Raw genomic sequence first — 72,089 nt, 5'->3', positions numbered from 1 at the left:
AGTTCCCCTTTTTCCTTATGGATCTTTGGTAAATTTTCTTTGATTGTGTTCTATGCTTTGCTATTTGTTAAGTTTATTTAATTTTTCTGTTTATTATATTTTAATTAAGTGTATTTGATTAAAAATATGACAAGTAAATAATTTACTCAAACATATATTTCACTTATAAAATTTATATAGTTATTACATATTTACAAAATGTAGTTCTTATAATTTGATGAAAATATCACAATACTTACATACTAAGTTTGTCCTACATCCACTGTATAATTTAATTATGTTGAGAAAAGTACACAAGTTCACAAAATGGATGTATTATATATTTCTATAAATATTAAGAAAATATTAATACAAATTGTAAAATTGATTTTAAGAAAATTTCATGTTTTCATTCCCCCTATCTTGCAAGATTTTTGGAGTTATTTAAAAAAATTAAAATTTTAAAAATCAGACCAATTATTAAAACAGATGAAATATTAGTTTAAAGATTAATGGCTAAACTATGATTGAATTGTGGTTGAACCGGATATGATACATATATATATAGAGTAATTTTGTACATTAAATTTTACTAAATGATATTTTATGAAATATTTTTGTTTTTTTATGAAATATCATGATATACATTAATAAAACGCTCAAGAATATAACAGTTCTTCATCCTAGCATGTATGCAAGTGATTTTTTTTCGATGAAAGAAAAAAGAAACACAAAAACTAAACTCTAACATCAGACATTAAATTATCAGAGATAAAATCAGGAGGAGATGTAAGGAAAATCACATATCCTATTTGTTTCAAAGCCTCCTTCGCTAACAAATTTGCAATATAGTTGGCTTGCCAGCTGCACTAAGTCAAATCAATAGCCCAGTCTTGTTGTCTCATGCTCTAGATCTCTGAAATGAGGTCATGATCAAGATGTTCCAGTTGTTCATCATTATGCAGTGTCTTGATAACCTCTATGCAATCCGTCTCTATCACTATCCTTCTCCAACCCATGTCCCAAGCTCTCTTAAGTGCTCATATGACTCCCTATAACTCAGCATTCAGACTGCTATCATGGCTAATATGATAAATAAACCCATTCAAGAAACACCCTGTGTGGCCTCTAGTAACACCCACACATCTAGTGATAGCACCATCCAGCCCATTTGCACCATCTGTATTGAATTTAACAACTTCCATTTCCGATGCTCTCTATTGTACTCTATCTCTTTCCATCTTAGTAGATAAGAGTTCAGAATTTGACCAAGACACCAACGCTTGCACTTGAGCCAAAACCTCCAAGACCCCACATTTCTTTCATTGAAAGACTCTCAAGTTCCTACTGATCCATAACTGTTGGTAAAGAATCGCAAACCAAATATCCTATCAATAGCCGTTTAATATGAACCCTTGAGTTAGATTCTAGTCAATCCATTCCATAATATTATTGAAAGAATCCAATATTGCTTTCATCTCCACCAAAACCAGTCTAATCCAACAATCTACTACAAAACTACAATCTCAAAGGACATGCATGATATCCTCCGTATAGTGAGAGCACAAAGACACTTATCATCAACAGATGTACCTCTATTAACACAAAATGAGGTCATAAGTCTACCCTAGCACACAACCAAAGGAAGGTTTTGTTACGTTGGGGAATCGATGCTTTCCACACTCTCCTCCAAATACTCCTTCGCATACTACTAGTATCTGGGCAAAGACTTTGATAAGCTAATTTCACAGTGAATTCACTATTACTAGACCACCTCTATCGCGGCCTATCATCTCTTTTATTACCCCTGATGCGATAAATTTCTCTCAAAATCATATCAGGTAGATACTTCTCAAACTTATCCCTGAGCCAAATACCAGTTGAAGATAAATATTTCTCAACCAAGTCATCAGAAATCTCTTCCTAGACTTGATTGATAGCATAATTTAGGAGAGAATCATGATGTGGCAACCAACTATCTTTTCAGAATTTTATATTATTTCCCTTACCAACCTAACAAGCAATGCCTTTAATAGTGCCAGTCCAAGCATCAACAATGCCTTTCCAAGCACTTGACACATTTCTACGAGCTTCAACCTTTAGGAAAACGGCTTCATCGCACATTCACACTTGTATTTCTCTCTCATAAATTGTACTCACAAAGCATCTCTATGATGAACCAAACTTCATCCCAACTTCATCATGAAAGCTTTATTCTGTCTATAAGCATGTCTCAAACCCAAACCCCTTCATCTTTTCTTATGCACACATACTCGGAAGTCATAAGATGTAACTTTCTCTGTGAGTTAGAGCCTCCCCATATAAATCTCCAACACTTCTTATCAATCTTTTTACAAGTATGAATCGATAGTGGTGTAGATATATGCAAATGTTTTAGATGCAACAAAAATGAATCACCTTAGGCATTTGGAAACCTGTTTAAATTATAAAAAAAAAAAAGTTGGTTACTAAAGGCATATTAAAGCAACATTAAAAAGATTTTCATGAAAGTAAAATATTTGATAAAGAATCTATCCATATGGAGGGGAAAAAACTTAAAGAATTAACTGAAAAAAGAGCAAAGTTTAACCGAAAAAAAAGACAGGAAAAAAAAGTCGTGACTGATGAGCAACAGGAGAACAAGGTCCCACAACGAGAACTAATGCGTGGAGAGAGGGGACATTTCATTATATAAACTAGGGCTGTGCAAAAGTCTCCCAGTCCTGTCTGGTCCAGTCCAACCCGAGATGGTCTCAGTCTTGTTCGGTCTGTATAGTCACTGGTCCTTCAGGACCAAAAGGACTAAAAAGACCAGACTATTTTTTCGGGTTGGACTGGACAAGAGACCAAGCATCCGGACCACTTGGTCCAGTCCAGTCCTATTAATTTTTTATTATAATTATAATTAATTTATTTTTGACAAATGTTTAAAGTGTAATTGATGCTAAGGAGATGATTGCATAAAGATTTATTAAGTTTGTTTCTAAATTGTTATTGTAATATAGTGTTGTTGAATTTTTTGAGTACTGTTTTTATTAAAGTTTATAAATTTAAATAATTTAGACTATAACAAAAATATTTTTTTTCTTATTGTTAGAAATTATTATGGATTTATTATTATTATAAGTATTTTTACTATCTTAATTGAGTTTATTATGTTGGAATGGATTATTGCCTCTCATAGAATAAAAAGAGGGAAAAAAAGCTAAGTGAGTACTGGACTGACAGGACCAGTCTCCCAGTCCTATGGACCAAGTCCAGTCCTGTTAATCTTCGGGTTATCACTGGACAAGACTGGACTACGGGTTGCCTATCCCAGTCTTTTTCATGAAGGAGACCGGACTTCGGGTTAGGGTGAAGTCCAGTGCCGTCCAGTCTTTTGTGCAGCCCTAATATAAACACCGGGGATTTGGTTTTACGTCAGAAAAAAAATCAGTTTGTTAAAAATACAGTTGATAAAAGTTAGTATTTGCAATAAAATTAATGTTTCAATATTTTTTTTAAAGTGAATTTCACAAATTAAAAGTTGTTTGAATTATGTATAGTGAAATGTATTTTTGAATATATAATTATTAAGATATAGATTTATGATAATTTATAATTTTTATTATATAAATGTAATATATTAAAATATTTAAAAATTGTGATAAAAATTCTGAATAATATAAAATTTAATATGTTAAATAATAAAAAATAGAAATTAATATGAAGTTTGATATATTAAAAAAATGTATGAATATTTAATGTTCATTAAAATTAAAAATTTTAAAAGAAACTTTTTTTTAATGGTATTATGTGAAACTAGAAGGAAACAATAGAAGAAATTGAAAAAAAAAAAGAGGAAACTTCTCTTCAAATTTTGAAGTCTGAAACTGCTAACTGTAAAAATAAATTAAGGGTATTATGAACAAAATTTTAAAATATTTTGGAAAACACTTTTAAAAAGCTACCATTTTTTATTTTTAAGAAAGAACATTTAATAGTGGTGTGAAAAGTACACTTAAAATAGATTTTTTTGGAAAAAAAGTCTATAACCAAACAACATTAGAATTTAAATTACATTTTAAAACGACTTTTGAAACGGTGAAAGTGAAAATCAAACGGGCCGTAACGTGGTTAGGAAGAGTTGGATATTAATTGTCTTGAAGCACCCAAAAGATGGCCTGGACATAATTCCTATGAAAGGCCCAAAACTTATAGAAATTATTAAACAGTAAACTTCTGGGCTTTTTACAGTTTATCAGTTTTTGACTGGCTTGTCTGGTCTTTGACTGGCTAGGAGGACTGGTTTAGGTGTGTACTGGACAGGACTAATGGCCTGTTGAGCCGGTTGGCCCAGTCTCGTTTTTAAACCTTGAAAAAAATAATGTCCTCGCTTCTTAACCTAAGTAAGATCTAACGAATACACCAAATGGATGTGACACATACAATAATATAGGACCCCTTAAACATTATTTTAAGGTTCAATTTTTGAAAGTGTGTATGGAAAAATATTGCTTGGGAGATGACAACTTCTTAAATGATGTTCAAATTCATCAAGAGATTAGTCTTATGATTGCAGGATGTGAGGATATTTTGGGCACCCAATTAAAAAAAAAAATCTAATGAATACCACAAGTTGTTATTTCAAAAGTGTTTTCACTTTGACTAGATCTTCTACAAAACACAAAATAATTAAGTAGGCCAATATCATTTTGTTCAGTTCATTTTGTTCATTTGCCAAATTGAATGGCATGAAATCTTATAAAATGAGCTCATTTTATTATTTCGTTTTATTGTTTTCGTTTTAATGTGTCTGAATTATTTGCTTTTAAATAAATTAAAAAAAAGAATGGTATGAATCTTATTTGAGATAAGGTTCCTTTAGTAAAGGTGCAATCAATAAATAACATTTTAGAAATATCAGAGTTATACCATGAGGTATGAAGATTCAAATTTCAAGTATCACGATCTCTACTCATGCAAAATAGGAGCATTTTTATTTTATGCATAGTAAATGATCACAGTACAAGAAGGCAATCGAGTCTCTATTTCCCCTAACTCTGATAAAGCTTATCAAAACTTTTGCAAACCATGCACCAAGGCCTTTGCAGCGTTATGTAAAGGCAAACCTAAGGAAATGATGCTCACAACATCTCTTCAAAGATTCAACTTTCAAAGGAGTCTATGATACAACGCTAATAGAAACGCAGAGAATGTGAAGATATATCAGAGCAGCTTTAAAAGCACATAGTCTTCTTGGTAATCAATGCTTCGTGGGAGTTGTATTTATTAATGAATTTTGAGCAGTTGGAAAGCTCCATAATTTCAGAGCATTAATGGTGCTTGACACTGTCTTCTACCATTTGCATCTTTCTCACTTGAAGCAGAACTTTCGTTTCCTCTTGAGTACATTAGGCCTGACTCGACTCTATTTTGCCCCTTCTCTGGCTGTTTTAATGTAGCAATATGGGCCCAATGCCAAAAAAAAAAAAAAAATCTTAGAATAGAAGACAACTGAAGAAAATGACGTTGTCCTTTTGCATCTGGCTCCTATACTTTCTTTTAATTCAGCATAACAGAGGGCAAGCAAGCCTTGGAAAACACAATTCTAATAAAATAAACAAACTAGGTGGCATCATCAAAACCGTCAATAAATATTAAACCATTTAAGCGAAATAGGGGAACTAGAATGCAATTTGGTTTAATTTCCAAGCTTGGTTCAACAAAATTTTAATCATGGGTTTCACAACTCGCATTTTTATTTTTATTGTAATTTGGACCAAAACTATCATGAATTAATGTATGAAGGCATATGCAAACATGGATGTTCAGATCAGGAGATAGAAATCACCTCTAAGTTGAGTGATTTCCTCTTATTCCTTTCACGTGTAAGTCTATTGAGGTGCACCAGCATACTTCCCCCGATACTGCTAACCGTAGAAAGGGAATATTTCAATTATATATAAAACAAGAAGTAAAAGGGTATGTTTGGAAAGGGAATAATGGAGGAGAAGAGAAGGAAAAGGAAGGCTTCATCAAGACCATTCTCTTCTTTGGAAATCGGAGTTATGAATAAGAAAAGAGTAAACCTTAAGTTTTAAGATGGAAATTTTCCCCAAACAAGGAAAAGGGAACCTATAATATAAACATTATTTCCCTCTAGACAAGAACTATTGCCCATTTTGTAAAGTATAGAAGAGAAAAGAGTAAACCTTCCTTAGACAGCATTGAAGTCCCATGAATTCAATGGACAATGACAAAAGACAAACAGTGTTGTATCTCAATGTTTCCAAAATGAGGTTTACATCAGCGGAGACTCTTATGTTCAGTGGACAATAAAGAGCCTGCTAAAGGAAAAGAAGATGAGTAAGTCTCTGTACAATGCTAATACGATAAAATTAAAACTGTTTCTCTGGAATTTCAAAATGCAAGGAATTAAACCCCTGTAGTTTCAGTTTGAGGATTTATCAGACGAATGCAAATTACTGAGGGGGAAAATTGCATCAAAAATTAAGGTTGCCATAACCCTTTTATAGTACTATAATGATAATGAAGGAGGAGAGTAGGAAATTAAAGGATTCACTGAAACCTTTTTGTTGTTTGGAAACTATAAATAAGGGAAAAAGAGTAGACCTACCTTCCTTTCCATTTGAACAATATGAGGGGTATATCAGAAGAGTCACTTATGTTGAGTAACAGAATGAGAGCCTGCCAAATGAAAGAAAAGGTGAATAAGTCTCTGTTCGCAAATGCCATTACAACATTTTCTTTGGGATTCAAATTGCAAGGAACTAAAATACAGTTTATTTCATTTCATTGGCTCATACTGATTTTGCTTTTATAACTAACTAGTAACCGACCCTGTGCGATGCACGGGCACAAATCGACCATCATTAATATGACGGAAGACATTACAATTTCTCCTCTCCACAATGTCTTTGAACTTGTTTATGAAGAAATGGAGCCCACGGCATTGAAGCCATGAGTTTCTCACAATTGTAAATAACCAGAATCCTCAAAGAAGGAAGCTGTTGAGGAGCGTGCCCTTTTAGTTTGGGACAGTTGTCTATACTCAACTCTTGAAGATGTGGGAAATAACTTGAGATATTTTCACATTTCCATTCCTCCCAACCTTTCATATCTCCAAACCTTAAGATTTCTAGGGATGTAGTATTAGAATTAGTTCCATAAAATTCTGGACCAATTGTTACTATACTAGAAACCCTACAATTGACAATGATTTGAGAGATGGAAGGAGGCCTAGTGATGTCAAGGACATACAATATTTGCAATTCCTCAACTCTAAGGATGCTATGTCGGACAATGAAAGATCTGTAAACCAATTTGGAAACCCGATACCACCAAAATTGCTAATTGATAGCTTTCTTAAGTTCTGATGAGGTTGGAGCATCTCCAGCACATCCTTGTCCTTATGTGACTTTTGATTGTCCATACTCCATTCTAACGTCAATTCCTTAAGATGTACCTTGCTTTTCAAATTGACTGCTAAAGCATCTATGGGAGAAACCACATTCTGCAACTCTGAGATAGAAATCTATCCACAAAGATCATACTTTTCCAATTGTTTGATGTTGCTCTCTCCACATTTGTCCACATAAAATGATGTTAGCACCTGAAGATTTTTCAGTTTACCTAATTGCTTCTGCATCTCTCTCACTTGAGTTTCACAAAAATCAAGATGTCGTAGATTAATAAGCCTATGCAAATCCGTGGGCAACTTTTCCAAATCACAACAATGCCACAACTTCAATGTTTGCAAATGATAAAGTTGACATATTGAATCAGGCAATTTCCTTTAGTTCCTGATAGGTCTAAATAACGGAGATGCTTGAGATTTCCAATTGAATCAGGCAAACTCTTAATGCTATAATAATCAGACAAAGAAAAAACCCACATGCAACTGAACTTGGATGGTAGATCAAGAATAATCTTGCTAGACATCCAATAAAGAAAATTTGTATAGCTTGTACTTCTATGACCTTGCATAGATAAAGGCAAGAGAGGGTGCAATCTATTAGCTTGGTATATAACTTCAAAACGCTTGGAAGATTCATAGTAAGTTCTTAAATATGAAACATGGTGGGTCATTTTTGTCAAATTATTTGCTTCATCTACCTCGAACCTATGGCAAAATTTTCCATATTCAACTTTTTGCTAAATCATTGATAAGATCATGCATGACAAAATGTGTTTCATCTCTCACTGACCGTTCAAAAAGTGACCTCAACAATAGATCTTGAAACAATTGTTCTCCTACTTCTCTTGCATCTTTGTTTTGATCAGCAGATGGTATAAAATGTTCTGCCATCCACAATTGAATTAAATGTTCCTTATCAAAATCATAATCTTTAGGAAATATTGAGCAGTAAGCAAAACAACTCTTGAGATGAGAGGGGAGGTAACGATAACTCTATCTCAAAGCAGGGAAAATTTCACTATCGCTTTTCTCCTCCCATATATCACCTTTAAGAATGCCATTCCATTGCTCATGGGATAATTCTGAGTACAAAAGGCTCCCAATGGCTTTCAATGCTAAAGGCAACCCTTTGCACTTTTTGCAGATTTTTCTACCAATTTCTTCAAGTTTAGAGTTTGAACGAAGAATATCTATATCATGGAATGCATACCTACTGAATAACGACCAGCTATCTCCTTCTGGTAAGGGCTTCAATGAAAGTGTTTTAGCAGAACGCATGGTTGAAACAACCTTTCTGCCACAGGTGGTTAGTAGAATTTTACTTCCTGGAGCCCCATGATTGAAAGGTGATTGCAAGGCCTCCCATAGCATATAATTTTCATTCCACACGTCGTCTAAAACAAAGAGAAATCTTTTCTGAGTCAGATGCTCTTTCAGTTTAATTTGAAGCATATTGAAATCGTTGGCATCATCTTTAGACGCACTGATTGCCTCGTAAATTGTTATTGTTACCTTCAGAACATTAAACTCATCAGAAACACACACTCAAGCTTGAAGGTCAAATTCACCCGTCACCCTCTTATCATTATAAACAAGTTGAGCAAGAGTAGTTTTACCTAACACTCCCATACCCACTATGGAAATGACAGAAGTTGACGGTTATCCTTGTCTGATAACCATTCAATAATCTTTTCTTTGTCATTGTTCTAGCTTCATCCACTAATGATGTAGTTGGCAATCTATCTGGTAAATACACTTCTCAATTTTGCACCACTACCTCTTTCATTCAATTTTAATATATCCTTTTGAGATGCAAGATATTCTAGACTTTCAAGAGTTTTTCATCTTGGATTCAATTTCATTCTCAAATGAACTAAGAGGAGCAGTAAAGAAGTTTCGAACCTTGCCGATAGCACTGGTTTTACTCTCAATTTCAGCTTCCACCAGGCGCTTGAACGCTTCATGGTCAATCTCATCCAAGACATCTTCAGCATCAAACACGGCATCTTTGTCCATATCAATCCAGGCCTTTACCTTTGGACTAGAAATCTGCTTTTGCTCTGTATCATCAACTACAGCGTCGATGGATAACAGCACGATTTTTAACTTATTCAGCAACGTCTGGTTCAATTTCTGTTTCTTGAAGAAGTCCAGAACATTGCAAGAGCCAGCCTGTCAAAAGCCACCTGAAGAAAAGCAGAGAGAACAACTCCACCAACTAACGCTCCAACAATTAGTTCGTTGGGGACCTGGGGATCTGCAGAGATGGATTCAACAGAAGGAAATGACCGGAGGATGCAAAATTGGAAATGATGCACTGTGTGTTTGGTTTGGTGTGCATGGCTTGAAGATGTCTCTTTCCGAATTCCGATCATATTGACCTCGTTTGATTTTCTGTTGCGTTATAATTAATTAGTATAATTAATTTATAACGTAATACTGTTTTTTTAAAATTAATTTTAATAAAATTAAAATATTTAAATAATTTAATCAGAATTAATTTTAACTATATAAATTATTATAAAAATATTTTTTAAAAAATTAAATTATTAATAAATTTATATATAATATTATTAAATTTATTAAATTTTATTTAATACAAAAATAAATTATTAACAAATTATTGATTATTAATATGGTAAAATGAGAATCAAATAAGCTTGTATAAATAGCTTAATAAAAAAATTGATAATCGATTATTTCATGACTGTGCTGTTTGGATACTTTCTTTTCGAAAATCGATTTCCTCCCAAAAAATTGATTAATGAGGTTAATCAAACAGGCAGGCAGAAAGCTGTCCGGAAGACTTTTTTTAGTTGTTACATCCCCCGCTTCACATCCAAGACTTCTGATTCCATTTATCAAGTCTTTTTCTGCATATAAGTATTAAAATATAAAAAAGTCCTCAATTTTAATATTATTAAATCTCAACATCTTTAAATATTTAAAATTTAAAAAACATAATAATAAATTTTTATAATTTTATTAAATTTTAATTTTAAATTTTTATAATTTTTTCACTATTTTTAATCTCTATATATTAAAATTATAAATACCAAAATAACAAACGTGACTCAGATATTATATGAACTGAAAATATTAAAAAAATTATAAAAATTAAAAGTAAAATTTTATAAATTTATAAGAATCAATAATTATGTTTTTCCTTTAAAATAAGCTTCCCTAACCTTTTATTTGACTTTTTATTTTTTTCAAAGCCCACAATTGTTAATAACTCATTAATGAGATAACAAAAAAAATATTTAATTATTTTCAACACTAAGATGTAATCCTATAAATAAAGATTTATACGTTAAAATATGAACTACTAATAACAGAAAAAAAATGTGGATAATTTTTTTATAAAATTATTATTAACTTATATAGGATGCTACACAAAATGTTATATATCTTTTCTAAATATGACATAATAAATTCTATTAATAAAATAGTTAAGAAATAATGATAGGGGAGTCTATAATAAAAAAAATTAAAAAAGATTAATTTTAATTTTTTAAAATATGAGAGTTACACTAACTGCTTCAAGAAGATTACATACATACATACATACATATATATATATATATATATATATATATTAACGTTTTTGCTTTTGTCTGATCTTTTATTCCCCACCCTTTGAAATGCGTATTATTTTTTTCGGGCAACCTTTGAAATATTTATTTTAGACCAATCGTTTCTAAGGTTTAGTTGATGATGTCATGAGTTTTACGTTTGTGATGTTTGTTAATGTTTAATTTTTTTATATTTTAATTTATTTTTGACTTAAAGTTTAAAATATGGAAAAGTATAATTTAAGAAAAAACTTTTATTTATAAAAAATATATAGTTATTAAGTAATATTTTTTATAATGAAATTTACAATTATTATATCATTATTTTATTAAGAACAGCCGCTGATATTACGCTCATGCAAAGGTTTGTTACTAATTTATAGAAAAATATATACGTATGTCTTATTAATTTTACTCAGTTTTAAATTAAGTCCTTACAGTTTATTTTATTTTAATTGAATTTTTATAATTTGATCAATTTAATATTTTAATCCCTTATAAAATTCTTAAATTTTTCTTTTAAAAAAATCAAGAACTTTTATGTTTTTATTAAGTGATTATATGACTTTAGAATCAATTACATAATTTTTATAACTCAAATTTATATTGTTTGGTTGTCTTCTAAATATTTTATATATATATATATATATATAGAGAGAGAGAGAGAGAGAATTTTCATAAAAAATTAAGGAATAATGAGCAAAATAAACCCTAAATATTACACAAAAAAAGCCATGAATCTTAAACTCTTAAAATATGCAAAATGAATTCTAAACTTTTTAATTCATAGCAAATTAAACCTTACCGTTAACTTTTTTTAACGTCAATACTGTTCATTTGTTAATTAGCACCACAGACTCTAAACTATTATGCAAATAGCGTCCTGGACTTTAAATTTTAAAATTTTGAGAAAATTATCCCATCATTTATGTATAGAATGTTGACTATTATATAAATCAAATTACTCTCAGCATGGTCTGTCGTGGTGAATGCATCATTAGTCGTGGCGAACGATCCATAATTTTGTAAAATAACATTTTTCCCCTTTTTTGCAATGTTTTCCAAATGATTGGCGTCTCATGTTTAGTATATTCTATAACTTTATTTTAGTTTTATTTTAAATAATTATTATTTATTTAATAGTAAAAACTTGGGATCCCATTATAAAAGAAGTTTAAGTATTAGAGAATTTTATAGATGATGGATGCAAAAGCTGACGATTTCATCAACGGATTTAAAAGCCTAATTAACCGGTTAATTAAAATTTTTTAATATTTAAACTTCTTTTTCAATAAGATACTAAGTTTTAATCATTAAATAAATAAATATTATCCAAAATAAGATCAAATTAGAGCTATAGAGTATACAAAAGTATGAGATACCAATCATTTGAAAAATATCACAAAAAAGAGCTCAAAAAATGTCATTTCATAAAATTATAGGTCATTCACCACAGCCAGCGATGTATTACCATTGCGGACCACACTGAGACTAGTTTAGTCTACATAATAGTCAACGTTCTATACATAAACGGTGGGGATAATTTGCTTGAAATTTCAAAGTTTAAGGTTCAAGACGTTATTCGCATAATAGTTTAGAGTTTGTGATGCTAATTAATAAACAGTAACAATATTAAAAAAGAAGTTAACGGTAGAGTTTAATTTACTATGAATTTAAAAATTTAAAATCTATTTTACACATTTTAAAATTTAGTGTTTATGGCACTTTTTGCACAATACTTCAAGATTTATTTTGCTCATTAATCCAAAAATTAATAAAAATGTAAACATCATATTAAATAAATTTTTATTTTTTCAATTTTTGCTAAAAGTATTAAATTAAATTTTTTGTAAACTTCAAGAGTACTTTTTTTTGGTAAAATTTAATAATCCATTATTAATTTTAACCTTCAAAAGTTAACATATATAATATATTAAACTATGAGATTTAATAAAAACAAAATAAATTATAAGAACTTAATTTAAAATTAAGTGAAATTATAAAAAATTACAAATATATTTTTTTCTTAACTTATTATGATATCTAGGCCACTCACTATTCACTACCATTAGTCACTATCCTATTCTATAAAATATTTTTTTCATAAAATTATTAATACTAATACAAGTAATTAAATATAATTTTAAATCCTAGCTTTTTATAAAAAACTATAAACTTCCAAAAATAAATTTTATTTAACAAGGAGACGAAAAAATATTTAAAAATTGAAGTAATAATAGGTAATTTTAAAATAAATTTCATCAATATCCCTATAAAATGTCAAGGGAAGTTTCACCGTGGATGAAAAGTAAGTGGCAGCGTAAGTGGTTAGGGGTACTCACTCTTGTAGTGCTTGTCCTGCTTAAATCTAGATTAGTCCAGGTCCCATTAAATCCTCACAGCTCAAATAAAACCAAGTCAGGGCACCGGGTGCTCACACAAAAACAAAATAAAAATAAAAATTAGGCCTATCTTTGACTTTGAGCTGCGCCTGATTGAATCATTAATGGTGCATTAAATATTAAAAAAAATAATATTTTAATCTTCATAGTTTTATAAGATTGTCAATTTAATCCTTATAGTTTTTTTTTTAACTCACTCCCTATAATTTTAGTCATTTAAATCGTTAAGCCTTGGCCTTTAAACTATTATGAAATTAATTTAGTAGAGTCCAACTCGACATGATGGTGTTAAATTGATGCGAATTCAACATGACACAAATTAAAATTTGTTGAGTCAGTTTTTATTTATTTTAAAGGGTGAGAAGAAATAAAAATTTACATAAGATTAAACGCAAAAGTCGCTTTCACTTTTAACACAATGCAGAGGACAGAACCTAGGGCTTTGACGCTTCTCCTCTCAGAGCTTCACTATACTTCTGGGCATTTTGTGATTGATCTCATCTGGGCATTTTTCCTCCTTCATTCTATGGTATTGACAAAGAGATTGTGGCAAAATAACAATATGAAGGAAGAGCCTGGTAGATGATAAAAGTTTCGGAGAAAAAGGAAGAAATAAGGTGTCGCTTCAGGGACGGATCCACGTGCGTTTGCTGTAGTGGGGGCAATTGCCCCCACAACCCAAGAACAAATTACTTAAAAGGACTTAGGTTATATTTTTTTGGCTCACTAAAAAAATTTAATTGGCCCCTCACTTTAAAAGAATTTCATTTATTTCCTTTTAAAATTTTACTCATCCCATTAGAAAATTTATTATCTAAAACTATAATATATATATATATATATAAAACCTTGAATAGCAATAGTTTTATGATGGAAAAGTAATAGTTCAGAAAAAAAATTTTTTATGAAAAAAATTTTGTACAAAAAATTCTCAAGCATGTAATTTCTTTGGAGGCAAAATGATGATAAGAAAATGAAGAGGTTTGTGTGTACAAAATTCTCTACCATACAAAAGAGGTATACTTCCTCAAGCATCTTTTAGGTATTGGATGTTAAAAAATATAAAGTATTTTTAATATTTTAATGTGTAATTAATGTGTTTTTTAAAAAGTGCTTTTAATAAATAGATCACTTTATATTTATTTTCAAGTGAAACATTTTATTAAATAGGAATAAATATGAAAAGACAGTGTTAGTTCAAAGACAACTAACTAGTTTATTGAAATGAGATTTAATTAAAAATGTCTTATATTTTTTAAGTGAGGGAATATAAATTTTATTTAATGAAAATTAAAAAATTATGATGCGGTATATGAAGAGGGTATTTTATGTTATTCTAATGTTATATTTATGTGTTGTTTTAAAATATTTAATTTTATTAACTTATATAAAAATATAATTATATATATAATTATTTTTTATAAAAATATATATTTATTTTAAGTATAATTCTGCCCCATTGATTTATCTTTCTGAATCTGTCACTGTGTCGCTTGAAGGAAAAAGTTGAGCAAGGGAGACAATAAAACAAAAGCGCATTAAAATTAAATAGATAAATTTTGATTATAAATTTAAATTCAAATCCTCTATTTAAAACTGCGCATTAAAATTTAAAACCTTCGATTGCAGTAAGAAGTCTTAGTCGTGACGTGAGAATAGTAAGGAAAAGTCAAACACATTGCAGAAAGACTATATAGCACGTGTTATGACTTAAATAATGTTTATAAATATATTACTGAACATATAGGATTGCAAGAGTCTAGAGGCCGGCTGATTTGACTATCCAAAGTAGAGAGGTGAACAAATTATTTTTCTTACCAGATATATATAGAATTGTAAGAGAACTTATTTATTTATTTATAAAAGTTACATATTTGTAGTTCCTTCTCCCCCTATAAATTTGGAGGGTTGAACCATGGTAACTTCCCTGTCTTCCCATACCCCAACTTTAACAACGCATTCATGACATTTTCTTTGAAACCCCAAAATTATTGTCAAATTTAAGAAATTTATTATAACATTTTAAAAAAGCCAACACAAAATTATAAGAAAGAAACAAATATATATATATATATATATTACGCATCCCTTATCTTGTCAATAAATGTAGACATAATTTGTGTTCGCTCTTTTTTTTTTTTTTTTGCTAGCATTTGTGTACAGTCAAGTGAGAATGTATAGTTGCAAACCTCACCATCATTTGGTAACATATTTGACTTTAAGATTTAAAGAAAAAGTTAATAATTTTAATTCAGGGTAATTTAAAAATTTTATAAAAATTTTTGAAGAGATCAAGGCTCTTAGTTAATTGTAACCAAATTCCTTAATGAACACAAATTAGTTAAAAATATCTTATAAATAGAATTAGAAGAAATATTTTAAAAAATCAATCACACGAGCAGTGACATGGCATCCTAAGCGGCACAAATTTAACTCCACATGGCATACAAATCTCATATCAGAAAAGTTGGAGAACACGAGAGGTGAGAAAACATTTGCAAAAGAAACTTGCTGAACACAATACTGTATCTGATCTGCAAAATTTGACAGCACATCATGCCATTTCAGAACAGCCACTTTCGAAAATAACATCAGCACAATCCCACAACATTTCAGTACAAGAATATTGGTTCAATACCATATTTAGAAAAATGGTCCACGGGCATACATTTCCTAACGATCCAGTGCCATTCATGATAGCCAAGTCAAATGACATGTATTTCCGGAACCCTAGGACTAGAAATCAGACTATTACTGTTACATGTGATGACAGCAAGTTCCCATTCTTCTCTGCACTAATTAGATGAATCATCAATCATCATGACATCATCACTAACAATATTATATATAAAATTCATTGGAAGTAGCATTGCTCACTGGCTACAAAGAGGGTGACTCATTTTTTAAACTCTGTAAGTACAAAGGCTCGCGTCTCCACTTCCACAGCAGCACTAAAACTATTGTAGATAGTAGATGACAAAAGTAATTGTGTATAGTTATAAGTAGTTGCGAGTATTAGTTTGCAGCATGCGTACGACTGTACAGGTGTAACAGTATTTATTGCGTACATATGACAGTTATACGTATGAATAATACATTGATTTCACTCTCTCTGAAACCTTAAAATTATAAGACGTGTGAACATATATACAACAGAGAAGGTGCCTATATTTACGTGCAAAAAGAATTTGTTTATACTCCTCTGCTTTACTTTATTGGTCACCTTCTAAAAGGATGAAGTGATCCACTTTATAAGTCATTGAATTGATAGTGATATTTTATTTTAAATAAAATGTCTAAATTACCCTTAAAAAGTAAGAGAGAGAAACAGAAAAATAATATTTTATAATTTATTTACTTTTTGAGGATTATGTTTGTAATTTTATTAAATTTTATTCCTTGTATTTTTGTTGTATTGGTATTGATGAAATTAGTAGAAATTACTTATAAATAGAACCGGAGGGAGTATTCTCTTCTATAAGGCAACAAGTATTAAAATGAAGATAGAAGAAATAAGAAAGAGAAGATAGGGCGGAACTTGATTTATTGCACTTCCTTACACATTCACATCTTGAAATGGAGATCCTACTTACTTAAAAGAAGACATCCTTGTTAGAGACATAGCTTTCACCGTCACCCAAGATATAATCAATGATCTTAATCTCCATGCAAAACTCAATTACTTGTCTCTTGACAATGATAGGACTTTTGCAAGATGGATCCTGCTTGAACTTGAATATGTTAAATTTGATATTGATAGCTTAGTCAATTTTAATGGATTTGATATTTCTGGAGGCTTCATCTGTGATTATTAAGAAAACTAGTTAAGGGGCTTTTTTAAATACCTTGACTATCATCCCAGCACTGCTGCTCAACTTTTGGGTATTCTCGAGGGCATTAACCTATGTTGGGAGTGTGGTTTTTCCAAAGTCAACATCTATTCTACACACTCATTTAGAGCAATCTCACCACAAACCATTCCCTTGTTGACATTAGCTTCTTGCCCGTCAAGCTTCATATGATAACCTTGATATTAAGATTTTTGACGATCCACCCTTTAGGTGCAGAAATTGTATGATGCTTGACATGACTTGAATAATTTTCCTTGCATGGTTCGCCATGGCCTTGTATTTAAAAAAAAAATGGAGATCTTGTTGTCATCTTCATCATTTCCATAGCCTGCTAGGATTTCAAGTTTTAACCAGTAGCATTCATGTCTCCGTTAAACAGAATGATTAAAAAAAGGAAGACATCACAGAGCAATAATAACCAAGAACAATATGTTGCACGATTTTTTCTTTCCCTCTCCCCACTTTCTTTTTCACTGAAGATACTAAACGTATCCTTAAGAATTTGTAGTGCAATAAAGGGTTGCCAAAGAAGGGAGAATAGAACTACAATGTAGACATTTTACCTCTTGAAAAGTTTCTACCATGTTCGATTATAAAAGATTAGCAAAAGTCGTAAACAAATTGTGAGCCAATAATTACCTCAAAGCTGAACACGAACTGTTTTGCTCTCTTTGCTCACTTTAGGATGCGGGTGAGATTGAAGTTTCTCAAGCAGCATAAGTGAAGCCTCATTGGACCTGTCGATTCAGCAAACCAAACTTGGATACGTTAAACCATGAAGCAAGAGCAAACAATGAAGAGCACATACCTAGCCTTTAAATCAGGCGGCTATTGTGGTCTCACTCTCAAACAAATTCCTAGTTTTGACAAACAGTCACACATTTGTTCAAATTTGCTAGGACTATCATGAGATGGAAAAAGGCAATAGAACAGGCAACTCATGTTCAATAGATAAAATATGATATTATCATAAGTACTTGCAGATTTCTGGTATACAACATCAGCATCTAGTGATTCTGTAATTGTCAATATGCAAAATCTCTAGATACGCTGGCCATATATTGGAATCTTACCACCGTTCAGACAATGAAATTAGTTTTAGTTCCCATATGACACATTGCCAAAACGTCTATTTTAGTTTGAACTATTCAAACTTTAACAACTCTATGATCTTGTCACCCTCATCAGGCAGAAATACTGGGAATTGGCACTTCCACCCTCACTGTGGGTTAGGTTATGTCTCTTTGCTGGGAAAGATTTTATTGTTCGAAAGAAATCCATCAAGGCCTTGAGAAATCTTACTTAAACCCAAGGTAAATAACAATGCCTGGTTGGAGTTGAATTATGGTGGACAGGTTTCCGTATGACTGTATTCCCAATTAAATTTGTGCAAGCACGCCAGTGCATGTGTTTTGGCATAAAGGGGTGAAGTAGAGACAATTTTCCTTTCAATTAAAATACTCTCTTCTCCATCAAGACATAGTTCCCATTCCTTCTATTATGCACTTGGCTACCTTTGTTGTTAATCTGGACATTCATATCTAGTTTGTGCTCTGTTTCTGCAAGGCAGTATTTTAGCATGAGAACCCTCTTCTTCAGTGGAAGGATTCTGGGCAAGAGAAAGAGACGTAGAATGTGGTGGGGCTTAACAGCTTTTGTGAGATTGATATCTACAGAAAGTTGGTCTACCCTGCAAATGTAGAAGGAACAGAAGAAAACTAACAGGAGAGAACCTGAGTCTAGTATTTTGCTACAAACCATTTTCTACAAATTATGTTCTTTTATGCCCTTGAAACTGGCGCTTCCTTTTCTTCCACCATCGACACCACTCTGACTCTTCTGTGAGAAATGATGCAACCTTTGGTTGTGAATGGAGCAATCATTTCCAGGGAAGTGAGACATATCAGGAAATTATGGATGAGAACAATTTCTTTATAAAGGTCAATTAATCAGATCTCCCAAATCTTGTAACTTCTTTATAAAGTTGTGCTCCTATTTTCAATTTTGGTACTGTTATTTATTGCCCCAAATGTTAAGAGTAGAAAGGAAAGAGAATAGACCTTTCCTTAACAATTGGACAATATGAGGAGAAGATTCTCTTATATTCGGTTGACACAAAATGAGAGCCTGCCAAAGCCAAGAAAAGCGAATCAGTCTCTGTTTGCATAATGCCATAAAGACTTCTTAATTGGGATTTCAAAATGCGAGCAATTAAATTGCAGCAAGTTCATTTCATGGATTCATGTTTTTATAACTAACAAGTGAACTCTTAAGTTATCAAAATTTCTCACATTTTGCAATGCTTCCTATCCAAGGTCTTGGAAAATAAATTATTACCATTATCTGTCTTTCTAAAACTGTAGATGCCAGTTCACTGAAGCGATCAAATTCATCAACATAATGCAGAAGTTAATGTTTAAAGTATCAAATATAGTTGTTTATTATTAAAAAAAAAACAACAATATGCTTTGTGATTCTCACGATTGGCTTATATCTTCTTCTTTTTTGCTAAAATTTGGCTTATATCTTTATTAATACAAAAGGTGAATGAAATTTGTTGAAGGCGAAAATTGTGTCAAAATCAAGGGCGCCATAATTCTATTATGGTACCATATTGATATTATAATCTTAAATGTAAAAGATAAATTATGCATTCATATTTAGCTATTAATAATACAGACATTTCCCTTCAACAATAAAATAAACATGACCATTTGAAATAGGAAAAATGACAAAGAACTCTCAAAAGAATCAATTAATTTGAGTTATATCCCAAGTGCCACACTCCATAAATTTGTAAGTCCATATCTCAATTTTGCAAATGCATTGTGATGAATTTACAATTTATTTTTTAAATTTTAACATTATTAAAAAATAAAATAAAAATTTCTTGTTAAAATTTAAAATAAAAGTTGCAAATTCATTACAATAGAGTTGTAAAATTAAAAAATTAAGTTACAAATTCATGAAATTTAGTACTTAAGACCTAATTTAAATTAATTAATTCTTTTAAAACTTTTTTGTCATTCTCCCTTTGAAATACGTGGATACAGAGACAAGCAAGAGAAATATTACTTGTGCTTAACCATTCTAGTATTATCATATATATATATATATATACGTATATGTATCGGAGATATATCACTTTGATATGAAATCTGCAAAAGAATCATAAAAAGCAATGAAATAATGACTAAAAGTTTTTTTTTTTATTGTTTTTTTTGGGGGGGGGGTGAATTCTGACATTATGTGTACCTTGGTGAAACTGTACAATTTCTGGTTGATACAATCATCAAATGTTCACTTCATACAATGATATGTTTATCATGTGATCGCCTAAAAAGTGATGTGTTAGGCGTTATTTATGATAAATAGTGTGTTTAAAGTAGAATTGGTGATCAGCTGGTAAAAAATCAACGCAACCTAATTGAAACCATGCTTCACCGTCTAAAGTTTAGTCTAATTAAGTTTTGGAACATAGCATAGAAATCCAAGTCAACTGCTTGGTTAAACTGATAAATTATTAAACTAATATTTTAATTAATTTAATAAAATACTTTGTTTTTGGCCGGTTTAATAACAGTTCAATTATAATTTTGACTATTAATCATTGAACTAGTACTTTGACTTATTCAATGACAGGTCCAGTTTTTAATAGTTTACTTAGGAGTTTGAAGTTGTTGCACCACCAAACTTGCTTGCCTCAACTGTAAAGTTCAACAGCAATGGAAACCAAGTTATTTTGGGGCAATTTCAACAACCAAAGCTCATGAACATTAAGCGTCTCCTGTGAAATTCTGGGTATGTTGAACTATGTTCACTTTAGGGTAGGTGAAAGCCTCAGTTTCTTCTCACCAATAAATAATAAACAAATAGATAAAAAGCCTCAGTTTCTGATAACAATACTACTATTATTTGATAACAGAGTTTTAGGCTTTCGAGAAGAGACATGGTCAAGCTTATTTACCAAGCTATTACTGTAAATGATAATTAATGTTCAATATTAGTCAAATATTGTCGCTCTTGTTTTTTGATTCTTTAATATAAAATGTTTAACCACATCATAATGACTCTTCTTATTAAATAGTAGTTGAGTTAAATTGAGTATGGTCAAAAGGAATTCATAACATGTAAAGACTAAATCTCTTTCCAAATACCAAATTGTTCTTAGATTGAAACTAGAATTAGAATTGCATTTTTTATCTGCTTTTAGTAAAATTTAAAAAAGGTCATATTTTGATACAGCAATGTAATATACGTAATATGTTAATCATAGTATTTATTTTTTATTCAATTTTAAACCGAAGTTCTTCTCTAATGCATGATACGGGACCAAATGTTTGCCTAATTAGAATTTGAAGTGAATGACAGGCGAGAAGGGAGCTGCTGGTTTAACGAAATTATGTTCATTTTATGCAGCTTTGCTATCATTACTATCTACAAAAACGAAATTTCTAAATGAAAATTTCAAATAAACAAGTAAATCCATAAGTAAATTGATGCAAAAATGAGACACATTTTATGATTTGAAAATCCAAGAAAAGAAGCATGATTATTAAAAAATTGCGTTTGCCTTACAAAAATTCATGATACGTAATGACTAAAAAGATTTCATATAATATGTCATCCAAAAAAAAAAAAGGATTTCATATCATAACTCAACAAGATTATGTACAGAATGTTGGCAAAAAAAAAAAAAAAGATAATGTACAGAATAAGTAAATAATATTATTTCTTTTCATCAAATTTTAAAATGAATTTCTTTTTCTCTTAGCGCAAGGTACCAGACCAACTGATGCCAGGTTAGAGTTTTGTGTGACCGAAAAAAGGAGGAGGAAGAAGAAGAAGAAGTTACCCATGTTAAAAAATGATGTTCATTTTGGGTAGTCCAGCTATTATTGGTGTCTGCAAATATGGGGAAAATATATTACATTAAATCTATGATAAAATATATATTATGTGAAATTTATAACAAGTACTCCTTCCGTTCAAAAATGTAAGGTATTTTTAATCAAATCTCACTCTCAATGAAATAGTTACATACTTTTAAATTAACCCTATCTTTTTATATTTATTCTTATTAAATACCCTATAATAAATATAAAGTCATTGTTAATAAGGACACTTAAAAAAAAATAACTATATCACAAAAAATTAAAAATATCTTTTATTTTTAACAAAAGAAGTATTTTTTATAAATTATAAATCAGATGGCACACTGCGCACACATCTGCTGCACAAGCGGTGCTGTGTCGTAAACACCCCCCACAGGATAGGGCCCATCAAACTCACCAGGTGGGGTCCACAATCCATCTTGTTTATGGGTTTGCTATATTTGTTTTTTTTAATGAATGTGCTGCATGACGTAGTTTTGATCCGCAACCCATTTTGTTTATGGGTTTGTTGACCAAAACTACGTCATGCAGCACATTCATTAAAAAAAACAAATATAGCTTTTAATTTTTCTCATTTAAAATTTAAATAATCAAGCAAATATTTCAATCTAAAATAAAAAGTCAAGAGAAAAAAAACATGTTGATAATTTGAAATTAAAAAAAAGAGTAAATATATAGCTAATGAGTGAATTAAATGATAGGAAAACTGATGTGTTTATTAATGAGAAGCTCACTTATAGATATTACTTCATCATCGTCAAGGATCACAAAAGGGATGTGAGAAATCTTTGCCCAATATTTGCCTTTTTGTTTTTGGATCCGCTTTTTGAGCACGGGACAGCGTTTAATTCATAGTTTGCAAACGGAACTAGGCAAATCCTCCTTTGGAAAGTTTTTGAGTTTAAGACAGGCATGAAATCCCAAGCATTCCAAAGAGGATAAGTGGCAAAGACCTTTGTGCTCCACTGATCTAAGATTTGGGCAGTTATGGAACACAAGGGACATAAGAGTAGGCAGAAGTAGTCCAATATTAGGAAGAGACTCATCATCTGCATCTCCAATCCCTAAGAGTTGTAGTGAAGTAAGACTATTCAAGTGACTATCCAAATGCCATCCTATTCGAGAGGCTATGAGTTTTGGGCATTCAAAGACATCAAGATGCACAAGATTTGATGGCAGACCTCCATCTGGAAATGATTCCCCTTGTGGGCAGCATTTGACGAATAGAAATGTGAGGGGAGGAAAGAGGATGTGCATTTTCTCTGGTAGTGATTTCAAATTCTTCAATGGAACATATTAATAGTTTGGGGGCCAAAAACCCTCCTTTAGGAAATAAGACAAATTTACTCTTTCATATGTACAAGCTTGTTAGAGAATAATGGTTCCCCTCTGAAATAGATATCATTTCAAGATTATTACAGTCAATCAGCTTCAATGATTGAAGCATCGGGAATAAATCTAGTGGAAAAGACTTAAGAGAGCCACAGCTTCCTCTTATCTCCATTTCAAGAATGAAGTTATGATAATAGCACGATGGGAATTCTAGGCAGGGACAATCAGAAACTTCAAATGTTCAAGGCTACAATTGGCAAAGACATTCTCAATTTTGTCAATTGATAATAATCTTTCAAAGCATCCAAAAATGTTCAGGACTTTTAGAGTTGATAGAAGACTATCCAATTGCTCATTTCCGCAATTTCTTAGAACCAATTTATGAAGAGATGGGGCACATGGAATTGAAGACAAAAGCTTCTCACAATTGTAAATTACTAGCATCCTTAGAGAAGGAAGTTGTTGTGGAAGTTCCCCTTTTAATTTGGGACAATTTTCTATACTCAACTCTTGAAGAAGGGGCAAAGCAACTATCACATTTTCACATTTCCATTCCTCCCAACCTTTCATGTCTCGGGACCTCAAGATTTCTAGGGATGTAGTATTAGAGCTATTTCTAAAAAATTATTGACTTAAAGTAATGATACTATGAAACCCTGTAATCGACAATGACTTGAGAGATGGAAAGTGGCCAAGTGATGGTAAGGACGTACAGTATTTGCAATTCCTTAGCTCTAGGGACACTATATTGGACAATGAATGATCTGTAAGCCAGCTTGGAATCTCAATAGCACCATAGTTGCTAATGGATAGCTTTTTTAAATTTTGATGAGGTTGGAAGTTCTCCAGCACATCCTTGTCATGTTGTGATTTTTCATTGTCTATACACCACTCTAATGTTAACTCCTCGAGGTGTATCTTGCTTCTCAAATTGACTGCTAAAGCATCCAAGGGAGAAACTATATTCTGCAGTTCCAATATCGAAATTGATCCATAAAGATTAAGTCTTTCTAAATGTTTGATGCTGGTCTCTCTAGATTTGTCTATAATAAATGATGACATCAGTTGAAGATTTTTCAATTGATCCAATTGCTTTGGCATATCTCTCACCTAAGTTTCACGAAAATCAAGATGACGTAGATTCATCAATTTATGAAAATCAATTGGCAACTTCTCCAAAAGACAACAACGCCATAACTTTAGTGTTTGCAAATGATGAAGTTGACATATTGAATTAGGCAATTTCCTTATTTGAGTTCCTGATAAGTCCAAATAACATAGATGTTTGAGATTTCTTATTGATTCAAACAATTGCAAGATGAAATAATCCGACATAGATAAAACTCGCATGCAAATAAACTTGGATGGCAAATTGTGAATAATCCTGCTAGATAAAAGGTTAAGAACAGAGGTATAGCTTGCCCTTCTATGACCCTGCATGGATAGAGGCAAGAATGTGCACAATTTATCAGCCTGGTATATAACCTTAAACTGTTCTGATGGATCAAAGTCATTTCTCAAAATTGAAACATGGCAGGTCATTTTGTCTAAATTATTTACATCATCCACCTCCAATCTATGGCAAAACTTTCCATATTCAACTTTTGCCAAATCATTAATAAGGTCATGCATGAAAAAATGTGTTTCATCTTCTGTTGATCATTGAAAAAGTGACCTCAATAATAGGCCATGGAAAAAATGTGTTTCATCTATAGTCTTAGAAGATTTTGCTTTTAATTTATGTTGTTTTTTTCAGTGTTCCAATTCTCATAGTTTCAACAAGATTGGATGATGTCTATTATTTAAATCCCTATAGTTTCATAAGGACTAAAACATTGTAGATGATTATATTTTTCAAAAAAAAAATAAAAAATTCTTGATCATTTCTTTAATAATTACATTTAATGAATTGGTTCACTTATCAATACTATATAGTCTTTAATGAATCACACAAAAATCTTAAGACTATTAAATCAATTGTCTGCTTTGAATATCAAAATTGAAATAGAATTCCTGTACCAAAGTTGACATGAATAAATATCAATTTTAAATCAAGTTCTTTTTTATAGACTATTTAAAATTAGGTTCTCTTGACAAAACAAATTAGAGAGCCAAACATCATGAAAATAAAGAGCACAAGAAGCTAACTAGATCACACCAGCAAAACACATGAAGGTTTGGATTCAAAACTTCAAATCTAATTTCTCTTCTCATGCAAAACAAACAAGAATTCTTACCCATAATAGGTGATAGAACAATTAGGTCTTTACAATTCCATGGGGAACAGAACTTTTGACAATGTCTACACTAAAGCCTTTACAACCATGTCCAACCTCAAAAGTTTAACTTTTAAAAGAGTGTGTGACTCTAAAAGACTACTAGAAATTCAAAGTGAAGATAGTGATTTCAGTAGCTTTAGTAGCACACAATCTTCTTAGCATGCAGAGCATTTGGAGAAGATTAAATTTTTAGGGAATTTTCAAATGTCTTAATTTTCAGAGCATTTTTTAGATTGGCTTCTACCACCCACTTGTTATGTTGAGAGGGCTGATACCCCCACGAACATTTTGAAAGTTTTTAGTTGTTGGGTTATCCACCCTTAGTGGATTAGATCCATATAAAAACCCAAATTGAGGAATGAAATTTTTGTCACAATTATGAAAAATACTTGGGTTCAATGTGCAATTTACTCAGGGCCTCAAATATAATTTTCTCCCTTTTGTATTTGCACGTTCTCGCATTTCGTTTGCTTATGGGTGCAATTCTCTCATTCTTGGTTAACAAAACAGAAGTCAATAACTCGCTCTCTGAGTTTCCTTGATTCTCATCCTCTCTGTTAGAGTCAGTAATTTGGATCAAGTTTGACGGACTAGCCTGAACTTGCTCGAAAAATTTAGGGCCAAGCCCAAAAAATATTAATTTTTTATTGTTCGGGCCTATTCAGGCTACCTGAATAGGCCTGAGAAAATTCAAGCCTAGCCTGATCAGGTTCGGGCTTGGCCTGAATACCTGAATAAAAAAATAAAATTTTAAAAAATATATAAAATATGATAAATATTAATTAATTTTTCAAGTTTTATATCATTTTATACCAAAATACTATATATAAGAGTATTTTAATATAGTTATTTTTTTTAAAAAAATTAAAAATAGTTATATTTCATATTTTTAGTATTTTTAATCAATAAAATATCTCAAAATAATATTTAAAATATATTTTAATATTTATTTTTATATTTTAAGACCCCATTTTTTTAAAAAAAAATTTTGAATCCTATAAATCGTTTGCGTATAAAAAATAATTTTTTATTTTTTATAAATTAAGATAATTAATTTTAAAGTAAAAATAAAATTAAAAATAATTTTAAAAATAAAATTTAGGCATATACAAATTCCCGACTCTACTACTAGATAAACATAATAAATATAATAATATTCTTGAATAATTACTTGGTTATTGTCCATGCTAGACTTGGTTAAAAATTAAGAGTAAACTAGAATAAGAATCCCTTGTATATAAGAGTTAAACAATATAAAAAGTTAAAGAAAAATAATTTCAAAAAAAATAATATTTTACTCATAATTAAATAATTTTTTATATAATATAATGATGGCAATTTGTTTTATATTCATAAAAATGAAAATTATAATTTACCTAAAAGTTATTAAAAACTTTAAACTAATCAGATAATAATTTTAAGTTAATAGTCTAATTGTGATTAAATTAAGATTAACTTAATCATAATTAAAATAATATAATTTAATTAAAATATATAAAATATTTATATATGACTATGATAAGAGCAATATTTAAATAATTAAGACATTAATTTACAAGTAAAGGAAACATTCATGAATAAATTATACATAATACAACAAAATAATAATAGAGCTACTTAAGTACAAAGTTGATAAATTATTTTTCATTTTATTCTTTTAAAATTAAGATAATATTTTATGCTTAATAGAATTATTTAAAAATTAAAATTGGTTCAACAAATAAAAAAAATACTTTTAAAAAATTTCGGGTATTTGGGCCAACCCGAATGAGCCCGAAGGTGTTAGGGCCGGGCTTGGCTATATGAGCTTTTTAGAAGGAGTAGGATACTTTAAGCCCGACTTGAATAAGCTTGGCCCGCCCGAATTATCAGCTACACTCTCTGTGTGCATTTACTGTGAGTCACAAACCGAGTTCGATGTGTAACTCCATTCCCACATACGGTATAGTACTCGACCAACACACAACAAGTATGCTTTCCTCCTCATAATCTTATATTGGTATTAGAGCAATCAATTTTTCTGGGTTGTGTTTCCTGTATTTGAAGAACATATGATGATTTGCTTAACCATATACATGCAAATCTTCCAATTTTGGTTTTTTTTCTTCTTGTGTTTTTCAAATAATCTACCACTATCCATCTTTATGATTATTCTCACCAAAATGAATATGTTTATATGTTTCTTGGTTGATATAAATGTTTCATATAAGGCTATACACATTCTACATGTGATTAACAGTGCCAAACATTACAACTAAAAACAAACCAAATAATGGGTGTTTGAAAACTGAGTTTTTTGGACAAAAGGATTGCATAAATGTGTATAGCTTAAAAAACAAAGAAGATGACATTAAGAACGTGTAAAACAGAGACCGAACTGAGGAGATTTGGCCTTTGAAAGTTTCAAGTTCGATGGACCTGACCCGTCGGAGGCACCCGGTCAAGGTGACTCGATTAGAGGTAGACGATGACAGAAATGACACGTCATTTCTATCATCGCCTAAACGACACATCGTTTTGACATGTCATTCAGTTAAAAAAAATTTGCTTCTAGGCTAACGAGCTTAGAAGCCTTGAGATCTAAAAAAAACAAAGAAAGTTTTGGACTTAAAAGCCCAACCCAAAAAAAAAATTTGATTTGGGTTGTGGGTCATATAGAAAACCTGACCCAGATCAAATAAAAAATTAAATAAAAAAAAATAAAATATATATAATTTGAATTTATATATATATATATATATATATTTGGACACGTGGCGTATGAGACCCATCGGGAGACTCCATCGATGCATTGAGCATAACAAACCAGCGCATGTCATCATCGGAGCACGAGAAAGCACTACACTCGCCTCCTCCAAGAGTGAAATATTCTGTTTTTTAAATTTTTTTCAGAATTTCTTAATCCAAAATTGTTCTTGGGGCACGTGCGGGTGTGTATGGGACCAGATTGGGACACAGTTTGTCTTATAAAATCCTTAAATTTGAGATCTTCATTTTGATATATAATTCACCTATTTTAGAGAGAAAACAAGAATTTATTTTTTAAGTTATCTAGTTCATTTTATGAGTTTAATAAAAAAATTTCTAAAATTTTTTATTTTATTTTTTTTGGGAAAATAGGAAGTAAGAGGCTTCTAGTAGCACTAATAACTCAAACATTATTCTGTTAGCATGAATATCTGAATCAACCAGATTATGAGCCTCTTAGTGAGGATTCCAACCCAGAACTCTTCGAAAAGGAGGAGGAGGAGTATGAACCTCAAAGTGAGGATTCTAATTTTGATCCTGAAGAGGATCTCAATGTTGATATCGAAAATGTGCTGGAAGGACCTAAAGAGGTGCACATACTGCTGGGACCAAAATATGAATCAGAGGATGATGAGAATCTTCAAAGTAAAGATGAAGATATGAAACAACGTTTCACACCCTCAATGATCATAAATATAGCAAAAGGACAAGCCAAAAGAATAAAAAAGCTGGATCAAATTTCTTTGATAGTAAGAGCATATTCAAGTTTCATAATAAAAGAAAAATAAGCCTTGGTAATAGGAGCAATTTTCAAATAACTCAAGAAAGAACTTGTGTAACATAACAAGCAAAACAAATTGTACTCAAGAAATCCTCTATGGAATAGAGCCATCAAGAGGATGAAAGTACAAGAAAAATATAAAGATATAATTAAGAGTTGTCTTTTTAAGTCTATACCTTAAGTATTTTTTTGTTTTTCAAGAATTTATTTTTAGTTAAGTTATGTTGTATTAAGACCTTGATGATTTATGATATATATGAAGCATGTTTTTTTTATCACTTTATATATACTTTGTTTGAGTGGGAGCTCTAAAGTGATAAGTCATTTAAGAGCTATACATAACAATTATAAAAATATTTGTAAAATTTTTTTATAGATGATAGTGATTTTGTTAGAATCAATGTGATAGGAGATACAAATGTAACCTTTTGATCATTGACCTAATAGAGTTGTTATCACTCTAATAAATAATAATACAAATATAAGACATTGTATATTTTGCATAAGTATTTAATTCTTAGTTTAATATAGAAAACTATTAATGTGGGATAGTTTTGTCTCAGAACTAAGAATGGCAACAAAAAGCATTGTCGCTGAATTGAATAAGGGCTACAAATTAAACTAGAATAATTGGGATATCTGACACCGTAAGGTGTTATATATTTTGGAAGGACAAGATGCTGATGAGCCACTGACTGTGGTCATTGTTGAGCATGAGGTAGGAAACTCAGCTCAACATAAGAGAGACCAAGAGGCATTTGCAGCATGAAAATGAAAAAATAGCATCACACGAATAAGACTTCTAAGTACTATGGCAGACGATCTAATGTGTGAATTTGAAAACACTCCACTGCCCAAGCCATATGGGCCACCTTAAAAGAAAAGTTTGGTGGTACCTCAACCACCAAACGAATAAGGCTTACAATTAAGTTTAACACTTATAAGCTAAAGCTAAATACTCCTATGCGACGATACCTTAGGGAGATGGCCAACATGATTTGTGAACTTAAAAAATCCGGGCACAATCTGTTTGATGAACAGCAAGTACAGGCTGTAATCAAATCACTCTTAACCAGTTGGGAACATATGGAAGTTAACCTAACTCACATTGAAAGCATCATTAACTTTAACGATGTGGCTAAGCACCTTGAGCTAGAGGCTGAATGTCTGGAGGTTTACAAGTCATCTGGACAGGCTTACCATGTTAAGGAAGGTGGTCCTTCAATTGCTAAGCCCAAGAAGGGCAAGAAGCAACAAAAGAAGGGTAATAAGAGTGGCCTTAAGGTAAAGAAGGATAAACAACCTTTCAAGAAAAAGGGAAAGAAGAGCAGTAAAAAGAGAATTAACATTAAAAAGATCAAATGTTTCGCCTGTCAAAAGATGGGCCATTTTGCAAAGGATTGTCTTGAGCAAAGTAGACGTGATCAGGTACTTTAAATTATGTAAATTCACATTTTTCTTATGTTTTAGTAATATTTTTCTAATGGAAATTGTTTCCTCTTCTTAGATTGTAGACTCAGGCTCCATAGACCATATAAGCAAGGATCGTAGATCCTTCGTAGAGTATCGTCGGTTCAAATTAAAGCAAGTGGCTTTACATTGGCAACAACACGAGGGTCGAGGTAAAAGGCATAGGAACTTGCAAGTTGATCTTGCGAGGTGGAAAAACCTTAATTCTCTATGATATTTTACATGCATCGGACATCCAATGAAACTTAATTTCAATTGCTTGCCTTTTAGAATTTGGGTTTGTGATTAATTTTTATGATAAGGCTGCTGACATTATGTACAATTTAACCTTTTATGGTTGTGCTTTTCTTTCAAAAAAGTTCTTTATCATGGATATTGTAGACAAAGTTTATTTTCATGATTGCTTTACCACCTCTTTCAATAATATTGATATGAATATCTGTCATGCTAGACTAGGGCATATTAATCAAAATAGAATGATTAAGCTAGTTAAAGAAGGAATGCTAGGTCCAATTACAAACATGAAAATATCCTTGTGTGAAAATTGTCTAACTAGTAAAGCAACAAAAAACCATTTTGTAAAGGTGTTAGAGCTGAAAATTTATTGCAATTAACCCATTCTGATATATGTGGTCCTATGAGTATAAGGGAAAAACACAGAGCCTGGTATTTTATTACCTTTAGAGACAATTTTTCACGTTTTGGTCATGTCCATTTGATATCACAAAAGTCTGAAGTTCTTGAGTGCTTTAGATAATACATTAATGAGGTTGAAAATCAAATGGACAGTAAAATTAAAGCATTGCGAACTGATCGAGGATGTGAATACTTGTCTAATCAATTTAAAGAACTCTGTGAAGAAAAAAGAATAGATAACTAAATATTCTTGGCACTCCATAATAGAATGGAGTTGCTGACAGAAGAAATAGGACTTTTCTAGATATGGTGAGGTTAATGATGGCACAAGTAAATCTTCCAATTTCATATTTGGGGGAAGTTTTGTTGACTGCAGCCTTCATACTTAATCATGCCCCCTCAAAATTTGTTACTTTCACACCCTATGAGTTATGGACAAAATGCAAATCAGATTTAAATATCCTAAGACCATAGGGCTCAGCTGCATATGTTCATGATGATTCCCATAAATATGAAAAATTAGGTCCAAAAAAGAAGAAATGTATCTTTATAAGATACTTTGAGCAATCAAAGGGTTATGTTTTCATTGGTGAAAACAATGATGGAACTATAATTGAAATTGAATATAGGAATATCACATTTTTAGAAAATGATTTTTCCAGTAGGGGAGAAGTTGATCGAACTGTATCTTTTTACAAGACATGGGAACAACATAATATAGAACAAATAAATAGGCTTGAAATATCACAAAATGCTAATCTAAGTGGGAGCTCCAAAAGGTCTGCTAGAAGACCCAAAAAGGATCAAAATCCACAAGAGACCCTATTTTGAAAAAGTAATAAAGAGTGTGCTGAAAAGATTTTTCTAAATTAAGGGTGAAGCATTTATGGTAACTCCTTTAGGTGATGATGAGCCACATTTTGTAAATGAAGCTTTATCAAGATCTATTAAGGATAAATGGAAGAAAGCAATGGATGAAGAAATGAATTTCATAAGGACCAATCAAGTATGAAAATTGGTTGATTTATCACATGGCCGAAAGGCTACTGGGAACAAGTGGGTTCTCAAAATCAAAAGAAAAGTGGATGGATTAATTGATAAATACAAGGCTCGCTTAATAGTGAAAGGATATACACAATAAGAGGGAATAGATTATGAGGATATATTTTCTCCTATTGTACGCTTCAATTATATCAGATTGATTCTGACAATAGTAAATAGTCTAGATTTAGAGTTGTACCAAATAGATGTAAAAATCTCTTTTCTAAACGGTAATCTGGATAAAGAAATTTATATGCAACAGCCATTAGGTTTCATTAAAAAAGGAAAAGAAGATAAAGTATGTAAATTAAATAGATCAATTTATAGACTAAAACAATCATCCAGACAGTAGTATTTGAGGTTTCACAAAGCAATAACCTTATATGACTTCTAAATGATTGAGGAAGACCACTGTGTTTACATCAAGAGGTTCAACAGGAACTTCATAATATTATCTCTTTATCTAGATGATATTCTACTAGCTGAAAATAGTCTAAATTTGATAATTGCTATTAAAGAATGGGTTTCATCGAATTTTGAAATGAAAGATATGGGTAAAGCAAAATACATTCTTGGAGTTAAAATCCAAAGAAATCCCTCTAAGAAGCTCCTTTCTCTTTCACAAGATAATTATGTATGGAAAATTCTTGAGCGTTTTAATATGAAAGACTGTAAACCCATGGATACCCTAGTAGCTTCAGGTATGAAGCTTAGTCCTGATATAAGTCTTAAAACTGAGATAGCCAAAAAGAAAATGGAAAGAGTTCCATATACTAGTGCAGTCAGAAGTTTGATGTATGTAATTATGTGTACAAGATTAGACATCTATTATGCCGTAGGATTTGTGAGTTACTACCAATCCAACCCTAGTGAAGGATATTGAAAAGCTGTAAAGAGGATCTTAAGATACTTAAAAGGTACTGTTGACTATGTACTGTGTTACCAAGGGAGTGATCTACACCTAGCAAGATATGAGGAAACTCTGATGCAGATTTAGGCAGAGATGAAGATGAATAAAGATCGACTTCAGGCTACACTTTCTTGCTAAAAAATAGGGCCATTTGTTAAGAGCAGCAAGAAGCAGACATGCATTACCCTACACTCTATGAAAGCTGAGTTTGTAGCATGTATTGCAGCAGCAAGAGACTATATGGCTGAAGAGATTTTTAGAACATCTTGAGTTTGAAAATGAAAGTACAAATCTAATGTTAATTCATTATGATGACATTGCAACCATAGCCTACACTAAAGATCTTAAGTACCATAGCAAAACCAAACATATAGACATCAAGTATAATTTTATGAGGGATTATATAGCGCAAAAGGTTATTACTATTATACATTTCCACGAAGTGTATTATAGCAGATCCCCTAACAAAACCCATAGCCAAGGAGATATTTGAGAAATATATAAGGGCTCTTGGCATAGCTAGATTGTGAAAAGACAAACTTGATGTAATATTTTGGTTATATATTAATGAGAATTTTTATTACTTCCATATAGATACGCTTGAGAATATATAATGTCTAGTATGTCATATAGGTTGATAAGGTTGACTCCCTTACACGAGCAACTGCCTTTAACATTCAAATCAAAGATGAGACATTTATGTTCACCAACAAAGCAATAAAAATGTTGATATGGTAGAGAAGAAACATAAATAATATATCACCTCGATCAAAGAGCAAATCAAGATGAGATCCATAAGTATACTTAGATCGAGTCATGGATCCCCATATTCATGATACCTGTAGCCAAACAACAAATTCTTTTAAATTGACGTCATACGAGATCAATAGAGAAGAAGATTTTGGGTTAAAGTATAGTGAGTATCTGAACATAAGTTTGTATTGTGTTAATAATAAATGAAAATGATGTATGCTCTTACAAGCAAGAGTAACACCATAACATGTGTTTCATACCACATGTGCTTAAGAATCGCAATGGGAAGCAAGTGAATAAATCCTTGCTTCATTGCTATGTGAGTCCCAGAAAGGAGAAATCCTTTCAATGATGTCCTTTGACTTTAACATTATCATGAAGATATGTCATAGTGTCTGCTACTTTAACATACATCCTGTGGTCATGATTGATGCAACCTAAAGGTATCATGTTAGGAAAGCAACTGTTTCCTATCAAAGTGGTATATGGGCGAAAGGAAGATTATCTTAAATATACACATCGATGCTCGTATTCAAGACATGTCCCATATGAAACAATTTGTTGATGCATAAGTGTGGATACTATGCATATAAGAGAGACTATCTGAGTCTTAGACTGACTCAAGAGGGATCAAATTAGTCATAATGAGAAAAGTTTATAGTGGTAAATCTAGGACATTAAGGCACGAATTCAATTAAGAATAAATTTAACTTTAAGATTATTTGTATTAGTCCTTAATAGGATTCCTAGTACGAACACTTGAAATGAAGACATCAAGCCTATGCGGTCACGACAAGGCACCTTGTATGAAGAGAGGAAAGAGAAAGAGAAAGAGACAAGACTGACATTATCTTTTCCACCAAGTGTGAGTGGGAGATGTTAGATTATCTACCTTTAGTGGATCAGGCCCATATAAAAGCCCAAATTGAGGAATAAGGTTTTTGTCACAATCATGAGAAATGCTTAGGTTTAATGTGCAATTTACTCAGGGCCTAAAATGTAATTTCTTCCTTTTGTATTTTTAACCTTTGAATTTAAGAAGGGACGGTTTCTCAACCATATATGCACGTTCTCGCATTTCATTCGCTTATGGGTGCAATTCTCTCAGTTCTTGGTTAACAAAAAAGAAGTCAATAACTCACTCTCTGAGTTTCCTTAATTCTCATCCTCTCTGCGTGCATTTGCTATGAGTCACGAATCGAGTTTGGTGTGTAACTTCATTCCAGCATACGGTATAGCACTCGGCCAACACACACCAAGTATGCTTTCCTCCTCAAAATCTTATATTAGTAAATATATGTAATATGTGTATTATATATTCCTTTTGTTTTTTGGCCAAGGTGTATTATATATTCCCATCTCATAGATATTAATTATTCCCGGTAATAAATAATAATTACTTTCTTATGTAATTAAAATTTTTTTATTATTTTTTATACTCATAGATATCATGACCCACATAAAAAATATCACACATTTTATATTTATTATTTTATTTGTGACTGTTTATCTTTTCTTATTGAAACCAATCATTCCCCTCTTAATTTTTTTTTTTTTCTCACGCTTCACTTCAATTCAAAAAGTAAGAAAACAAAATTTCTAAATAACTTGTCGCACAATCACATTCTAGTGAGCTTGACCTAAAAATCTTCATGAAGCTTGTGGATTCCAAGAAGCATATTGTAAAAAATTAGTTACTTTTATATTATAAAAAATGTAGAAGACTCGATTTGTTTTAAAAAATTTTGACTCTTAAAGCTTAAAATGAAGATTAAAATACATTTTAAATATTTTTTGAGATATTTTATGAATGTTTTAAGTTGAGAGTTTTTTTTAATTCCGTGTTAGCCTTTTTTTTCTTGATGTAACTTTTTTAAAAATTTATTTTGCATATTGAAAAGTCCAACTCAATACTAATTTAACACAATAGCATAAACTTAATCATATTAGTGGGCACGTCAACAATATTAATACCCTTTGTGCCATATCAACGTCCATGTAAAATTATAAGGACTAACGTTATAAATGAAGAAAAATATAGAAATCTAAAACACCCAAAAAAATGTGCATGCACCTATAACAATACTCAGCAAAATATGTGGACCAAACTCCCATAAATCATTTATCATAAATTATAAATTACCCCCTATAAAAATGAATTTATTTTATATAATTTGTAGATAACATGATTTGCTTTAATTTAAATATTATTTTATATATTGATATATACTAATTAAAGACAAATAACCATAATTAAACGTTGAACAATAACATGACCTCAAAGGCTTCAATAATGGTGAGTGGCCCATAATTTTGGCAAAATGATACTCTTGTTAATGTTAGAGCCGATAATTTGAGTCAAGTTTGACAGGTTAACCTAAATCCGCCCAAAAAAAGTTAGAGTCAAAGTTGACTATATGGGCTTTTTTAAAAAAGCAGGATGCTTTAAGCTTGATCTAAATAAGCCCATCTTGAATTGAGCCTAGCTAAAATAAGCTCGGCTGCTGAAATTACTGACTTTACATGTATGTAGAGCCAGTAATTCAGGCCAAACCTGATGAGCCAGCCTGAAAAAAATTAAGATTGAACTTGACTATATGAGTTTTTTTAAAAGAATATGATACTTTAAGTCCGACTTGAATTGAGTTCAGCTCGAATAAACCCAACCTACCCAAATTACCAGCCCTAGTTAATATCTTCTTGAGTTGGAAGGATTTAACAATTTATCTATCCATTCATTACTGCTTTGTTGAATGTTTGTAGCAAACAATGAAAGCAAGACTAGTAAGTTGGGTTTGATCTATCAAGGCTAGTCTTTATACATGACCTGTTGACTGTTGCATGATCAAGGGTTAAGAGTATTGATGGACTTTAAATTTATTCATGATGGCAACAATCAACTTTTAAACAAGACCATAAATAATTTTTTTATACAATTAGTCATTATTCATAGGCTGAGCTGGGTAAAACCACATGACAGCAAAGCTCTCCCAACAAGCATTTAACACAACTGTATATCTAAAACTCAAACTCGATACTAATAGTTAAGCTAGCACAACCCCTTATCAGTGAGCTACATGCTTATTGGTAACAAGACCGTAAATAGTGTTTACAAGGAAGTTTTTCAAAATCTATTGCCATGATATGTACATCCAGTTGTGTTTCTAACTATTATTGAAAAATAGCTATGTTTCTAACTAGATTTTTACTCAAGAAAGAAGCAAAGTTAATGCTCACGACTCAAAAACTCAACTTCTTTTAAAAAAGTGTATACTACAAGACTGATAGGAACCCAAAATGTGAAGATAAGTTTTTTTTGTATTGAAAGCACATAGTCTTTTTGGAGGTGGGTTTCTCTCTACTATTTTTTCCCTCCACTACTTCTCCATTGCAAATTTAAATCGTTTAAATTAAATTTGTACTTTTAAAAATTATTAAATCTAGATCACCAAATCAATTTAATAGGCTAGATCTGCAATGATTCTTCTTCTACTCTCATTTGCAGAGGAGGAAAGCCAACTTTGTCTTCTTGACAATCAATTTATTGGAGAGCTTCAAATTCTGTCAGCAACCTCCTAATGTCCATATTTTCAGACCATTAATGGAGTTCAATATTCCATTACTGGTGTCCAATATTGGCTTCTACCATTTGAATCTCACTCACTTGAAGCAGAAACTTTCATTTCCTTCAGATGGCATTAGGCCTTTCTCATATTTTGCCCCTTCAGAGGTTATTTCTTGAAAGAAATTATATGGACCTAATGCAAAACAAATACTTGTTACAATAGAAGGTGGCTAAAAAATGACATTGTCTTTTTTGCATTTGGCTTCTGTAAACAGTATAACAGACGATAAGTAGGCTTTGGAAAACAACTTTATGAAATAAACAGATTAGTTGGCATCACCCAAACCATGAATAAGTATTAAATCATTTAACCAAAATTGGGAACTAGATTGCAAATTAGTTTAGTTGCCAAGATTAGATCAACAAAAATATAATCATGATTTTATGAACTTTTTTTTTGGCCATAATGATTTCATGAATTCATCTATTAAGACATTTATAAATATGGATGTTTAGATAACAAGACAAGAGGACTAGATTGCATTGTGGTTGAGCTGCTAAGCTTGGTTCAACAAAAATTAATAAAATAAGCATATTAGTTGGCAGAAAAAAGTACTAGACCATTTAATGAAAATTGAGAAGCAGGTTGCAAATTAGTTTAGTTGCCAAGCTGGGCTCAACACAAATATAATCATGCGTTTTGTGAGCCTCATCTGTGGCACAATTTGAAACAAAACCGTCATGGACTCATGTATGAAGAAATATGCAAACATTGATGTTCAGATGATAAAATAGAAGTCATCTCTTAGTTGAGGGATTCCCTTTTATTGCTTTGATGAGCCAACCGGTTGCAGTGTACCAGCATACTTTTCCCAAAATAAGATGTCAAATAAGAGCAAGTACCTGATGTTCTGCTAGACAAATAATACTTGGTGAATATCTCTTCTAGAGTATGCTTGGTCCAAGGATAATGGAGGATAAGAAAAGGAAATTAAGGTCCCGTTTGGTTGCTAGAAATGATGAGAATGGAATGAATTGAAAAAATCAAAACAAAATGAATTAAACCACCCTTCCCCCTCATGATATTTGATTATCTTATTTTTATTTTTATTTTTTCAATTCATTCCATTCCATTCCTTTCTAGTCACTAAATTGGACCTTAGATTTTATGCAAACTTTTCTTTTGTTTGGAAATCATAAATAAGAAAGAGATGGTAATTAAGGATTTTCAAATAAACTTGATGTCAAGTTTTAATTTGGAGGATTTTGGAGGAGACATCTTTCTTAAACAAGGGAAAGGGAACTTGTAATTTGACCATCTCTTCCCCTTCTGTCACTTTCTTTGCCCTTATCTTTCATACATAATCTCAAACATACCCTTAATGCTGTTGACTCATCATCATAAATCATAAGCAAGGGATGTGTTATCTTCCCTTGCTTCTATTTTCAATTTTGGTACTGTTATTTAAAGAGATGTTGTGAGTAGAAGGAAAAAAGAGAAGACCTTCTTTAGGAATTGGACAACATGAAGCCCATATAGTAGAAGACTCTTATGTTCAGTGGACAATATGAGAGCCTGTAAAAGGAAAGAAGGGCCAATAAGTCTCTGTTCATAATACCAAAATATATATATATATATATATCTCTCTCTCTAGGTTGCCATAGTTCTATTATGGTACCGCAATGATATTATAATCTTTAATGGAAAAGATAAATATCATGCATTCACATTTATCTGTTATACATATATTTTCCTAGCACATTAATATAAATACAATTGTTTGAAAGATCCTGGATGTAGATACATGCAATTAAAATCTTACTTGTGCTTGACACACTCATATTATCATGTCTATATGCTGGACATATCACTTTGGCATGAAATCTGCCAAAATAATAAAAAACAAATGAAATACATGACTAAAAGATTTGAAAATAGAAAAAAGAAATACTGAAATACAATTTCATATGTGTACCTTTGTGAAGCTGTACGATTTGTGGTTGATGCAATCATCAAATGCTCACTTTAATACAATGTCTCAACTGTCAAATTCCACAGCAATGGAAACCACGTGACTTTTGGGCCAATTTCATCAACCGAAGATTAATGTTCAACATTAGTCAATTGTTCTCACTCCTATGAAAGTCAGGCTATGTTGACTTCAGGGTAGGTCAAAGCCTCATGTTTCTGATAGCAGTGCTAATGAGCTACTTGATATGATGATATTTGCACAATTGATATCGAAATTTTAGGCTTTGGAAAAAGAAACACTGACAAGAAGATTTACCTATTACTGCATATGATAATTATTGTTCGACACTCCCTCAAGTATAAATAGGCCGCAGAAAAAAAAAATTTTGATTCTATTTATAAATCATATTATTAAATTTTTATTAAAGTTTTTTTTATCTTTTATTAAATGTTAAAAAGAGAAAATATGTTGTAAACTTATATATAGGGACAAAGTTGAAAATTCATTAAATTTTTAAACAATGTTAATGAATTTTAAGATTTTTATTGTTTTCAGTGAAATATATTAGAAGCAGCTCAAAAATATGACCAAAGGAGTATTCGCCAAATGTTGTCACTCTTATTATTTGATTCATTAATATAAATTGTTTAACTAAATCATAGCAACTCTTTTTATCAAATAGTGGGGTTTGAAATGAGTTTGGCTAACGAAAATTTATATCATCTAATGACACAATGAATTTCATACATATTAATATTGAAGCTAGAATAGGAATCGTACTTTTCACTTGCTTTAAGTAGAATTAGAAAAATGCCATTTTTTGACGGAGCAAGATAATATACATAATAGGCAACTGTGTCATTTCTTTTTTCATGAAGTTTTAAAACGAGGTTCTTCTCGGGTGCATGGTATGAGACTAAACGATGCCTAGTTAGAATTTTAAGTGTGTGACAAACCAAAAAGGAGTGTTTGAGTTAATGAAGGATATTCATTTTATGCAGCTACAGCCAATATTGATATATATAAAAGTGAAAATTTCAAGCAAACAATTAAATCTATAAATCAATCAATGGAAGAAAAAAAGAACAAAAATTTCTGTGATTTGAAATTCAAGAAAAGAAAAAAGGAGTAGATACCTAATGAGAAACTACGATGGATGAAATTGATGTGCTTGTAATTGAGAAGCTCACTTCAATTGACTACATCACGGTCAATATTAACTAAAGGGATGTGAGAAATCATTGCCCAATATTTGCCCTTTCGTTTTTGGATCTTCTTTTTGAGCAAGGGACAGCCACTAATACATAGTCGAATAAGGGAACTGGGCAGACCCTCCTTCGGCAAGTATTGGAGTTTAGAACAGTCATGAAGATACAAGCGTTGAAGAGAGGACAAGTGGCAAAGACCTTTGTGTTCCAACGTTCTAAGATTCGGGCAGTTAGAGAACCAAAGGGAATTAAGAGTAGGGGGTAGTAGTCCTATATCAGGAAGAGACACATCGTTCGCATCTCCAATCATCAAATAACGTAGAGAAGTCAGACTATTCAAATCCCATCCCATTCGAGTGCTTATGAGTAGTTTTGGGCATCCTGATACATCAAACTCTATAAGATTCGATGGCAACCCATCCTCAGGAAATGATTCCACTAGCGGGCAGCTCCTTATTATTAGATGTTTGAGCGAGCAAAAGAGGATGCGCATTTTACCAGGCAGCAATTTCAAATTCTCCAATTCTACAAACACACAATATTCTAGTTTGGGGGCGGAAAATCCTCCTTTAGGAAATGATACAAATTTAGGACACCTTTATATGTTCAAGTCTCTACGAGAGTAATGGTGTCCTTGTGAAACAGACATCATTTCAAGATTATGACAGTCCCACAGCCATAAAGACTGAAGCTTGGGGAATAAATCCAGCGGAAAAGACTTGAGAGAGTCGCAGCTTCCTCTTATGTAAATCTCAAGAATGAAGTTATGACAATTGCGTGATGAAAACTCCAACAGGGGACAATCAGAAAAAATCAACTCTTCAAGATTGGAATTGGCAATGGTATTCTCAATCTTTTGAATTGATAAGATCTATGTGAAGTAGCCAGAAATGTGGAGAACTTTTAGAGTAGATGGAAGACATTCCAACTGCACCTTTGCACAATGTTTTAGAACCAATTTATGGGAGAGCTTCAAATTTTGTCAGCAAACTCCCAATGTCCATATTTGCATACCATTAATGGAGCTCAATATTCCATTAATGGTATTCAATAGTGGCTTCTACCATTTGAATCTCACTCAGTTGAAGCAGAACTTTCATTTCCTCCAGATAGCATTAAGCCTTTCTCATATTTTGCCCCTTCTCAGGTTGTTTCTTAAAAGAAGTAATAGGGACCTAATGCAAAAGAAATACTTGTTACAATAGAAGGTGGCTAGAAAATGACATTGACTTTTTGCATTTGGCTTCTGTAAACAGTATAACAGAGGATGAGTAAGCTTTGGAGAACAACTTTAATAAAATAAACAGATTAGTTAACGTCACCAAAACCATAAACATGTATTAAACCATTTAACCAAAATTGGGAACTAGATTGCAAATTAGTTTAGTTGCCAAGATTGGATCAACAAAAATATAATAATGATTTTATGAATTTTTTTTTGCCAGAATGATTTCATGAATTCATCTATTAAGAAACTTATAAGCATGGATGTTCAGATAACAAGATGTGAGAACTAGATTGCATTGTGGTTGAGCTGCTAAGCTTGGTTCAACAAAATTTAATAAAATAAACATATTAGTTAGCAGAAATAAGTACTAAACCATTTAATGAAAATTGAGAAGCAGATTGCAAATTAGTTTAGTTGCCAAGCTGGGTGGGTTTTGTGAGCCTCATCTTTGGCACAATTTGAAATATGCAACCATTGATGTTCAGATGATAAAATAGAAGTTACCTCTTAGTTGAGGGATTCCCTTTTACTGCTTCCATGAACCAACCTGTTGCAGTGCGCCAGCATAGTTTTCCCAACATTGCTAGCCATGGAAAGGAATATTCCAATCATAAAATGAGATGTCAAATAAGAGTGAGTACCTGATGTTCTGCCAGACAAATAACACTTGGTGAATATCTCTTCTAGGGTATGTTTGGTCCAGGGATAATGGAAGATAAGAGAAGGAAATTAAGGCCCCATTTGGTTATTAGAAATGATGGAAATGGAATAGATTGAAAAAATTATATCACAAATATGAGAATCATCACATCCTTAAAAAATCTTATAAATCATGATTTCCAACTATATGAACTAAAATTATCCTTCTTCCTTATAATATGATTCACCTGTCTCCCTCTATATTTGATTATCTTATTTTTATTTTTATTTTTTTAATCTATTTCATTCATTCCTTTCTGGTGACCAAACTGAACCTTAGATTTTATGGAAACCTTCCTTTTGTTTGGAAATCATAAATAAGAAAGAGATGGTAATTAAGGATTTTCAAATAAACTTGATGTCAAGTTTTAATTTGGAGGATTTTGGAGGAGAAATCTTTCTTAAACAGGGAAAAGGAAATGTAATTTAACCATCTCTTCCCCTTCTCTCACTTTCTTTGACCTTATCTTTCAATACATACTCTCAAACATACCCTTAAAGCTGGTGACTCATCATCATAAATCTTAAGCAAGGGAGGTGTCATCTTGCCTTGCTTCTATTTTCAATTTTGGTACTGTTATTCAAAGTGATGTTGTGAGTAGAAGGAAAAAAGAGAAGACCTTCTTTAGCAATTGGACAACATGAAGTCTATATATTAGAAGAGTCTCTTATGTTCAGTGGACAATATGAGAGCCTGTAAAAGGAAAGAAGGACCAATAAGTCTCTGTTCACAATGCCAAAAAAAAATCTAGGTTGCCATAGTTCTATTATGGTACCGTGATGATATGGAAAAGATAAATATCACACATTCATATTTATCTGTTATGCATATATTTCCCTAGCACATTAATATAAATACAATTATTTGGAAAATCCTGGATGCAGATATATGCAATTAAAATCTTACTTGTGCTTTGACACGCTCATAGTATCATGTCTATATCTGGACATATCACTTTGACATGAAATCTGCCAAAATAATAAAAAACAAATGAAATACATGACTAAAAGATTTGAAAACAGAAAAAAGAAATACTGAAATACAATTTCATATGTGTACCTTTGCGAAGCTGTACGATTTGTGGTTGATGCAATCATCAAAGGCTCACTTTAATACAATGTCTCAACTGTCAAATTCCACAGCAATGGAAACCACGTTACTTTTGGGCCAATTTCATCAACCAAAGATTAATGTTCAGCATTAGTCAATTGTTCTCACTCCTATGAAAGTCAGGCTATGTTGACTTCAGGGTAGGTCAAAGCCTCATGTTTCTGATAGCAGTGCTAATGAGCTACTTGATATGATATTTGAACAATTGATATCAAAGTTTTAGGCTTTTGAAAAAGAAACACGGTCAAGAACATTTATCTGTTACTGCATATGATATTTATTGTTCACACTCCCTCATATATAAATAGATCCGAGAGAATATTTTTTTATCTTATTTTTAAGTTATATTATTAAATTTTATTTTAAATTTTTTTTTATTTTTTATTAAATGTTGAAGAGATAAAATATATTATAAAATTATATATAAATAGGGGCAAAGTTGAGAATTCATTAAATTTTTAAATAAAATCAATGAATTTTAAGATTCTTCTCATTTTCAGTAAAACATGTTGGAAATAACTCATAGATAAGATTAAAGAAGTATTAGTCAAATGTTGTAACTCTTATTATTTGATTCATTAATATAAATTGTTTAACCAAATCATGGAAACTCTTTTATCAATAGTTGAGTTGAAATGAGCTTGGCTAACGAAAATTCATATTATCTAATGACAAGATGAATTTCATAGATATTAATATTGAAGCTAGAATAAGAATTTTAATTTTCATTTGCTTTAAGTAGAATTAGAAAAAAGCCATTTTTTGATGGAGCAAGATAATATACATATAATAGGTAAATGAAAATTTCAAACAAACAAGGAAATCTATAAATCAATCAATGGAAGAAAAAAAAAGGAACAAAAATTTCTATGATTTGAAATTCAAGAAAAGAAAAAAAGAGCACATACCTGATGAGAAACCAAGAAGGATGAAATTGATGGACTTGTCATTGAGAAGCTCACTTCAATTGACTACATTACCGTCAATATCAACTAAAGGGATGTGAGAAATCATTGCCCAATATTTGCCCTTTTGTTTTAGGATCTTCTTTTTGAGCAAGGGACAGCCACTGATACCTAGTCGAATAAGGGAACTGGGCAGACCCTCCTTCGGCAAGCATTGGAGTTTAGGACAGCCAGTAAGATGCAAATGTTGGAGAGAGGACAAGTGGCAAAGACCTTTGTGTTCCAACGTTCTAAGATTGGGGCAGTTAGAGAACCAAAGGGAATTAAGAGTAGGGGGTAGTAGTCCTATATCAGGAAGAGACACATCGTTCGCATCTCCAATCATCAAATAATGTAGAGAAGTCAGACTATTCAAATTCAATCCCATTCGAGTTCTTATGAGCTTTGGGCATCCTGATACTTCGAACGCTATAAGATTCGATGGCAACCCATCCTTAGGAAGTGATTCCACTTGTGGGCAGCTCTTTATCATTAGGTGTTCGAGCGAGCAAAAGAGGATGTGCATTTTCTCAGGCAGCAATTTCAAATTCTCCAATTCTGCAAGTATGCAAGATTCTAGTTTGGGGGCGGAAAATCCTCCTTTGGGAAATGATACAAATTTTGGACACTTCCGTATGTCCAACCTTAAAAGAAACTCATGGTGTCCTTCTGAAAAAATATCATTTCAAGATTACTACAGTCCCACAGCCTCAATGTCTGAAGCTTGGGGAATAAATCCAGTGGAAAAGACTTCACAGAGTCTCATCTTCCTCTCATGTTCATTTCAAGAATGAAGTTATGACAATAGCAAGACGGGAATTCCAACAGGGGACAATCAGAAAAATTCAACCGTTCAAGATTGGAATGGACAATGGTATTCACAATCTTTTCAATTGATAAGATCTCTGTGAAGTATCCAGAAATGTGGAGAACTTTTAAAGTTGATGGAAGACATTCCAACTGCATCTTTGCACAATGTTTTAGAAACAATTTATGAAGAGATGGAGTGCATTGAATTGAAGCCACAAGTTTCTCGCAATTTTCAATTACTAGCGTCCTTAGAGAAGGAAATTGTGGAAGAAGGTGCCCTTCAAGTTTGGGACAGTCTTCTATAGACAATACTTGAAGATTCGGGAAAGCACAGGAGATTTCTGAGGATGGTGTAGTTAGTTAAGTTATTTCCATAAAATTCAGGACCAATAGCTACTAGATTAGCAAACCCTATAATTAACAGTGAATTGAGAGATGGAAGGAGGTTTGCCAATGGTAAGGAAAAACAGTTTTTACAATTCGTCAGCTCTAGGGACACGATGTTGGGAAATGAAAGACCCGTAAACCAATTTGGAAACTCGATGCCCCCATAATTTCTAATTAAAAGCTTTTTTAAGTTTTGATGAGGTTGCAGCTTCTCTAGCACGTCCTTATCATTGTGTGAATTTTCATGGTCCATATTCCACTCTAATGACAACTCCTCCAAGTATATCTTACTTTTCAAATTGACTTCTGAAGCATCCGCTGGAGAAATTACATTTTGTAACTCTAAGATGGAAATTGATCCACAAAGATTTAGTTCTTGTATCTGTTTGATGTCAGTCTCTCCACATTTGCCCACAATAAATGATGACAATACCATAAGATTTTTCAATTCACCCAACTGCTTCGGCATCTCTCTCACCCGAGTTTCACGAAAATCAAGATGCCTCAAATTCATGAGTTTATGCAAAGCCGCCGGTAACTTTTCCAGAAAGCGACAACGCCACAGCTTTAATGTTTGTAAATGATAAAGCTGACATATTGAATCAGGTAATTTCCTTATGCCAGTATCTGAAAAGTCTAGATATCGTATATGTTTAAGGTTTCCTATTGAATCAGGCAATTCGACAATGTGATGAGAATAAGACAAAGATAAAACCCGGATGCAACTAAACGTCGAGAGCAAATCATTTATAACCTTGCTAGACATCCAGCATGCAATTCGCGGCAAGGGTGAGGCAAGAATGTGCGCAATCTATTAGCCTGGCATATAACCTTAAACCTTTTAGAAGTTTCAAATACATTTCTTAAATATGAAACATGGCGGGTCATTTCGGTCAAGTCATTTCCTTCGTCTACTTCTAACCTATAGCAAAATTTTCCATACTCATCTTTTGCCAAATCATTTATAAGGTCATGCATGATGAAATGCATTTCATCTACAGTTGATCGTTGGAAAAGAGATCTCGACAATAGATCATGGAAGAATTGTTCTCCAATTTCCTTAGCATCTTTGCTTTGATGAGCACAAGGTAAGAAATTTTCAGCCATCCACAATTGAATTAGATGTTCCTTGTCAAAGTCATAATCTTTGGGGAACAACGAGCAATATGCGAAGCATCTCTTGAGATGAGAGGAGAGGTAACTATAGCTCAATCTCAAAGCTGGGAGAATTTTGCTATTACTCCTCTCCTCCCATATCTCACTTCTTAAAATCCCATTCCATTACTCATGAGATATTTTCGCGTGCAAGAGACTCCCAATGGTTTTCACAGCCAATGGCAATCCTTTGCACTTTTTATTGATTTGTCTACCAATATCTTCAAGGTCGAAGTTTGAACGAATAACATCTGCTGCATTGCGGAATGCATATTTGCTGAACAACAACCAACTATCTTCTTCTGATAGGAGCTCTAATGGAAGCATTTCAGTTGAACACATGGTTGAAGCAACTTTCTCATTGCGGGTGGTCAAAAGAATTTTACTTCCTGGAGCCCCATGATTGAAGGGTAATTGTAGGGCCTCCCATAACTGATAATCTTCATTCCACACATCGTCTAAAACGACAAGAAATCTCTTGAGTCAGTGATTGCTTCAATTTGATTTGAAGTATATTTAGATCGTTACTATCATCCTTAGACGTAGCAATTGCCTCCAAAGTTGTTCTTGTTAACCTCAATACATCAAACTCTTCAGAAACACAGAGCCAAACCTTGAGGTCAAATTTATCCACCACCCTCCTATCATTATAAATAAGCTGTGTAAGAGTAGTTTTCCCTAACCCACCATCCCAACTATAGAAATGACAGATAGTTGACTGTTATCATTGTCCGTTAGCAACCATTCAATAATTTTTTTCTCTCTCATCTTTTCTACCATACGTGCTAGTTTCATCAACCAATGATGTTGTAGGCAATCTTTCTGATACTGAACTTCTCAACCCAGCACCACTACCACGTTCATTCAAACTTAATATACCCTTTTGAGATGCAAGATATTCAAGTTTTTCAAGCACGTTTTTCATCCTTGATTCAATTTCCTTCTCAAATGAACTAACAGAAGGATTGAAGAAGTTTCGTACCTTGTGGGCAGCACTGGTTTGACTCTGAAACTCGGCTTCCACCTTGCGCTTGGTCACTTCATAATCAATCTCATCCAAGACATCCTCAGCATCGAACATGACATCCTTGACCACATCAATCCAATCCTTAACCTTTGGATTAGCAATCTGCTTTTGTTATGCATCGTCAACTACAGCGTCAATGGATAATAGCACCGACTTCAACTTACTGAGCAGCATCTCGTTCAATTTTCGATTCTTGAAGAAGTCCAAAACATTACTCGAAGCCAGCCTGTCAAAAGCCACTTGAAGAAAAGCAGACAGAAAAGCACCACCAACCAAAGCTCCTGCCATGGATGAAGCTGTTGTGAGTCTGAAGAGATGGAGGTCAACCGAAAGAAATGATTCTGCAAAAGGAAGAAAGCAATTGAAATGATGTGGTGACGTATCAGGATTGATGCTGAATTATAATATTGTAGCGGCCAGCTGGAGCTTCAAAAGGAATCATCCAAGTTATTGATTTGCCGTCATTAAATTTATTAAGCATATAAAGAAACTTTTAATAAAGGGACAATCACAGCAAAGGACCTCTAGAACAATTTATATACCAGAAAGGATCAACTAATTTTGAATCTACTATGCAGATCAAAAGACCAAATCATAATTAAATTTTAACATAAAAAGATAAAATTACTCTCCTTTTTTTTTAAAAAAAACTCTTTCTTATTACCGGCTACTGAAGCTCTAACATCAGTGGCCAAACCACCACGCCAAACCAATTATTAGAGCTACGACATCAATCATCAAATTGAAGGGGAGATAAATTAAATTTTTTTAAGGTGGCCAAGAAGAGTTTGAAGCCACATCATCTTAGCCACCAAAAAAAATAATTAGCCACTAGGTTAACAATTCCTTTCAATTATATAATACAAATTTTTATATATATTTTATTTTGTTTTCACTTTTCATACAAATATTTGTCAAAAAATGAATGATTTTAATAAATGGGACTTATTAAAAAATTTAGTATGCACTGATTTTTATAAATATTTACTTGTTTTTATTACCATGAATAACAAGTTCTCGTTAATAATTTAACAAGTAATCATTTATGAAATAACAAGTTTCATTACTAATTTTAAAAATTTTTCTTAATAATTTAACAAATAAGTTCTCATTAATAACTTAACAAGTAACTCTTTGTAAAATAACAAGTCCCATTGCTAGTTTTAAAAATTTCTCCTAATAATTTGATAAGAAAATTTTAGTAAAATAATAAATTTTTATAAACTTTTACACGTAAGATTTTAGTAATAAAAACACGTAAACATTTATAAAAACTATTCCATATTAATTTTTTTAATAAATTCTTATTGATAATTTAATAAATGACCATTTAAGAAATGACAAACCCCATTATTAGTTTTGAAAATTTCTTTTAATAATTTTACAAATAAATTTTGAGAAAATAATAAGTGCACATAAACTTTTGACATGTAAAATTTTAGTAATAAAAACAAGTAAACATTTATAAAAATCAGTACATATTAAATTTTTTAGCAAGTCTCATTAGTAGTTTAACAAGTAGTCATTTATAAAATAATAAGTAACCATTAAACTCTTGACAAATATTAGTATAGAAAGTGAAAACAAAGTAAAATATAACAAGGCCATAAATTTTCATTATTAAATAAATTTAATATGGAATGATTTTCATAAATGTTTACTTATCTTTATTATCAAAAGCTTATATGAACTTATTTTTTTTTAAAATTTACTAGTCAAATTATTAGGAGAAATTTTTGAAACCAGTAAGGGGACTTGTCATTTCACAATAAATACTTATTAAACTATTAATGAAGACTTATTCATTAAATTATCAAGAGGAATTGTTAAAACTAATAACAGAACCTATCATTTCATAAATAATTACTTGTTAAATTATTAATGGAGACTTGTTATTTCTGATAATAAAAACGAATAAACATTTATAAAATTAGTACATACTAAAATTTTTAATAAGTTTTATTTATAATTTAACAAGTAATTATTTATAAAATGATAAATAATCATTAAGTTTCTTACAAATATTGGTATGAAAAGTGAAAATAAAATAAAACATATATAAAAATTTATATTATATATTTAAAAAAAATTGTTAGCCAGCTAACTATCCTTTGGATTTTAAAAAAAAGTTAATTTGTCCTACCTACCGATCCGATAACCTACGCTAGAGCTCCAATAGATAGTCTAATGAAGTGGTCCTTTTTGGTAAATAAAATGTTTCAAAGGTCCTTCATTGTGATTTTCCCTCTAATAAATCAACAATAAGACACATCCAAGAAAGGAATTTGCTGACTGTATCTCCTCCGCGTTGTAAAGCATTCACAATTTCACATAGAAGACGTCTCACAAGTTTTATAATTCCTTTGCTTTTGTTGTTCCCTTTTTCTTTTTCCTTACAGATCTTTGGTATATTTCATAAGAATTTTAACGTGATACAAATAATATTAACATTAACAATATTGATATATCAATTAGCATAATTAATTTTGTGATTATGTGTCAAACTAATATTGTAATAGATTTTTTAATGATAAAAAAATTAAAAAAAGAGCCCACATTAGATGACATAAAAAAGCTATCCTAGAATCTTTAAATTTTTATTTATTAAAAAATCCATGTCAACATGATATAGGCTTTTTTAAAAATTTTTATTATTAAAAAATCTATGTCAACATCAACTTGACACATAAACACAAAATTAAATGTGTTAATTAAGATATCAGTATTATTAACGTCGTTAGTGTCATGTCAACATTCCTCTAAAAGTATAGAGACTAATGTTATAGATGTAGAAAAATATGAGGACCTAAAATACTAAAAAAAAATATATAATCAACCTGAGCAAAGTGTAAAGATAAAAAAATAATGTTTTTCTTAAATTGTATTTGATTGTGGTTTGTGCTTTGCTATTGTAAAGTTTATTTAATTTTTATGTTTATTATATTTTAATTAAGATAAATACATTATATTTCATAAAAATATGACAAATATATAATTACACAAAAATATATTTTCACTTATAAAATTTATAGTTATTATATTTTTATAAAAAAATATAATGATTATAATTTGATGAAAAAAACATTCACACACAAGTTGATGCTTGTCTCACAATACTTGCATATTAACGAGTAACACAAGTTTGTTATTTCAATAATGTCTCTCATGTCCTTAAGTTTCTTCACAAGACAATTAATTAATTAATTAGTACAAAATCTATTGACAATAAAGCAGAACAAAAGTGTTGTTAATGAACATTGTAATATTTATTAGTCTTATCAAAGACTTTCACGTGATTCTTCCTTAAAAAATTCTAATAAAATAACAAGTCCATTTGCTAAACTGAATGCTATGAATCTTATTTGAAATAAAGTTCCTATAGCAAAGCTGAAATCATTGATTAACATTTTTGAAATATCTGTGTGTGTGAACATTACACCATGAGGCATAAGGGCGTATTCAAATTTCAAGTATTACAATCTCTACTCAAATGCAAAATAGGAGCGTTTTTATGCCTAGTAAATAACCGCAATCAAGTCTCTATTTTCCCTAACCCTGAGAAACCTTATCAAAACTTTAAATCATGAACTAAGGCCTTTACAACGTTATGCAAAGGCAACCCTAGGAACTAATGCTCACATCATCTCTTCAAAAATTCAAATTTCAAAGGAGTCTATAATACAACACTAATAGAAAAGCAGAGAATGTGAACGAAGATATATTTCAGCAGCTTTGAAAGCACAGAGTCGTCTTGGTAATCAATGCTATCATGGGAATTATATTTGTGAATGAATTTCGGGCAGTTGGAAAGCTCCATAATTTCAGAGCAATGATGGTGTTTGATACTGTCTTCCACCATTTGCATCTTTCTTACTTGAAGTAGAACTTTCGTTTCCTTCAGAGTACATCAGGCCTGACTCTATTTTGCCTCTTCTCTGGCTGTTCTGACGAAGCAATATGTACCTAATTGGGGAAAAAAAAAATCTTCTTAGAATAGAAGACAACTGAAAAACGACATTGTCTTCTTGCAGTTAGCTCCTATATCTATACTTTCTTTTAATACACTATAACAGAGGGCAAGCAAGCCTAGGAAAACACCATTCTCATAAAATAAACTAATTAGTTGGCATCATCAAGATCATCAATAAATATTGAACCATTTAACTGAAATAGGGGACTAGAAGACAATTTGGTCTAGTTGCCAAGCTTGGTTCAACAAAATTTTAATCATGGTTTTCACAACTCGCATTTTTTATCTTTATTGTAATTTGGACCAAAGCTATCATGAATTAATGTATGAAGGCATATGCAAACATGGATGTTAAGATCAGAAGATAGGAATCACCTCCAAGTTGAGTGGTTCCCTCTTATTACTTCTTTCTATCCGAAAGCCTAGCGGCACCAGCGTTCTTTCCCCAACACTGCTGGCTGTAGAAAAGAAATATTTCAATTATCTATAAAACAAGAAGCAAAATAAGAGTATGTACTTAATATAGTGCTAGACAAATAAGATTTGGTGAATTTCTCGCAGGGTATGTTTGGATAGGGTATAATGGAGGAGGAGAAGGAAAAAGGAAGGTTTCATCACTGTTATATGTAGTTTTGTGAAGCAGTATGATTTGTGGTTGGTACAACCATCAAATGCTTCCTTTTAATAATGCAGTAACACATTAAGAAGCCACCCACCAAAAACATTAACGAAAACTTCAACAGACAATAAAGACCTTCCTTCAACAGACAACTAAGAATTCATAAAATTTTGAGCTCTTGGCAGCTTTAAATTTTCTTGGCATTCTGCTAATGTCCATATTTTCAGAGCATTAATGATGTTTGATATTGGCTTCTACTATTCGCGCCTTCATTATGCTGCAGCTCAGCTTTCACACTTTAACAAGAGCTTTCATTTTCTTCAGAGTACATTACGCCTGATTCATATTTTTCCACTTCACTGCTTGTGTTTCAAATAAGTAATACGGACCTAACGCACAAAGAATACGACTTCATCTGGTGCACAAGCCCCACAGAATAGGGCCCATCTCACCTAACAGGTGGAATCCACTTCTACTATCCTTGTAGATTTGTTGGTCAAAACTACATTGTGCAGCACTTTCACAAAAAAACGAATAAAGCTTTAAGATTTTATTATTTGAAACTCAAATGATCAAGTAATCATTCAATCTAAAATAAGAAGGCAAAAGAAAGAAAAATATGATTTGAAATTTAAAAAAAAGAAAGAAAGAAAGGAGTGAATATATACCTGATGAGTGAATTAGATGGTAGGAAAATCGATGCCTTCATCATAGAGAAGCTCACTTATAGATACTACTTCATCATCGTCAAAGATAACAAAAGGGACGTGAGAAATCTTTGCCCAATATTTGCCTTTTTGTTTTTGGATCCGCTTTTTGAACAATGGACAGCCTGCAATTCGTAGTTTACAAAGGGAACTAGGCAAACACTCCTTTGGAAGGTACTGGAGTTTAGGACAGACACGAATTCCCAAGTATTCCAAAGAGGATAAGTGGCAAAGACCTTTGTGTTCCAGTGATCTAAGATTTGGGCAGTTAAGGAATACAAGGGACGTAAGAGTAGGTGGAAGTAGTCCAATATCAGGAAGAGACTCATCATCTGCATCTCCAATCCCTAAGTGTTGCAGTGAAGTAAGACTACTCAAATGCCATCCCATTCGAGAGGCTATGAGTTTTGGGCACTCAAAGACATCAAGATACACAAGATTTGATGGCAAACCTCCATCTGGAAATGATTCCACTTGTGGGCAGCATTTGACGAATAGAAATGTGAGGGAAGGAAAGAGGATGTGCATTTTCTCTGGCAGTGATTTCAAATTCTTCAATTCTTCAATGGAACAGATTACTAGTTTGGGGGCCAAAAACCCTCCTTCAGGAAATAAGACAAATTTAGAACACTTTCGTATGTACAAGCTTGTAAGAGAATAACGGTTTCCCTCTGAAATAGATATCATTTCAAGATTATTACAGTCAATCAACTTCAATGATTGAAGCATCGGGAATAAATCTAGTGGGAAAGACTTAAAAGAGCCACAGCTTCCTCTTATCTCCATTTCAAGAATGAAGTTATGATAATAGCATAATGGGAATTCTAGGCAGGGACAATCAGAAAACTTCAAACGTTCAAGGCTACAATTGGCAAAGACATTCTCAATTTTGTCAACTGATAATAATCTTTCGAAGCGTCCAGAAATGTCAAGGACTTTTAGAGTTGATGGAAGACTATCCAATTGCTCATTTCCGCAATTTCTTAGAACCAATTTATGAAGAGATGAAGGAATTGAAGACAAAAGCTTCTCACAATTGTAAATTACTAGCATGCTCAGAGAAGGAAGTTGTTGTGGAAGTTCCCCTTTCAATTTGGGACAATTTTCTACACTCAACTCTTGAAGAAGGGGCAAAGCAACTATTACATTTTCACATTTCCATTCCTCCCAACCCTTCATGTCTCGGAACCTCAAGATTTCTAGGGATGTAGTATTAGAGCTATTTCCAAAAAATTCTTGACTTATAGTAATGATACTATGAAACCCTATAATTGACAATGACTTGTGGAAAGTGGCCAAGTGATGGCAAGGACATACAGTATTTGCAATTCCTTAGCTCTAGGGACACTATATTGGACAATGAATGATCTGCAAGCCAAGTTGGAATCTCAATACCACCATAGTTGCCAATTGATAGCTTTTTTAAATTTTGATGAGGTTGGAAGTACTCCAGCACATCCTTGTCATGTTGTGATTTTTCATTGTCTATACACCATCCTAATGTTAACTCCTTGAGGTGTATCTTGCTTCTCAAATTGACTGCTAAAGCATCTGAGGGAGAAACTATATTCTGCAATTCCAATATGGAAATTGATCCATAAAGATTAAGTCCTTCTAAGTGTTTGATGCTGGTCTCTCTAGATTTGTCTACAATAAATGATGACAGCACTTGAAGATTTTTCAATTGATCCAATTGCTTTGGCATCTCTCTCACCTGAGTTTCACGAAAATCAAGGTGACGTAGATTCATCAGTTTATGAAAATCCATTGGCAACTTCTCCAAAAGACAACAACGCCACAACTTTAGTGTCTGCAAATGATGAAGTTGACATATTGGATCAGGCAATTTCCTTATTTTAGTTCCTGATAAGTCCAAATAACGTAGATGTTTGAGATTTCCTATTGATTCAGGCAATTGCATGATGAAATAATCCGCCAAAGATAAAACTCGCATGCAAATAAACTTGGATGGCAAATTGTGAATAATCCTGCTAGATATAAAGTTAAGAACAGAGGTATAGCTTGTTCTTCTATGGCCCTGCATAGATAGAGGCAAGAATGTGCGCAATTTATCAGCCTGGTATATAATCTCAAACCTTTCTGATGGATCAAAATCATTTCTCAAAAATGAAACATGGCGGGTCATTTTTGCCAAATTATTTACATCATCTACCTCCAGTCTATGGCAAAACTTTCCATATTCAACTTTTGCCAAATCATTAATAAGGTCATGCATGACAAAATGTGTTTCATCGACTGTTGATTGTTGAAAAAGTGACCTCAACAATAGGTCATGGAAGAACTGTTCTCCTACTTCTCTTGCATCTTTGCTTTGATGTGCACATGTCAGAAAATTTTCCGCCATCCACAATTGAATTACATGCTCTTTATCAAAAGCATAATCTTTGGGAAATATGGAACAATAAGCAAAGCATCTTTTGAGATGAGAGGGGAGGCAGCAATAACTCAATCTTAAAGCAGGGAGAATCTTGCTATCGCTATTTTCCTCCCATATCTCACTTTTCAAAATGCCATTCCATTGCTCATGAGATAATTCTGTGTACAAGAGACTCCCAATGGCTTTCAAAGCTAAAGGCAACCCTTTGCATTTTTTACTGATTTTTCTACCAATTTCTTCAAGGTCAGAGGTTGAACCATGAACATTTCCATCATGGAATGCATATCTGCTAAATAATGACCAACTGTCTCCTTCTAATAAGGGCATCAATGAAAGTATTTCAGTAGAATGCATGGTTGAAGCGACTTTTCCACTGCGAGTGGTTAGAAGAATTTTGCTTCCTGGAGCCCCATGATTGAGTGGTAATTGCAAGGCCTCCCATAGCATAAAATTTTCATTCCATATGTCGTCCAAAACAAGGAGAAATCTCTTTTGAGCGAGTTTTTGTTTTAATTTAATTTGAAGCATATTTAAATCATTCGTATCATCCTTAGATATGGTGATTGCCTCATAAATTGTTTTTGTTACCCTCAAGACATCGAATTCATCGGAGACACACACCCATACTTTGAGGTTGAATTCATCCATCACCCTTCTATCATTATAAACAAGCTGGGCGAGAGTAGTTTTACCCAGACCACCCATACCCACAATAGATATCACAGATAGTTGGTTGTCATACTTTTCTGACAGCAGCCATTCAATGATGGTTTTTTTGTCATCATCTCTACCGTATGTTCCATCTTCATCCACTAATGATGTAGTTGGCACTCTATCTGGCATAGCGCTTCTTACTCTAGCACCACTATCACGTTCATTCAATCTGAATATATCCTTCTGAGATGAAAGATATTCTAGATTTTCAAGGACAATTCTCATCCTGGATTCAATTTCCTTCTCAAATGAACTAACAGAAGTGCTAAAGAAGTTTCGTACCTTGCCAATAGCACTGGTTTGACTCTGTTGTTGGGCTTCCACCTTGCGCTTGGACATTTCGTAATCTATCTCATCCAAGACATCCTCAGCATCGAACACTGCATCTTTGACCATATCAATCCAGTCCTTCACCTTTGGATTATAGATCTGCTTTTGCTCTGCATCGTCAACCACAGCATCAATGGATAACAACACGATCTTCAACTTATTGAGCAATGCCTGGTTGAATTTTGGTTTTTTGAAGAAGCCCAGAACATCTCGAGAAGCCAGCCTATCGAAAGCCACCTGAAGAAAAGCGGAAAGAAAAGCACCACCAACCAACGCCATAGACGAAGTCGTTGCGGTTTGCAAGAGATGGAGTTAACCGACGCTGGAAATGCAAAACGAACAAGAAGATGATGAAAATGCTGAAGTGTATTGCAATGAGTTTGTGCGACAGTGTGGCTAGAAAAAGTGTGCAGCTTCTCTCGCTTTCACCGGAAACCACGCTTGAAGTTGAAAAAATCGATCACGATAAAGACTTTTAACTTTTTAAGTTCTGAGCTCCTAACTACCAAATTTATTCATTCCATTATTTTGTTTCTTTGACATTATAAAGTTTTAGATTGCGAATATTGTGTTCGAGGTCAAAACAACTGTGCATTGTGCTGTACAACTCAATGAAGATTTGTTGCCCCATGTACGGTGAAATTATAAAGTTTTACTATAAACATCTGTGTAAAAAATAATTTTATGCTAGAGTTTCACTGAAACATGTTTTAAAAATTTTGCTTTATTTTATATTAATGAAACGCATATCTGATGCTTCTCATATTGGAATAAATGTTAAATATAAGGACATTGTAGTTAAGAAACATTTCCTTCTGCATCTTCTAAATGGAATACAAGGTAAAAATTTTCAATATTATCTTGTCTAAAGTCATGACTATGAAAAAATGTAATGAAAACTTTAAAATAATTAGGAAAAACTCAATTATTAGTTCTATAGTTTTATCAAATTTTGCTTTTAGTTTTTATAGTTTTTTTCTAGCATTTTTAGTCCTTATAAGATAAAATTATAGAAACTGAAAATACTAAAAAAACTAGGAGAGATAAAAGTAAAACCTAATAAAATTATAAGGATTGATAAGTATGCTTTCTCAAAAAATTATTATTATTTTTTTCAATACATTGATTCAATGCGAACAAAATTGGGGGGGAATCTCTTCCGATAAAGTTAAATTAAATAGTTAATAACTTACACCCTCTACCAAAAAATATAAAAATTTAACTAAATCTTATTATCCAATAAATTAGTTAATTATTAAAATCATCTTTACATATTTACTCTCATTTAATAGTATGTTTTACTTAAAAATAAATATAAATTAATTTATTTATTAAGAGTATTTTTAAAGAAAAACATATTAATCACATCTTAAAATATTAAAAATATTTTAATATTTTTAAATATTCAGCTCTTTAAAATATGTTTTATACTTTTTATGGGAGAGAGTAATCATGTAAAAGTGTCTTATAAGAATTAGTGCAACTATAGTCATCAACAAACCTAAGAAATAGTATATTTGAGCTAAGCCATTCAGACACATAGCAACTGTGTGAACAATAGATAGCTGTGTCCACAGTACTGGCTCACTTTTTAGTATTGCTGACATGTCATGAGGTCAAACGAGTTTGAATTTCAAATTGAAATGCTCTCTAACTGTTGATTCCTCGCCTCTCCTACTCCCATCCTCTCTACTTTAGTGGCTAACAGTATTTGTAGCATGTCCATAGCAGTGAACTAACAGTATTTATCAAGTGTATATATATATGACACTGATGCATATGCATGATACACCGATTTCCCTTTATCTGAATCCTCACAACTATGACACAAGATATGGTGTACGTGTGAAATGTATACACAACCGCGAAGGCGTCTATATTTATATACAAAAAGAATTGCTCTATATTCTCTTCTGCAAGGCAATGATTATTACAATGAAGATAGGAGAGATAAGAAATAGAAGATAGGGGAGAACTTGATTTAGTGCCCTTTCTTGCACATTGAGGTCTTCTTGTGAAGTGTAGTTAGACTTGTTTTCTACAAAAGCATCAAAATAATTCTGGTAGCCTGTGTTCCATGAAAATGGAGATACTGTTGTCACCTTCATCATTTCCATAGCCTGCCAGGACTTCAAGTTTTAGGCAATAACATTGATGTCTCTAATGAATAAAATAGACAATTTACATATTAAAAGCTCCTACAAAGTTAAATTGTAAGGACTTGGCAAAGAGTCCCAGAACACATTGCGAACCAATAATTATTACCTGAAAGCTGAAAACGAACTGTCTTGCTTTCTTGCTTACTTTAGGACTCGGGTGAGATTGAAGTTTCTCATACATAAGTCGAGCTTCATTGGACCTGTCAATTAATCAAATTGAGTTCGGATATCTTAAACCACAAAGAAATAGTAAACATTAAGAGTATCTAGCTAGCCTTTCAATCAGTAGGTTATTGTGGCCTCCAATAAATTCCTAGCCATGAAAAATAGTCACACACTTGTTCAGATCTACTAGGACTATCATGAGATGGGCAAAGACAATAGAACAGAAAAACCATATTCAATTGATAATATGTGATATTATGATCACAAATACCTGCAGACTTCTTGCATACAGCGTCAACATCTAGCGATTCTGCAATTTTTAATATTCAAAATCTCTTTTATCTCTTTTATCTGGCCATATGCTGGAGTTTTACTAATGCTTAGAAAGTGTAAAGTAGTTGAAGTCCCCATCTGACTCATTGCAAAAGCCGAGATAACATTGTTCACTTTTTCAAGTTTCTACCATTGTCCCTCTCATCAAGCATAAAGTCCTGCGACTTGGCATTTTTCACCCATCTTGTTCCTCTCAAATTACATCTCGGTGGTGGAAAAGATTTTATTGCTAGAATGAAACACTCCGAAGCTTTGAGAAGCCTTACTTAACCCCAAGGTATCAATGCCCAGTTGGGGTTGAATTCTGGCTCAGATCTCTATATTCCCAACGTAATTTTTGTGTTTTTTGTTTTTGTTTTTGTTTTTGAACAAGTAGGTGTGGGGGAGAAAGTTTCGTTTTGAATAAAAGACTCTTTCCTCCAATACGAGATAGCTCATTTTCTTTCTGTTATAAAGAGGGGTAGAGAAAGGCAAAGAAAAAATTTATGAAAGTTGTTAACCAAGACCTCTTAATTAACAATATTTTTAGAGACTTGATAAATAATAGAGCACAATGATGCCGTGCAATCCATGTAGCCGACCCCACTAGTGGAATGAGGCTTGTTGTTGTATAAACATATGTAGAGACTTCTGTTAAAACTAACTTGCCACAACTAAACCAAATTTCAGATCCGAAGTTAAAGGGTTTGTTTAGGTTCATTTTCACTGGAATAATGTGCATGCTTTGAAGGTATATCCTTTTTCACATTGAAGCATTTTTTGGCTAAATAAAGAATTTAGGGATTGCATTTTGACTTTCAATGCAAAAAGAACACGAAACAAATGGAGAGAGTTATGTATTATTTAACGAGAAAAATAAAGATAAGTAATTACTAGTTAATGAAAGGCATCTTTCACTCAAAAGGTCTCAAGAATTCTAAGTAGAACATGCATGATTGGGGCAGCAACTCTGGAGAAAACATCATTTGGCATATTATTGAAGCATTTAACCTTCCGTGATTTTCAAATGAAGACTTTTACTTGAGACGTAAAACATGTTGGATTAAATTACTTGAGACATAAAACATGTTGGATTAAACACACACAACACAGATTTGAATAACACTGATATTCAATGGGAAGTTTATATATACCTGCTGAGGGAGTCTTGACAAATTGACCACTGCAAAGCAGCTAATCCATGCAACTCACTCTGCAGAGACATGATTAATATAAGTTTTCTTTTTCAGTTTATTTAGTAGAGTCAAGAGGGAGACTAATTAAAGTACAGAACAAAAAGATAACTTGTTCTTCTTTCAGTTCTAATTAGCATACGTAAAAGCGGTTACCTTAAAAGTTAATTTCTCCATGACCTTTTCATAGAAAGGCAATGCTTCTTTCAGCTTTCCTGCGTTCATTAATAAGTCACCTTCCTTCAATGTCTGTAAGCATCACGTTATTTGACATAATTATGCTACTAAGTCATGATAAGCAACATAAGATGTGGCAAAACAAAAGACCAATCAAAAGGAAAAAAAAGAGAAACGCAATCAAGAACAGTTTGTTGCAATACAAAATTTGGATGTCATAACTCATAAGATATCCTATTGGATTCTAAAGCTGATTCTCATGAATGCATAAGAACAGATCTTCACTATTGTATGAAGCCATATTGACATGAATTTCTTCAAACCATTTAACAAATGAAGTCCACATCTTATCTTTTACAACTCAACCAAGAAAACTAAATCCATTTAGCCATGAGCCGTTGATAGTTAACATGAAATCCAAAAGATGCAGAAAGATACAAACTAACCTTGAAAAGAAACTGGTGCTTAAGAGGAGGAGGCAAGAACTGAAATACTTCATATGCCATTATATATACTTACCTCCTCACACTCATATTTTAGCTTTGGATCAATATTTAATCCAGTTTTCTTCTTGTACGCCGCAAGTAATTGTCTTGTTCGTGCTTCTTTAGCATATTTTTCTTCTTCAGTCTCTAGAGCGTCTCCAGGACGTATCACTCTTCCACCACCATACTGAAACCACCAAAAAATAATTAATAAGCCCTGAGCAATTGAAGAGCATGTGAGCAAATTAAGAAATTGCTAAATTGCAAAGTTCAGTATCAAATATTATATACTGTTTTCGAAATATTGCTGGGTCTAGGAAAGACACCCCAAGTAGAAACTTTTGGCTTGTAAAGATCTGATTCGTCCTCCTCAGTTTGCTCTGGCTTGGGAGCTGTTGTTGCAGCATCAAACTTTCTGGTGTCCCCAACAATCAGCTCCACCTCAGGCAAATCACTGCTTGAGAAAGGGTCAGAAATTGGAACCAATCCAGGTGGCAGTCCCCTGGTCTGTTTCTTATCAGCAAATTCAAGTCCCATGAAATCCATTTTCGAAACTGACAGTTGCCCCTTCTTACCAGTAGTATTATCCACAATATCACTTCTTGAAGATCCTTCATTCCCTCCCTGCAATCCTAAGAACCAATTCAATTTTCAAATACACATTTCAGGCAAACTACTTACTGTGGAGCACAAAACTTTTCAGTTTTCACCATTTACTGAATCAAATACATCAATGCAAGAAACTTCTGCTTCGCACAAGATATGCCTATAGAATTACCTTGACCCATTTCAGTGAACGTAACCCCTTTATTCTCCTTATACTTCTTGGCCTTCTCCATCGCGATCTTCACAGACATTGGCAAGTCCTTCTGCCCACCATCAACAACATCCTGACCCGAACCTAGCCCGTCATTCCCATTTGATTTTTCAGCCAAACTCGCGGCAACGTTTTGATCAACCTTCGAATCGGAGTTCAATTTCAGGGATTCTCTGTGCGCCTTGGCTTTGCTGAACGCGAGCTTCACAGAGTCAACAGGTCCGGGCTGAGATTCGGGGGTGGTTTCGGAAGATTCAGCATTTTCAGGGTTAAGAGCACACAGAAGTTTTATGGGCTTGAAGGAGGAAAAGAGAAGAGAGGGTTTTGTGTGGGAGATGAGGTTCAATGAAGAGAACCAATAAGGCTGTAAAGAAGCCATAATTCGAGGGTGGGAATTGGTAAGAGAACTAACAGAGTTTTAAGAAGATGTTTGGAAGGCGAGAAAGAGAAGAAGCCATCTGGGAGATGGAATAACTGAAGAAACAGTGACAGGTTACTTCCTGGTTATTAGATAAGGCAACAACGGGCGGTTCTCTCTCCCGCCAATGGATCATCGGACACATTTTGGCCGTTTACCTCAGCCGGTTTAAACATATTTTTTAATTCTTTTTTTATTTTACCTTTTTTAAAAAAAATTAAAAATTAATTTTGTATTAATTAGTATGACCCCAAAAACAAAATTTTAACCAGGTGACCTCCCGATTAAATTTTTGAAATAAATTGCACAGTGGGTTTTACTACATGTATTGTCGATTTGTTGATGACTTGTAATAACATCCTGTGGGAAAAAAACAAACCTTGTGATAACATTATTTATTAATAAATTTAATATTTGATCAATAAAGGTTCACTTAATTTTTAATCAGTTCCCTTTAATTTTTAAAGTTTTAAAACCACTACTTACAATTCAGTCCAATAAAGGCATCAGTCTTTTTTTATTTTATCATAAACAATTCGATACTTGGTACTCCTTTTAGTAACATTTATAAGTCACAATTTAAAATGTCCATTTGCAGGAGGAGTGGAGTAGGGGGAGACTGGCAAGGGTCATGACCCTCCTAATTTTTTAAATTTTTTTAATAAAATATAGAAGTTATATATTTTCAACTCCTATAAGTTGACACATTATAAAAATTTTGAAATACTAGATGAAATTTTCATTTTAATTTTATATGTAGTCTTTTATGTATGTATAAGGCAACTATTTCAATAACTTGAAGATGTAATTATCATAAAATCTACTTATTTTCAACAAAATAATGTTATACATACTCTTAAAGTATTAGTGTCATTTTATTTTGCTTTCATTTTATATTTAATGAAATAAATTATGATAATTATTATTAACAAACTTTGTTAAACATTGTAACAAAAATTTTAAGATATATTGAATGATATATGCTTGATATTTATCATAAAATCACTCATCCAAAAGTTAAGAGGTTTGATGAAAATGTTCTTCTAGAAAAAAATTACTTTTTTAAATAATCAAGCTATTAAAATTTATGATATGAATGATTTTTACTATAATATAATTTGATCTCATTGATGTAAAGATTTAATGACAATTAAGCATTATTAATTCATTGATATATCTATTTGATACGATTATTAATTAAAAGAATTAAATAGTAAATTTAATAAGTAAGTAATAGAGTTTATTGTATTGAACAAGACTTTAGATTCCAATGATGTATTTAAATTATTTAATTGTCATGGGAATAATAAAATTTTCACCAATTTAATGATAATTTATATTGAGAAGAAAATTGCTAAAACATTTATCATAGACATAATAACTAATTATGTTTATACCATAAAAAATTAATGAGCAAAACTTAAAATATATGTTGTTATATATGTATAAAATTGAATATAAATATATATGTTGAAATATTTATATTATGTTGGTGATATATATATATATATATATAATTTTTTAAATTATCATATATACTCTATCATCTCATCCCCTTAATAAAAATTTCTGGCTCCATCTCTGCCTATTTGATCTTATTTATAAGTCACGGTGTAACTTTTAAAATAATATTTAAAAAGTATTTCTAAAATTACCCTTCATAAGTAAGAAAAAGTAACATGATATTATTTTTTGAATATAAAAGTATATTTAAAATTCTTCACACTTTTATTCCTTTTTTTCATTGATATTGATGAAATTGATAAAAATAATTTATAAAAAAACCGAAATAGTAAGTGTTAAGTATTTGAATATGAGTCATATAGACTCTGTTTTTGAGGAAAGATTGCACACCACATCTCAATAAAATGAATAACTCTTCCATAAACTCATCAAAGGCAAAATACAAAGTATATAGAATAGCAGAACTTACACACGAAAATAAAATTCAAAGTAAATGACACTTAAACCCGTAAAACTAATTAAATCTATTTACATTTAATTAATTCTATTTCTTTATTTCTTATTTTCCACACTCCCCTTCAAGTTGGGCCATAAAAATCTATGGTACTCAACTCATCTAAAAGATATTCATGTGCCTTTCTACCTGGTGCCCTTGTGAGAAAATTAGCTTCTTGTTGTCCTAAAGAACATGATGCAAGTGAATGATCTTTTCCCTTATCTTTTCTTTGACAAAATAATAGTCCACTTTTTATGTGTTTTGTCCTCTCGTGGAAAACAGGGTTGTTAGCAATATGTATAGTTGCTTAACTATCACAATAAACACTTACTGGTTGAACATAAGCAATGTTCAAATCCTTAAGCAGACTTATAATTCAAATGACTTTTGAGACATCCAAACTCAAAGCTCTATATTTAGCTTCCGCAAATAATTTAGACATCATGTGTTGTTTCTTTGGTTTTTAGGAAATTATACCATCACCTAATTTAACCAAATAACCAGTAACAGATCACTCGGATGTATGGCATAAGGCTAATCTGAATCACGAGAAATCAAAATTGTTGAGAAAGACGATGATGCTATGAAGTAGCAATGTGATTAATGAAAAATCAAAGAGAAAGGGTCAAGATTGAGGGGGGAAAAGAAAATCACTAATATTCAAGATAAACTCACCTCTTCTTCTTTCCTATTGTTTTGAGGCAAAGCCTGCCTTTTCTCCTTCCAACTGGCTTCATTGATGATGTCATCAAAGTTGAAGAGTGACGATAAATTAGAGGGCGACTGCAAATGCCTTTTTCCTCCAAGCAATAATGAATATCGCATCAATCTGAGTCAGGGGGTTACCCACAAAAACAAATGAAAGCTAGATGGCTATGGAACAAATACCATACCCATAAGTTTCTCAACTTCTTATTGGTGGTATGGACATAAATCACGAACTGCTTGAGTTGTGCCCAGAAGGACACTGTCCTTAAAAACTATTTCGACACATCGAGATGACGGATTGACAGTTTTTTAGAATTAAATAAGCACTTTCTGCATAATGCAAGGGCACAAAACAACAACACTAATAGAAAAACTCAGATGAATGTAAAAGAGGAGGAGAAGAATGCCCCGAAAGCTCAAGAGGCTGGCCCTGATCCTGTCTGCATCCATGTCTATATATAGGTTAAAGGAAGACATTGGGCTCATAATTCCGGATTAAATCCCATTATGCATTGGTTACACAAATGTAAAACATGTTTAAGTTCTTGAGGGTTATATGGACGTAAAACACATTAATTTGGAGCCATTAGTAGGCAATGGCGTTTAAGAAATTAACTAACAAAATTGGTTTTAAGAAGTGATTTAATACCAAAAACTACAAAGGCTCCAAATTCAAATTTAAACAGAAAAAATTTGAGGTTTTCCAGGTAAGCCAAAAATAATTTATTTATTTTGTAAAAATAATCTAGTAAAAGAAAACCAGTGCCTCTTGAACTCACGCACAGGAAGGGTGAATCAACTAATTTACCGAAATTGCTTTGAATTAGCCTGTCTCATGCATATAAGCCCACTTCTCCTCTAAGCCCATTTTACTAGCCCATTTCATTCCTTAGTATTTATATATTAGGAGAGTTCTTCACTTAAAGCAATGTGGGACTTTTGACACACACATAACACTTCTGAGGCATTAGATTGAAGCTTTTTCATTTAGGATGAGGATCGAAGCGAAGAACTCCAATTTGGGTTTTGAAATGGTCCCAAACCTAGGTCTCCATGTACTACCTTTGCTGGGAAGCAGCTCGATTACATGGACAAGGACTTAGGACCAAAATCTCTCTCCCTAAATCAAAAGAGGGATTGGGATAGGAAGGGAACAAACAAAACCACAAAGAAAGAAGGGAAATCATTGAGAGGAATTAGGAATAGTGGAAGTTTACCAAAAGAACAAAGAGCAAACTTGCTCATCCAATTTGAGGGTCCAATCACAGGCACCAATGACAATGGACTAAGAAGGTTAGAGCCAAAATTAATGATCACAATGGAGAAAGAGAGATTTGAGTTGTCCTGAGAATGAAAGCAAGGGCACGAGCGTAATGGAAATTGATTTCAAAAGAGCAACCTTTAGAGTGATTAAGATTTGTGTAATTAATATCTATGCCCTCAATATTTCACGCGATTTCACTCAGAGCTACCTCTATTGCGTGATTAAATAGGAGAGTAAAGCATATGAGCACACACCAAGCTTGAGACTATCATCATCATCCGTTTTTTTTTTTTTTTGAGAAAAAAGGTAGTTTTGAAATTTAAAGAATGAAAAAAGAGGGAACTTTTTTATTAGGATGAGAAAGTACAAAGTTCAATGCAAGCTGAAAAGGTTGAAGAATCTGACGCTGTTCAATTGAATAGTAACTCAAGAGAGGAGCTTTTCATGAGCCTCTTATAGTTTTTTTAAGCAGCTTATAGTCATTGAGATTTATTAGATATATAGATATGTTAAAGACATCCCCTAGATATTCATAAAACTATCGTTGATAAAAACAGTTTTACAAAGTGGGGATTTAGATTAGTTTAGATAAGATGTTGTAATAATTCTTCTGATACAACTATAGTGTTTCCATCAAAGCCTTATCCTATTTGATTTCATTTTCTGATTTTATTTTCCTAAACAACGAGAGTCATAATTTTTTTTTTACTTTGTTTCTTCTGATATATTTCATATTCAAAACTGGTTTTAAGAAATAAAAGTTCCAAGAACTGAGAAGTAATATGCATAAGCGATATAATCATTCAGTATTTTTTATTTATAGTTCAAATAAAAAAAGAAAGAAAGGGCTTGCTGCGCAGACAAACGACGCATTTTTGTGTATAACTAAAAAACCGTTTGGGCCTCCGTTTTTTTTTTCATTGAAACTAAACTGGGTTTCTTAATGGAATCGGATTTCAATCTACCCGACCCAACGACGATGAAGGTTTTCTGAACATTGATTGAGACAGTAAATAAATGTAGGGTTTTTGAGAGTCTTGATATAAAAGGGAGTCCTTATCTTCTTGTTTCTTTTGGTCTTCCATTTTACTCCTGGTCTGCGAACTAAGGTTCCCCCTTGTTTGAGACCTCGAAGGTCAAAGAAATTTAGCGAAGGTAACATGTTTGCCACTTGTCTACATCAGTCTAGCAATACTTTCTCTTTCAGGTTTTCATCATATGACTATCATTTCCTGCGATTTATTGTGGTCATCGCTAAATTCATTTTCTGTAGGGTGTGGGTTTGCGATTATGTTAGCATCTATTTTATAATTCTTTTTTCTGTTTCGGGGGCGAATATTGGTTTTAAGGGATTGATAAATCCTATTCGTATGAGTTGATGTGATTTTCGTGTTGATTTTTAGGGGTGTTTGATATGATTGATTACGCCAAGTTAAATCTTCCTGGATTCTATTTGATTTGTTCTTTGATGAAGTCAAGTTTCATTATCTTGGATCTTGGAGTCATTTTTTCTTAGCTCATGTCTAAGGGATTGAATTGGTAAAGTTGTTATGGAAGAATCACTTTTTTCTCTGGAGTGTCATTTAAGTGCTTGTAGCTAGGGAATTTAAGGAATAATGCGTTCTGTGAGAGATTTGAGCATAGGTAATGTGATTTATGATTGATGCCTGATTAGTTGCGGGGTTTGATTGCTTCATTGAGAAAATGAGACATTGACGCTTTTAATATTTGTCATCAAGAATTTTCCAATCATGGGTGTCTACATTGCCTCCAAGGATGAATAAAAATAACTTTCGTTCTTCTGAGTTGCTCAGTGCGGAAAATTATTGGAGACCTGAACTGAGGAGGCTTTATGAAAAAAATCTTTTTATTTTAGGTTTCTATCGAACCTTTAGGGTTTAAAATTAGACTCAATCTTTTGCTGCAAACTTAGTGCTGTATTTTAGTCAAGGATGATCACCTCTATTATCCTTTTTTCCCCCTTTGTAATTGTGTGTATAATGTATTCTGCGAGAGGCTTGTTCATGGCCTTTCTGATATCTGGATTCTTGGCCTATGCATGATAAAGCAAGATGTTATGAAAAAGAGAGAAGAAAAATTTGACCCTTTTTTTTTTTGGATTTTGGATACAAGTGATCCTATCGTTTGCTTTTGGTGCTTCAGATAGGTCTCATATTTTTCATTGATATTTGGCGGTCTGCATTGAAGCTTAGTTTTAAATGATGAATCTTTTGTTCTGACATTTTACATCTACGCAGATGAATAGGGAAAAGTTGATGAAGATGGCCGGTTCAGTTCGAACTGGTGGGAAGGGTACCATGAGAAGGTATGTGCATGTACCCATCTGGTGATTTTCATTCATTTGATGTTAGGTTTAGTAGATACCAGATAGATTGCTGCAGATGCTCTTTTCTATTTGATGTTTTGGTTTATGTCACCTTTCCATTGATGTAGTTCTAGAATTTCTCTGAACCAAATAAGGATCCATTTTTCTACCCAAAAGAAAAAAAGAATTCATTTTTGCATGTTTCTTCTCTGTATCATTTTTAAATGTTGCACTTTCCACAGAAGTTAGCATCTATACAACCAAATTCAGCATCATGCCTTTTTCTTCCCAATTTTGTTTTGTTGTATTTTGTTTCAGACATTTTGGAATATATCTTCAACTATTACATTGAGTTGTTTTGAGTTTAATTTTAACAATGACGTAATGAATTCTGAAAATTACAGAAAGAAGAAGGCCGTCCACAAGACAACTACTACAGATGACAAAAGGCTTCAGAGCACCTTGAAAAGAATAGGGGTGAATGCTATCCCTGCAATTGAAGAAGTTAACATCTTCAAGGATGATGTAGTTATCCAGTTTCTAAACCCTAAAGGTAATGTCAATTGGTGCTGTGTATTTTGTTTTCATGTTGATGAAATTGAGTGTTGGCTATAATGTCAATTTGAGATGTGTATTTTTTACGTCTTAATTCTTAACAAAATTGAGTGTGGACTGAATTGTTAATTTGTTTTGTTCAGTTCAAGCGTCAATTGCTGCTAATACCTGGGTTGTTAGCGGCGCTCCTCAAACAAAGAGTAAGCATCTTTCATTAAGGCTATAATAAGATATACTACTATCTGACTGAACTCATGAAATTTGGAGTGCATCAAGGAATTTTCCGGCACACTATTGGAATATTCTGGAATTTAAAGTGCTCCCTATTCTTAAAATAACTCAAAGCTAGATTTGCACTTAACATTTGACGTGTGATTTCTCTCTTGCAGAGTTGCAGGATATACTCCCGAACATTATCCACCAATTAGGTATTTGCCTCAATGTCATCTCAGTTACACAACTTTTCTTTTTTATTTTTTTCCTGCATACTGAGTTTCTTCCCTTGAAAAACAATGCAGGACCAGACAACCTGGAAAATCTGAAAAAGCTAGCAGAGCAGTTCCAGAAGCAGGCTCCTGAAGCAGCAGGTGCTGGTGCAAACGCCGAGCAAGAGGAGGATGACGATGAGGTCCCGGATCTTGTTGCCGGGGAGACCTTTGAGACAGCTGCTGAGGAGAAGACCCAAGTATCTTAGATTAGCGTTTGACTGTGCCAATATTTGCTCTTGTTTCCAAGCTTGCTTTTTTTCCTTTTCAAATTTCAAGTATTTACAGGTGCTTCATGTTTACTTTAAATAGTAGCAATACTCCTGAATCAGCTTTCCGTCCTCCTACTAATACCTTACCTGTATTAAGTCATTCATGCGCCTCGTCGTTGAAGGTAGCAACCAGTTTTGCTGCTTTACGTGCAATCTGAGTTCACATTTGGGTCCAAGAAGCAATGAAGGGACAGTGAAACGATATTTTTTATCTTGCGTAGGGCTTGCCAAAGTAATTCAAGAGATCGATTATTTCTGCATTAACATGACTGAATTTGTGCCGAAAGTTTGCAAGCTTGATTTGCTTTATAAGATGGTCAGAAGCATCATCATCGTTAGTCATCTTTATCACAGTTCACAGCTGAGCTAACTGTTTGAGTGTCTAAATTATCAGGCCGTGTGTGTGCGCCTAGCATCAGAATGGTGTTCTGTAATGTTCTTCGGAACCCGAAATATTCCCCAAAAAAAAAAAAAATCTAAAAGCCGAGATCATGTAGTAACGTGTAGTTATGGGTGATTAAAGCTATAGTTTGGTTCGGTTTGGATTGAAACATAAATCAATTGGTTTGTACAAAGAATGATAGTTGATTGGTTTTTATTTTTAAAGTCAGTTTGATTCAATTTTTAGGTGGTGTTGTTCGATTTGTTTTATATATGAATGAAGGTTCAATATTTTTTAACTCTTTTTTTCTCCTTGCATATTTTAAAATCAAGTTACATTTGAATAAAAATTAATATTATATGAAAAATAAAAATATTCAAATTTTGTTATTAATAAATATTAGAATATATGCATTGTAAGTAATATTAACATAAGTTAAATTTTATTATAAATTATCTTAATATCTATAATGCAAAGAAACTTATTTTAAATCAATAAAAGGAAAATGTGGTTTAGTAGCATGTCCTGAAGGTTGAAACATTTGACTCTTCTTAGTCAGCAATGACAATACACTTCTCCTTAATTTAGATCATCTTTTACTCTAAAAACAATTAACAAAATTGAGAAAACTAGGGTTAGTGATTCTATTATGTTACATTTGGATAGGTGGATTTAAGTTGGCAATTTAGATTTGAAATTTCAGATTTAAAATTCATATATTTTAAATTTTTTTTTTTGGATTATATAAATTTTTTATTATAATATTAAAATTCTTTATTTGGATATAAAGTAAAATTTTAAATTTTAGATGCTATATTTGAATTTAAAAAAACTTGGATGACATTGGTAATTCATTTCCAGTCAAAGTCGATGGTTCAATGGCCAACTTCTTCCTGGATTAGACTGTCAATGCCAACTAGAATTGTAGCACTGGCGATGATCGAGATGAGACAGCCAACTTTCACCAAGATTAGACTGACGTGACAATAAGGACTAGACAGCCAACTTCCCAGGAGACTTGACCGACAACGACGACCAGGACAATTGAGACCGAACAACTGACTTCCACCTAATATGTTATTAATATATATATATATATATATATATTGGTAACATATTTTTCTCCAACCAATATTTAATGGGTGTTAATGGGGAAACTTATGATAAAATATAAAAAGAAAACATAACTTTGAATTAATATAAGATTTACTATAAGGATCTAACATAACTTTGAATCAATGTAAGATTTACTATAAGGATCTAGAACACCAAAAAATAAAAATGTAGGGATCTGAAACACACACACACAAAAAAAAAAATTAAGGTCCTAAAACAAAACTTGAATAAAGTGCAGGAACTTAAAATGATGTTTTACCAAATATCATTGATATGCCTTGTAAATATAATTAAAAAAATTACTCTCTCCCCCTCCCCTCTCTAGTATAAAAATATTCTAAATAAGTAAATCTAATTTATAGAATATAAATAGACAAA

At 32.2% G+C, this 72,089-nt stretch overlaps 4 protein-coding genes, 1 long non-coding RNA gene and 1 other non-coding gene across 12 annotated transcripts; 2 read left to right on the top strand and 4 right to left on the bottom strand.

Annotated features, from left to right (window-relative positions):
• Nucleotides 1–4,983: 4,983 nt before the first annotated feature.
• On the bottom strand, nt 4,984–9,702 carry LOC129314807 (uncharacterized). Of its 3 annotated transcripts, XR_008594279.1 has the most exons (6): nt 9,302–9,702; nt 8,610–8,793; nt 6,599–6,669; nt 6,174–6,305; nt 5,813–5,888; nt 4,984–5,409 (listed from the first exon to the last, which is right to left on the bottom strand). XR_008594279.1 is itself a non-coding variant. In XM_054958239.1 (4 exons), the coding sequence occupies exons 1-4, from the start codon at nt 9,413–9,415 to the stop codon at nt 5,287–5,289; spliced, it is 384 nt and encodes a 127-aa protein (XP_054814214.1). In that variant the 5' UTR covers nt 9,416–9,702; the 3' UTR covers nt 4,984–5,286. The 3 variants fall into 3 exon arrangements, 1 of the variants encoding a protein (XP_054814214.1); XR_008594280.1 differs by lacking the exon at nt 8,610–8,793; XM_054958239.1 differs by lacking the exons at nt 6,174–6,305; nt 8,610–8,793.
• Nucleotides 9,703–38,439: 28,737 nt separating this feature from the next.
• On the bottom strand, nt 38,440–47,271 carry LOC129315117 (uncharacterized). Of its 4 annotated transcripts, XR_008594384.1 has the most exons (9): nt 44,765–47,271; nt 43,653–43,872; nt 43,366–43,439; nt 42,551–42,629; nt 40,747–41,993; nt 39,614–39,825; nt 39,461–39,522; nt 39,142–39,213; nt 38,440–38,548 (listed from the first exon to the last, which is right to left on the bottom strand). It is a non-coding gene; the product is annotated as an uncharacterized LOC129315117 (long non-coding RNA). The 4 variants fall into 4 exon arrangements; XR_008594383.1 differs by lacking the exon at nt 43,366–43,439 and having other exon boundaries at nt 42,551–42,695; XR_008594386.1 differs by lacking the exon at nt 43,366–43,439 and having other exon boundaries at nt 39,614–39,774; nt 42,551–42,695.
• A 4,304-nt stretch (nt 47,272–51,575) lies between these two features.
• Nucleotides 51,576–56,861, bottom strand: LOC129314845 (putative disease resistance RPP13-like protein 1). Of its 2 annotated transcripts, XM_054958286.1 has the most exons (3): nt 53,437–56,861; nt 52,525–52,607; nt 51,576–52,142 (listed from the first exon to the last, which is right to left on the bottom strand). In XM_054958286.1, the coding sequence occupies exon 1, from the start codon at nt 56,810–56,812 to the stop codon at nt 54,731–54,733; it is 2,082 nt and encodes a 693-aa protein (XP_054814261.1). In that variant the 5' UTR covers nt 56,813–56,861; the 3' UTR covers nt 51,576–52,142; nt 52,525–52,607; nt 53,437–54,730. The 2 variants fall into 2 exon arrangements, with proteins under 2 accessions (XP_054814261.1, XP_054814262.1); XM_054958287.1 differs by lacking the exons at nt 51,576–52,142; nt 52,525–52,607 and adding an exon at nt 52,614–53,285.
• A 1,758-nt stretch (nt 56,862–58,619) lies between these two features.
• Nucleotides 58,620–62,691, bottom strand: LOC129315909 (uncharacterized). Its single transcript, XM_054960061.1, has 7 exons — nt 62,187–62,691; nt 61,700–62,040; nt 61,443–61,595; nt 60,903–60,995; nt 60,708–60,766; nt 59,183–59,276; nt 58,620–59,037 (listed from the first exon to the last, which is right to left on the bottom strand). Exons 1-7 carry the CDS (start codon nt 62,602–62,604, stop codon nt 58,819–58,821), a joined length of 1,377 nt encoding a protein of 458 aa, XP_054816036.1. The 5' UTR covers nt 62,605–62,691; the 3' UTR covers nt 58,620–58,818.
• A 4,948-nt stretch (nt 62,692–67,639) lies between these two features.
• Nucleotides 67,640–70,477, top strand: LOC129315149 (nascent polypeptide-associated complex subunit beta-like). Its single transcript, XM_054958710.1, has 6 exons — nt 67,640–67,730; nt 68,834–68,901; nt 69,306–69,454; nt 69,600–69,656; nt 69,846–69,884; nt 69,975–70,477. Exons 2-6 carry the CDS (start codon nt 68,834–68,836, stop codon nt 70,148–70,150), a joined length of 489 nt encoding a protein of 162 aa, XP_054814685.1. The 5' UTR covers nt 67,640–67,730; the 3' UTR covers nt 70,151–70,477.
• Nucleotides 68,342–68,424, top strand: LOC129316917 (small nucleolar RNA Z159/U59). Its single transcript, XR_008594843.1, has one exon. It is a non-coding gene; the product is annotated as a small nucleolar RNA Z159/U59 (small nucleolar RNA).
• Nucleotides 70,478–72,089: the final 1,612 nt, after the last annotated feature.

Source organism: Prosopis cineraria, unplaced genomic scaffold, assembly GCF_029017545.1.
Source record: "Prosopis cineraria cultivar Desert tree isolate PC_DT_omini unplaced genomic scaffold, ASM2901754v1 PC7, whole genome shotgun sequence".
In the NCBI taxonomy this organism is placed as follows: Eukaryota; Viridiplantae; Streptophyta; class Magnoliopsida; order Fabales; family Fabaceae; genus Prosopis; species Prosopis cineraria.
Note: the sequence above shows the minus strand (reverse complement) of the source record. Positions and strands in the feature narration are given on the sequence as shown.

Excerpts from the sequence above, each read along its gene's own strand:
- LOC129314845 (XM_054958286.1), bottom strand. The coding sequence starts at position 56,812 with ATGAGAATTGTCCTTGAAAATCTAGAATATCTTTCATCTCAGAAGGAT.
- LOC129315149 (XM_054958710.1), top strand. The coding sequence starts at position 68,834 with ATGAATAGGGAAAAGTTGATGAAGATGGCCGGTTCAGTTCGAACTGGT. Across the intron at positions 68,902-69,305 it reads GGGAAGGGTACCATGAGAAG|AAAGAAGAAGGCCGTCCACA; the intron begins GTATGTGCATGT and ends TGAAAATTACAG. Across the intron at positions 69,657-69,845 it reads CGGCGCTCCTCAAACAAAGA|AGTTGCAGGATATACTCCCG; the intron begins GTAAGCATCTTT and ends TCTCTCTTGCAG.
- LOC129315909 (XM_054960061.1), bottom strand. The coding sequence starts at position 62,604 with ATGGCTTCTTTACAGCCTTATTGGTTCTCTTCATTGAACCTCATCTCC. Across the intron at positions 62,041-62,186 it reads GTTCACTGAAATGGGTCAAG|GATTGCAGGGAGGGAATGAA; the intron begins GTAATTCTATAG and ends ATTGGTTCTTAG. Across the intron at positions 60,767-60,902 it reads TGGAGAAATTAACTTTTAAG|AGTGAGTTGCATGGATTAGC; the intron begins GTAACCGCTTTT and ends ATGTCTCTGCAG.
- LOC129314807 (XM_054958239.1), bottom strand. The coding sequence starts at position 9,415 with ATGGACAAAGATGCCGTGTTTGATGCTGAAGATGTCTTGGATGAGATT. Across the intron at positions 6,670-9,301 it reads AAACCAGTGCTATCGGCAAG|GCTCTCATTCTGTTACTCAA; the intron begins GTTCGAAACTTC and ends TTCATTTGGCAG. Across the intron at positions 5,889-6,598 it reads TTGTTCAAATGGAAAGGAAG|TATCGGGGGAAGTATGCTGG; the intron begins GTAGGTCTACTC and ends TACGGTTAGCAG.